This window comes from Chamaea fasciata, unplaced genomic scaffold (assembly GCF_029207755.1).
Source record: "Chamaea fasciata isolate MVZ Bird 193981 ecotype frontalis unplaced genomic scaffold, bChaFas1.0.hap1 SCAF_5, whole genome shotgun sequence".
NCBI lineage: Eukaryota > Metazoa > Chordata > Aves > Passeriformes > Sylviidae > Chamaea > Chamaea fasciata.
In genome coordinates, this window is record NW_027094090.1 from 52,403,551 (window position 1) to 52,475,639 (window position 72,089).

Genomic DNA, 72,089 nt, shown 5'->3' on the forward strand with positions numbered 1-72,089 from the left:
GCGCCCGCACCGCCGCGGGCTGGGTGGAAAAGGGATGGTGCCTCCACCCTCGCTGCCTCTGCCGCGACCGCGTCCGGAGAAGAGTGAGGAGGAGAGTGGGGAGGGCACTCTCCATCCATCCATCCATCCATCCATCCATCCATCCATCCATCCATCCATCCATCCCTCCCTGTATCCCTCCCCCCGCTGCCGGCCCCGCAATGACATCACCGTGCGCGGAGCCCCCGCCCGCCGTGCGCGGGGCTGTGCCGGGGGCCGGGGCTGCCGCGCCCGCCGCTCGCCCGCCCCTTCCCTCCCCTCCCCTTCCCTTCCTCCCTCCCCACCTCCATCCCTCCATCCCTCCATCCCTCCCTCCCTCCCTGCCGCCGGAGCGCCCGCGGCCCGCGCACCTCGGCCTCGCCCGCGGCCCGCAGGGAAGAGGATGGCGGAGAGCGAGGCCGAGACCCCCAGCACGCCGTGCGAGTTCGAGAGCAAGTACTTCGAGTACAATGGGGTGCGGCTGCCGCCCTTCTGCCGCGGGAAGATGGAGGAGATCGCCAATTTCCCGGTGAGGGACAGCGACGTCTGGATTGTCACCTATCCCAAATCAGGTAGGCGGGGGGGCGGGCCGGGGCTGCCGCGGCTGGTGCGGGGGCGGCTCCTCGTCCTCCTCCTCTTCCTCTTCTCCCCGCTCGCAGGGCAGCCGGGGCCGGGAGCGGGGGCTGCAGGTGCCCCGGCGGCCCCCGCGGGATGTGGGGGCGAGGCCTGAGCCCGTTCTCCAGCGCGGGTGTGCCCGGGGATGGTGCCCTGGATCCAAGAATGGTACCCTGTATCCGGGGATGGAGCCCTGGGGCCGGGGATGGTGTCCTGGATCCAGAGGTTGTGTCCTGTATCCGGGGGTGGAGCCCCGGAGTCGGGGCTGGTGCAGTGCACTGTGTCCAAAGATGGTACCGTGTAGCCGGGGATGGAGCCCTGGGCCGGGGTTGGTGCAGTGCCCTGTGTCCAAGGATGGCACCCTGTATCCCGGGATGGAGCCCTGGGGCCGGGGCTGTGTCCTGGATCCAGAGGCTGTGTCCTGTATGCGGGGATGCTGCCCGGTGTGCGGGGATGGAGCTCTGTGGCCAGGTGTGGTGCTCTGCGCCCCGCAGCCCCCGCAGCAGCTCTGCAGAGTTGAGAGCCTGTCCCGGGCACGGAGGGGTTCGGGGGCCCTGTGGGGGACCCACGGAGGGTGGGTACACGCCGGCGCCCAGCGTGGCCCGGGGACCCCGCCTGGGTGCTCCCGAAGCGCTGGGGTAGGACGATGCTGCTCCGGGCAAGGGGAATCTGGCTCAGCAAAGATGTCAAACGGGGAAGGTCTGTGGCATCAGTGCCGGTGGTTGCTGTGGTGCACAGGTTTGGTGTCTGCTTCACAGCCCTCCCTCCGGGCTGTGCTCCCGAGGCTGCCCAGATCGTTCTGGGAAAACATGTGCTCCAAGTACGTTCTTGCTGCACCGTCTGAATCACCAGAAGGGCCTCCTGTTTGCAGTGCAAGTGAATGTTTTGTCCAGTAAAGTCATCCTTTGGCTGTTGCACACCGTTTGGGTGTTTGCTTGTAATGCCATATTTCTTGATTTTTTTTATCCTCTGCATTTCCAAGCAAAAATATTTAAAGACAATTACCATGGATGTAGTGCTGCCTGCAAAGAGACAGACAATATGGGAGCTTTGTAGCCCACCTGATAAAATCAGATAAACTCTTTCGTAAGTGCGTTCTTGAGGGACTTTTTTCCTGACAATGAGATGATCTCTTTCTAGGAAACCCAAAGTTCACTGGAGATAACAGATGTCAGCTCTGCAAATGCCCTTGTAAAATGATGTTTCAGTATTGTAGGTTTCTGACTTACTTCACTGTTTGTTGTGTGAATGGCTAATGCTTTTCAATTTCCTGGTGTGCTGCTTCAAGCACACACATTTCTATGATGTAGCATCTGTTATGTTTCTATCATTTCTCAAGCAGTGTCAAGCACTTTATCTTTACATTTTCTGATATTTTGTTACTAACTATGCTTTTGAAGATTGGCAAGAGCTTGATAGGTAATGCAGGATGGCCCTCAAAATACTAGGATTAGGAGTAGACAGCTACATTTAAACTGTTCTTTTACACTGTCTTCTTCAAGATTTGTAGCGTGCAGCAACAACACTATTAAATTCTGTGAGGTTTAAGATTTCAGTTTTCAGAATCTGAGGCCACAGTGTTCCTGTGTTAGAATTGCACCCCAATTTCTTCATGGTGTCTTGTTAAATATCCTCAGCCAATTTCAGCCAGCCACAATATCATTAATAGCTGGCAACAGCTTAATTTTGATGGCTAGACAGTTGGCTGTGGAAAGCCAGCTTGCATAATCATATTTGATTTGTTGTTTTGTGCATATAGCAACAGAATATTAGATCTTTTGGGGCCCCAGTGACAGGGAACTGCCCACTTAGAAAATGGACATGCTACCAGAGGATTTACTGGCAGTCACTGGGAGAAGGAAAAGATGGGTGAGAAATGGGGCACCGAGACTGAAGGTGCAGTATTGTGTGGATGAGCTGGAGGAGCAGCCTTGAGATCAAAATTGGATTTTATTTGCCAGGAATGAGAATGGTGAATAATCTGATGTCCTTGTTGAGGGAACAGGCTCTGGACAATAATAGCATCTTCAAGCTCCACCTCCTTATAGCCCAAAGTCTACCAAGCCCCTTGGAAGCTTCTTTTGTCAGCTGCTCCTCTGTGGCTTGCAGCTTATTTAGGGCTTCAGTGGGGTTGCTGGCTAGGGACAGGCATGGCAGCAGAAACTGGGCTTCCCTAGGATGGTTCCCACTGATTTAGCCAAGGTCATGCAGAAAGTTTACAGCAAAGCCAGGAATTAAATCCAGAAGCCCATTACCCTAACTACTTCATCTTTCTGCCTCTCAATAGTGTTGACAAAGATTTTTCTGTTTATGGGACCTAATCAGAATTTTCATGATGTTGCTGTAATGAAAAAATGTAGGTTCACAAAACAGATTATGTGCACAAAATGTAATTATTTGGGGTGAAATGGTTCAGCTTGTTTTCTAGTCATATTTAGAGACCACTTATTTAGCTTCTGTGAATAAACTGTGTTTGAACAATAATGCAAGAAAGAAAAATGCATCAATGTTGAATAGGTCCAACAGAAAACTTTTTTCTAGTTTCTAAGGAAATCAGCTTTGTTCAGTGTAGCAGCAGCTCTCCATCTGCTCAAACTGTGGAAAATACTCAAACAAGTCTGTATGCTGGATGTGTGAGAGGCCAGAGCCTGTGGCTACAAGCAGAAGGCTGCAGCAGTAGCTGTTGACCATATGGTGGCTTATCTGGCAAAGAAAATCCACAAGTGGCTCATAGGGCCAGGTTGGCTTCAGCTGTCCCAGGGACTGGTGAAGTGGTCTGGAAGCCATTTGGAAGACACTGTACACTGCAGGAATAGACAATGCAGCTCCAAACATGTGAAATGGAGGTGGTGCTTGGAAATACTTACAGTTATTGGTAAATTGGGAGTGACCCAGGAAGAAGCTGTTCCAATAACGGTGGAAAATCAAATGTACCAGTGGCCTTACTGGTAGTAATGTAATAAGGCTAATGGAAAGTGACTCTGCTTTAATGTGATTTCCACTGATGGATGGCTGAATAATGGTATCCCTTATATCTTTAATTATTCTTAACACCTGTGCCCAATCAATGGTAACAGCTTTTGGGAGCTTCTGGACTATGAGAAACTTTATGCCTGAAACCCAGAGACTCAGATATTTGAATGTGTGTCTATGTTTGTACATATGGGAGTACTATAACTATAGAAAACCCTTTTTTGTTATGATGCATAATTTAAAATCAGGTCTGCTACTGAAGAAATTAAGTCAAAAGTTTCATCTTCTACATAACTTTGTAGTGTAGAGTGGGCAGGCTGAGTGGGACACACAGATTTGCAGGAGAAAACGTAAACCAGAATGCAGTTCTCTCTGCAGAGCTCACCCCACAGATAAGATACAGAGGCACTGTTTGTAGGGAGCACTGTGTCTCTGTCACAATTTGCACTGAACCCTGAACCTTCTCATCCTGTGGATTTCCTGTACCTTACTTGAAAATTAAGATTCTCATCTGTGAACTTAAGCTACAGAATCAATGGAGAAGCAAATGTTTTCATGATACTCCCTCAGTCACCCTGCTAAGGGCCAGGTTAGCTGTTTGCTAACATCAGTGATTTCAGTGGAATTAAATCAGTCCCTAAAGTGTAGTGTTTAGTTCAGATTCGCCCAGTGTTTTATTGTGTCTTACAGTGTCACCGTGACTGGACATGATCTGTCCATGTGCTTACTCAGAAGTGGTGCACAGCAGCTCCCTTAATACCATCTTGTGTGTGTTTTAAATAAATGTGCACTTTGCATTCTTGGGCCAAAACGCACAAGTTCATGTCTTTTGCAAAACTGATAATTTGAGAAAGCGAGCTGTTTGCATAAATAATGAAGCTCTCTCTCCCATGGTGATTATTTTGCCAAATAATTTTTTGGAGTTCTGTGTGGAAAAACCTCAATTGTTGAGCAAATATCAGCTTCAAGTCCAGCCAGTTCATAAGAACTTGCATTTGGTGCCAGACAATGGGTCAAAAGAGCAAGTGTTGCCTATGGCCTTACCTGTCTGGGGGTGTCTTTTTATAGATTCTCCATTTCACTTGTAGCACTGGATTTTTGTAACTACTCTTTGGCTGTTAGGGAATATGATGGCTCTAGACCTTTGCCTTAATGAAGTGCCAGCAGTGAGTCTGTGGGTCATTCCAAGGACAGCTTTCATGTGTGTGTATTTACTGAGTTCTCCCCTTTGGAATTCTTTTCACTCACCTCTGGTGTTAAGTGAAATGAACCAGGGAAAGTCAGTTTGAGTTGTCCATTTCATTCCTTGTTTGAGAGGTTCTGTGTGTTCAGGTCATGCCTCTGGCAGTGCATTGCGTGCACAGGGGTGGTTCTTTGTTATCCTGTTCTCTGTGCCTCTCCCCCTGTGTGCACACCTCTTTTATCTTCCTATTTCTAACACTCCTGAATCCAACACTTCCTCTTGCTGGGTCACCAGGATGTGCCAGTCCCTTCCCTGGCTGATGGAGGAGCTCTGTCCTTCCTCTCTCTTACAGTCTCTCTGCATTCTCCATGGCCCATTTCCCTCATCCCATAATCCCTGTTATGTTCTTCCCATGCAGGGACTCTGTGTGCCCTGGGGTTTTCTTCTGTTATGGGGAAAGGGTTGTTTGATATATGTTTGATTATAGCTATGACAGAGGCAACTGTTAAACTGTGGGATACAGAGGGTACAATATAAACAGCAGTTTTCCTGTTTGTCTGATTCCTCAGTGAAAGTAATAGACTCCAGCTCATCAACATCTAAAATGTTCTTTGATTAGACTTGGCACTCAAAAGTTGCTATACTTAAGGCAAAGAGATGCTTGGACCATTGGAGATGTAGACATACGTGCCTTTCGTTTGGCTATGAAGTTGGTTTAAGGATTTCTTATCTTTGGCCTCTTGTTTCTTCCCCTTCCAATGAGCCTTAGCTGTCTGTGGTACCATGTTATAAAACAGATTGGCAAAACCTTGAGTAAAGAAATACATTGCAAAGAAAATGTACTAATTAAGTATGCCAAAATCTTGCTTTGTTTATCTTGTCCAATCCTACTCTTCATGTAAAATATTTTGTAAGATTGCCTCCTGGCAATGAGGTTATATTTCCAGGTGAGATTGGTATTACTGTACTTCACAGTAACAGTCTTATTATTCAATATACAGAGTATTATTGCCTGACTAAGTTCACATGGCTGCAGGTACCCAGATGTGCTCAGGTCGAACAGTGCTGACAGTCAATCCTGATTTGCACAGTCATAACTGAGAGGAGGATCAGGCTGAAAGGTTGCCCAAGGATGTTCCTGTGCCGTGGGAGGCTCAGCTGGGAGCTGTCAGAGGGACGTGTGGCAGCTGCGGTGGATTGCAGAGGTTTCCCTCCTAGTGGCAGCTCTCAGTGGCCTTTGCAGCAAAAGGCTCCTCAGGGGACACAAGCATCCATGTGTGTTAAATTAGTTGACTTGCCTTAACTTCCAGTGTTCTCGTAGGGAACTTCTCCCACCAGTTTTGTTGGCATTTTTTTGTAACGACAGGTTTGCAGTTGCCAGAGAGCCAGATTCTGCTGTGCTGGATTTGTAGTGCTATAACCTCTGCAGAATTTTGTTGCCTTGGGCTTAAACCATTTTCATTTAAAGAATTAATGCAAATGTTACTGGCCCAGAGGCATGCCTGGAGAAATCATGAGTCTGGCTGAAAAATCAAATTTTTACACAAAATACATTTGGGATTCTTCTTTCACCTCTGGTTTTTGAAGCAATATTGTGGTCTGTGACATGGAATGATGGGAAATCTCTCGTAGTTTCATTAATCTGGATGAACGAGTTGATATCTTTAAAATCAGAATGGAGCATGCAACTTTTTCTCTCTGACAGTAACATCACAGTTATTTGGTTTCTTTTCTTTAAGCAATGTATAAAGCTCAGATATTGTTCTGTTTTAACGACAGATAAATGTGCATCAATTCCCATACCAGCTGGTCAGAATGAATGGAATTCTTTTTCAAACAGGAAGGGAACAGCAAACTGCATTGTGTGATAGAGATATGCTTTGTGAGCTGTTTCTTTAGGGACTGATGGACAGGGTCTATATTTGAATCTGATTTCATGCTCTTGACAGCAGAAATCATGTTCCTTCCACCACTGAGAAGAGTAAATATTCCACAGCTTAAACTCACTCCATTGAGGACAATTGAGGTGCAGAAAGTGACTCCTGTAGATTAATATTTCTGGGCATTAGAGCCACTGGGTTCCTGTGCTTTGAAAGTCCTTCTGAAATGGGTCTATCTTTTTATTTATATATAGCTCAAAATACCTTCAGGTGTTAACTCACTCTTAAATGCTGCTAGGCAAAGAAATTAGAAATAAAACTATCAAAAAATAAATAATTGAAGACAATATTAAGTTTGCCACTGATGCATTTGGCATGATTTCAATGTGAGTAGAATTGAATAGGTCCTTGTATGCCTCAAACTTGAAATAAAAGCAGAGAAAAAAAGATCTGTGGTTAAGGGAAACTCCTTTTATTATCTAGATAGCAGTGTTTCTCTCATGACCCTTTTATCAAACCAGTGAAGAGATGTTACTAGAGGCAAAACAAGTGGTTGAGAAGACAAAGAATTCTCCAGTTATCTAATAAGTTTTGCTGGGTCTTCTGCAAATGTAGCATAATTGCTTCCCTGCTGTTAAGTAGTGCAAAACTCAACTTGCTTTTTTTTTTGTAAACAGGTGCAGAAAAAAAAAAAGGGGGGGGGGGTTTACCCTGGGTAAAAAGTGTATTCTGTACATGTGAAATCATTATTGACTATATTAAATGATAATGACCTCAAAGACTAAAGAATTAGAAAATTCTGTAGATCAGCCAAACCCAGCAGCCGGTCCTTCTCATTTCATGTTAATGTTCATTTGTCACAGTGAAGATATTAATGAAAGGAAGCAAAATGCATCTTTTTTTATTCTTTTTATGCAGTCCTATTAAATGAAGGCTTTTCTCTTGTTGGGTATATTAGGGACTCATACACCTCATGCTGAGGGGAAGGAACTACCTCCTGTTTTGTCCCAAAAATGCTGCTTTAGAAGCGATGCAAGCTTTGGGACACTGGGCATCTAATGTGACTTTGTGGCTGCAGACTATGTCACCTGGGATAAATCCTGCAATCTTTTTGTCTATTTTCCACTAGATGTGTTTCTTCTCTACCAGAATTTTTCATATATAATGGTAAGCAGTTCTCATGGGCAAACAGATGTCACCTACCATATATATTTTTGTAGAGAAACCGGCAAATTGCAGGTCTGAAACTGAATTAGCATTTCCTCTCATCCTTTTGCTTGAGCCATGGTAGAAGAGCCCAACCCCCCCGGCTGTCCCCTCCTGTCAGGGAGTTGTGCAGAGCCAGAAGGTTCCCCCTGAGCCTCCTTTTCTCCAGGCTGAGCCCCCACAGCTCCCTCAGCCCCTCCTGGTGCTCCAGCCCCTTCCCCAGCTCCATTCCCTTCTCTGGACATGCTCCAGCCCCTCAATGTCTTTCCTGCCCTGAGGTTCCCAGAAGTGCCCCAGGATGTGAGGTGTGGCCCCAGCAGTGCCCAGCACAGGGGACAGTCACTGTCCTGGCCCTGCTGCCACACCATGGCTGGCACAGCCCAGGTGCCATTGGCCTCTTGCCCCTCTGTTGATGCAAGGCAATGAGAAACACAGATTAACTGTGCAGTTAAAAGCCTGTTTACTGCTGGTCAGGGTTGCCAAAGAAGCACAGAACAGCTGTAGGCATTGCCTTAGCTGGATTGCTCTCTACATGCAGAGCTGAAATGTGCATTAGTAATGATGGATGTCAGTGCTTCTATGGCATCACCAGTGCTTTCTGTCAGAAGTGTCTTCTCTTCAACAATTTTGCTGCTACATATGGAAACCTGTTGCCTGATATCAAAGGGAAATACCTTGTAACAGTATTATAATGGTAAGATAGAAAAGCAGGTCTTAATTGGAAGCTTCCAGGTTTCCCCATGGTTATGGGTACACCCAGCATCAGATTTCTACAGTTTTTCTAAGTTTCACCAATGATCATATCTAACAAATATTGTCCAGTTAGAAGAGTAGTTGGTTAGGAAATTTTCCCCCAGCTTCTGCCCTGTTAGAGTTGGCCCAGGGGCTTCTTTGCCCCATTTCTTGTTGTGCCATCTTAGATTCTGGTTGGAAAACAAAATGTCCTTGAAGGTTCTCTTTGTGAAAACCAGTCTTTCAGGAATGTGTTAGAAGATTAGCTTATTACTCTAAAATCTAAGAGAAAGGGTAGGAAACATACCAGGAGTTATATAACCATGTATTATCAGTCCACAAAGCTAAGAATATATGAAAAATGTATGAAAAGCTAAAATCTTTAGGCATCAAACCAATGGTGATATTGGTTGGCTGATCCCCTTTTATTCTCCCAAACAGATCTCCTTCCATTTGTGATTCTGAAGAGCAGCAATGGAAAGGGCTGTAGCTGGCTTAAAACTGCAGTCCAGCTAAATGAGGAGGGACATAGGTACCTTGAGAAGAATGGTTTTGCTTAGTGCAGCTATCATTTGAGTGGGATTCTGTGTGGGACAAAACGCTCTACTCTCTGACCTTAGACTAGCCGTAGCTGACTGGACAGGTTATGGGTTTTTTTAATGTATAAGCTTTACCTGCAGCTGTTCCACATGATATTACTGGTGTGCTGTGCTCTTGAAACTTGATCACCTAATATGTGCAAATGCACATTAATGTGTAGGCAGGTTTTGCCTAGCATTTTTCCTGGAAGGGGGGTTGAAACTGAGGCAGAGAATTGCATTTTGAGTAGTGACAGACATCTTCTGACATTGTTGTATGGGGAGAGGAGTATGTTCACAGCCAAGGGTATGAGATCTATCTCAACACAAGTGCCTAATAGAGGTGTCCTGTTGTTCCCTGATTCCTGATCCTATCTCAGTCAGCAGAGCTCACTGTGTAGCTCTGCATTTACCCACAGACCGTATTGTGATGGTAGAGCAGAACACAGAGTGATAGAATTGTCCTAGAAATCAATGGAGCTAAGGGTAACTATGCAGTTCTTTTCGATGTAGAGAAGTCCTTGAGCATGATTTTAAAACCCAGTGACTTGTCATGACAGTAAAGTTCTTTCCTACATTGTTGTCCTTGGTACAGTGTGTGAAATCAAAGGGAAATTAGGCATAGTGGGAAGACTTTCAGCTGGAGACTGTGAGCTCCTATTGGGATAACGTATTATGCAATTTAGGCACGTTTTTTGATATGGGCTCTAAAAAGATGGGAGAATGGAACTGCCAGAGGATGCAGGAGGACAGGCTACAACTGAGGTAACAACTTAATGTGCTGGATTGGCTTTTGACCTGGTCAGCCTTGAACAGATGTGGGAAGGGTGAAAAGAAATGTCATTCTGTCAGAGCAAGCAGGTTTATCTGTTATTTTTATGTTCCTGCATGTTGTATGTTACATTTTTTTGTTTTAGCCTGATGGATGTTGTGCTCTCTTTTACCATGGGAAAGTGTTTGGTTGGTGAGTAGAAACTGGAAGAAAAATTACCCTGAGGATATGGGCAGATGTCTGCTGTTACAGGTGCCTGTAAAATGCAGGACTGTTAGTGCCTTTAGCCTGATGTTTGTCATTCCTGATTAGAAAAACAACCCACAGAGTATTTTGGGTGGATGCATTCTGGTTTGTCCCACACAAAATTTGCTACATGAGTTGATGCCAAAAGTAGAAACTCCTTCAGCTAATTTGGCCAATCTAATTTCAAGTGGATTGGAGCAGTTTGTGTGAAGTTACTCCATTCGTGATGACACCTGGTGCAAGACAGGATGAGCATCCACAGATATGGACAGCCCAGCTAAATCTTCAAGAGAAGAGTAAAACAATTTCCCCTTTGAATATCTGATACCAAGAGATGTCTGAAACCGACCAGTAGCAGCTGTCTGTGAAGGATCTGTGACAAAATCCAGGACACCTGGATATGATGAAGTCATGGATGTTGGGACAAGCTTGAAGACACCAATCATGATTCTTCAATCAGAAGGCAAACGAAGGCAAACTTGTGGCCTGTTGATGAACAGTAGATCTGTGGAGCTGACTTAGAGTTCTTAGAGCTTTTAGGGTGCTACTTACCCAGCCCTTGCTGCAGAGCATGTGAGGATGTTGTGTATTACTAACAAGGATAGAAAAGAAAGGCTTTTTGCCCCAGCTCTCCTCAGCAAGAGACCTCTGCCAGCAAGCAACAGATGAATCTCTCTTCTTCAGGGAATCAATCTCTGTGTGTGTGGGCTTGGCTGTGCCACACATCTCCCAGAGAACAGGTCCTGGTGTGTTTTATTTACTAGTGTTGCTCCAGTTTTAGGACCCAGCATGCTCCAGAGGAGGTGTTTTTTTCCAAGCTGGTGTTTGGTGTGGGAGACAGTGGCCGCCTGCCTCTCTGCGTGGGAGCGGGGCTGCCCCAGCTGTCAGTGCCAGGCCCCAGACACTCTGTGGTCCATGTGCGCTTCTCATCCTGTCCTCTATTGAGTAGTTAGTGTGCTAATGTAAGGGAGAATCACCACTCAGGCCACTTTTGAAAAAAAGTAGGACTAATGCATTAGCCAAAAATAGCCCTGCTTTGTAACCAGTTCATTAAAGCAGGGCTTTAGGATACTGTATTGGACATAATGGCAATTATTCTGTGGATAATACGTCTGTGTAAACAGCTCAGTGACAGCATTTTTCCCAACAGAAAGTAGGTTTTCCTCCTAAATAGAAGAGGGTTTTCATAGTGTGCTGTTTATAGCCTTTGGCAAAACATACTCAAAACACAACTTAGAATTAATGGACCCATGTCTGCAGAATTTAGCCTGTTGGTTTTGGTTTAAAAGCTGGTAGCTGCAAGCAGAAAAATAAATGGATTAGGACGTCTAAAAATCTAAGACTGTGCTTACCGAATGTTGCTGGAAATGGTGTATTTAACACTTCTTCTAAATCCAGTCTTACTTAAGTTGTCCCCTTTACTTTCAGAAGGTCTGAATTCAGGTTTTTGTGTCCTACAGACTCCCTTGACAGGTCACTATTGACTATGTGGCATTTAGGCCATATAAAAGGAACATTAGTCTTGGAGGACAAGTGTTCAATCCTTTCTGAAAATTGGACCCTCTAATAAGTATTTAATTGGTCAGTCAAAAAAATCAGTGTGGCAATATAACATCACAATTTCAGTCTTTATTCTGAATCCCCAGTCTCCTTTAGAAAAACAGAAGAATTGGAAAATATGGTATCAAGGTGTATACATTATTTTTATTTTTGAAACCCTAATTGTTCATGAAAACCTCTATTTTTAAGCCAGGTGAAGTTTGAATGTGTAGGAGAACTTCAGCATACAGACCTCAAGAGGAGGTACTTTAATGTTTTGGAAATGTTTATTTTCTTCTAATGGAAAAATCCAGTTTTCCCTCCAGAATTGTAGGGTGAGGATGAATCTGTCCTACTGACCTGCAGACTTACAATCAAGTTAGCCAAGGGGGAATGATCTTGCAGGCAGTTAGAACAATGGTGTGAGGCTGCGCTGTACAGCACTTGCAGACCAGTCTGGCAGCTTTAGCAGCCCTCACTTTTAATGAGCACTTGGATCTACCAATGCTGTAAAAAGTTATGAGTCATAATGGATCTGCTGCATTGGATTAGCCAAAATTTGGTCAAGCACTGGCAGATAAAACAAAGTACAGCTAATTGGGATTGCTAAATTACTAGCATTAGTATTTCTTTATTTTAATTTTCCATGTGGTTTCCATACAAGGACCGAATAAAGGGAAAATACCAAAGGCCTTTGCATCCTTGGGCTGCAGGTCTGTCCTGTCTTAGCTGATAAGAGAGGAGAAACTGAATGAAGCTACCTTAAAAACCACATAGAGAAGTGAAATTTCACCGGAAGTCTTATGGTTTGATATCTACGAGTTCACTTTGAACACATCTATGATGTCTGGTGACTTCATAAGAGTGCCAGTGTCCAGAAAGAGTTGTGAGAAGCCAGAGAACGTCTGCACTAGAAAATATTTCTCCTTTCCACAGTGACTGAATTTGACATTGGATGACATCTAACACACAGAAGCCGAAAGGAGTAGCTGTGGTGTTCCCAAGTCGTGTCTGTCTGGCTGTGCTGCCTGGTTGCTGCTGCAGCAGCTCCTGGATGAGCAGAGGCAGACCGGCCCTGGTCTGACTTTGCTCTTGCTGCTGAAGCATTGGCCAAGGAAAGGGCGCAAAGGAAGAGTTCCCAGTCACAGGACTGCTGGGGCGTGGTGGGATTTTTAATGAGTCCGGGTGTCTGTGAGTCATTAGGTGGCACAGGAATGCACAGTGCATCCCCACCAGCTCACTCCCGTTTTGCAGGGTAGAAAATACAGGCTCACAGAAAATTTAAAAAGGTCTCCTAAAGACCTGCAGATTCTGGCAGGCAGTAGCTTCTCCGCAGCTGTTTCCCACCCCCTCTCTTTCCAGATACTGTGTGATAAACTGGAATACTCTGTGTTCTCCTGAGGCATTTTATTGACAGCAGAGGAGCTTGTCAGGAAGAGCATTTCTCAGGTACTTTGCACTGAAGTTCCTCAGATGCTGACTGCCTCGATTTTAGCTGGAATTGGAGAAATGTTCATGAATTCCGTGTCTGTTTTGGCAGTATGACCAGAGAGGTAGCAGGGTGAGCAGTCTTCCTCCTGAATGAAATGCTGCAGATGGAAGAAGAAAGGGTAGAATTGCTGGGAACTTATAAATCTGGCACCAGGAGCCTCATGTCCAAAGACATGTGGTTCCTGGTTTTCAGTGATTATCTTGTTGTGTTTATCCTTCTGTACCATTCCAAGTGAGGTGTGCATGTACATGTACAGGTGTTCAGCTGCACAGGGAGGAAGCAGTGAAGATACTGGAGAGGAAAACATCCATTGCCTCAGCAGGGCCGGAAATCTAGGGAGTACAGAGAAAAGCTCTGCACACTTTCCTTTTTTTTTATTTAGCTTGCCTCCCCTTTTTCTTCTGTCCAACAGGTATCAGAATTTTCCTAAGAAAGTCTTTCTGACAGTTAGGTCTGGCCAGGTTTTGTGATGGCCTGAGGTTGCTGGTGTTATTTACTTAATCTCCTTTGATAATCTCAGTTTCAGGAATTTATCTTCCATCCATAAAATGATGTTTCTTGCAAATCTCCACAGATCACAAAGTCAACTGGGTCAAATGGCAAATTTCTGTGTGTTTTACACACAGATGGGGCTGCAGCAGAAGACTCACATCCCATCATACTATGGCATTTTAATAAATTCTGCTAGCCCAGGTCTAGGCTTGAGCTTTCCATCTTGTGGATAGGTACAGTATCCCACTTCATTTTGTTTTTCGGCCAGCTGGTGTTCCTGGGGCTGGAGACGTTGCCCTAGCAGCCAGGTCTGGAATTTGGGCTGCCTGTTGCTAGGTGAAGTCATCCTTTCTAAACCAAAAGAACATTTAGCTCTGATACGTTTAATTTGAGTTGGTTTTATCCTAGTAGGGATGTGAGGAGGTCATACGTATCTAATTATACATATAAAAGCTTTTAGATTTTTTCTTTTTAAAAAAATAAGCATGTGATGCTTTAATTTGTTCTTTTTAACAGGAAACCAGGTCAATGATAAATCTTTTACCTGGAGCTTTTGGAATGTGTGTATGTGTATGGTAAATAATAATTTATTAAGGGTGACAAGGAAAAAAAAAATCACTATTCCCTCAGAAGTTAATTCCCTAGTTTTCATTTGCATTAAGATCCTGAAATTCCAAAGCACAGTAACTTGATGGCTAACGTGGGAAAAAAATCAGGGTAATACAGAGAGTGGCAAAAGAGAAAACTAGCACAGAGTTCATGGGTGAGGGAAATTGAGATCAGTGATCCTGCTGCTGGTGTAGGGAGGGGAAATTCCAGCCTACGGGATAGTCCCAGCATTTATCTTTCAGCGTGTCATTGGTTTTGGTGGAAACATTTTTAGATGGAGACTTTTGAGCTTCCAAAACCCCCACTTTGGATGGGAAACATGTGATTCCCCACTTCTGCAGTTCTCTGTGTATTTGGGGGGCTGTGCTCCCTGTTCATCCCTTTTAACTTTTCTGGTGGACTTTGTGGAGAGCTGGAAGGGAACATGCTGCTCTCCCTAAGTTTCAGTGTGGCTCTGCTTCAACCCTGTGTCCCTTCTGTATTCAGAGGCACAATAGAGATGGCAGCTTTTTGCCTTGAGAGCAGCTGAGCAAAGAAAAAATAGTTTATTGTGTATCCCCACAGATTTATTTCTTTTCCTTTCATGGAAACAGGGCTGCTGTAAAAGCATTTCTCTTTTCAGGTGGAATTGGAAATACTGAAATAAATTATGGAGAACCAAGGTGTTTCCGGTCAGAATAAATATTTAATGAGAACAAGGGTTGTGCTCATTCAGAGTCACGAGGATTGATGCTGAAGTACTGTATGAATGTTAATTTTAATGCATAAAATATATGCTTGAACTTAAAAATGCAGAGTGAACAGCCTTGGTGGCAAGTGTGTATTAAGTGTGTGACAGCTGTCTCTGTGGGTGATGACAATGTAAAAGTGTCTTATTTTTTTTCTTTTTCCCCTGTCCCAAACCTTTTTAATTTATCCATCAATCAGTAAGGGAACAGTGGAATCTTGAAGTGCTTGCCATCCAAAACAATTCTTGGAGTTGCGTGTTCTTTCACATTGTATCCAGCCTGTGTTCACTCCAACCATCAGCCTCACTTCACTGTTTCTGACTCAAAAACCAATAATGAATAATGATACAGTACCGGGGGTTTTGTGTTGGAACAACATACAGGACTGGTGCAAAGGTGCCTGTTTGCGTGTACTGTCTTGTTAGTTAACATGAGTTAACTAGTGACTGTTACAAGTGACTTGCAACTCACAAATTATTTTCAAGTTCTAATGGTCATGATCTCAGAGTTTACAGCTCATCATTCCAAGGACTGGGATGCAGGAGCAGGCTTGGGCTTTGTAGCCAGTTCTGGAACCATTACTTGTTCCTTTAGGCAACATGAGAGAGTGAATAAATCCTGGTCTCATTTCCCTTACTGCTCACACGTCTTAAATAATGGGTCTGTCTTTTGCAGTTTCCAGGGTGTCCCACACTCTTGGGACTTTTCATCTAAGCTGTGGGGTCTGTCCCCTGGCTTGCTGTGATCTCTCCCCACTCTGTTGCTCCATCTCACCACGAGCCTTTCTCTTCATGACCCACTGTCAAATATCTCTGTTTTGAGGATTCCCTACTTGCCTGAAGGTAAAGTCACTTTGAAATAGTTTCCCTGTCCAATTGAAGTACCTATTAATTTTCCAAAGTGCAGTCCCTGGCCATGATGTCTAATGGGTGCTTTGTAAATGTCCTCAGAGTGGGGAGAGATGCATAATTGAGGCTTCTAAAGCTTGTGACTGACTCACTGTGCATGGATGTGTTTGGGGCTTTATCCACTCCATAACCTGAAGGCATAAATAGATTCTCAAATCATTGCATAACAGGGGCCTCGCATGCAATTTAGAATAAAGGTTTCTCAGCACAGCCACTAATGCATTTTGTGAACTTGGATGACCTCTATTTGCCTCACGTTTTAGTTTCTAAAATGGAAATAGTAGTATTTTGCCAAGGTAGCATTTGCAGAGGTAAAACCTTTTGTTAAATGCTTTGCAATTCACAGGTTAAGTGATTTGCAGACAGAAGTGTATTTAAATGGTTACTGAAGAAAAAAATCTCACGTCTTTTGAATGAAAGACCTACATGTATTTAAAATAAAACTAGGAGAGCTGACATACTACATTAAAACAGTAGTAATAGACTTAGCTCACAGCAGATGTTGAGGACAAGAGTTGCCATTATTTCTCTGTTTAGGTCTCCCTTCATATGGTTGTGTTTAGATAAGAACTGTAATACAATCTGTTCTCTTTCATTGTTTGGTTCATGCAGGCACAGGCTTGCTGCAGGAAGTGGTGTATCTAGTGAGTCAGGGAGCCGATCCAGATGAGATTGGACTAATGAATATAGATGAGCAACTTCCAGTCCTAGAGTACCCTCAGCCCGGTCTGGACATCATCAAGGTACAATTTATTGCAAAGAAAATCTTCCAGCATTTGAGTGTCTTCTTCCTCGGTTCCATGTTTATAATTTCATTTCATCCTGTGCCCTTGTCCTTTTCATCACTGGACTTGTTCAGAATGTTGCAATGATTCAGGGTGTTATTAGTTTATTTTAAATTGCTTTTAATAAGCTTCATCATGTTCTGTTTAATACTTTAAATGTGTCTCCATGTCCTAAATATCTTGGCAGTGGGTTTTCTGAATCAAAGTTTCAAGCCTCTCTTGCTTATGTAAACAGGAGCTGTCCAAATGGGGCAAATTTGCTTTGATTCCTTCCCTGAATTTATGAGAGAGTAACTAAAAATGCAGATATTCATTAATCTGTATTCCCATTGCTCCAAATTTACACATCTCAATCTTTAGATCCACAGATCCTGGCTCTCTACAGACACTGTGGGTATAACTTGAGGGGTCTGGAATATCCTGCATGAAATTCCACACCATTAAGAATCCCTTGAAGTCCAGCTGCATGGCACATACGTGTGATTTTGTCCTTGCTGCAACCACTTCTGACAGAGGCACATCTTGGAATTATTAGGAAAACTGTGCAGGGCCATCCTGTAACAGCTGCAGGGCTGTTTGGACTGAGCAAGCTGAGACTGGCAGGGATAGAATTAAGCTGCTTGTGGTCAATGACAACTGCAGCCTCAGCCTACTTTAGGCTGAGAGTATTTAAAGGTCAGAGATTGCTCTTCTTTTTCATCTGTGATGCCTAATCCAGCGAGACCTCAGTGCTACCCTGCTGCAAAAAAGTGGTGGCAATAGTAAGAGGTTTAGTTTGAGATTACACATTCTTATCTCTGCCATGTGCTAGCAGCTTGATTCAATATGGATTTATCCCATTTTAAATAGCAGAGCATGATTTGTGTCATGAGACAATTTTGTATCAAATTACAGAAGAAATATTGTTTGAAAGATGTTCACACACTCAGATAAACCTTTGGGCCTAGTTTTGAGGATAAAATAAAATGCAAGGGTAAAATTTGGAAGAAGTTAGGGGCTGTGTTTTCAGAGCTTCTAATATTTTTCAAGGATTTTTAGTGGAGGCATCAATGGAAATAAAGTGAGTTTGATATTAAGGATCTTCAACTGTTATATTCTCTTTCTGAGAAGGTCCTGCAAATGGAAGTACTTTGAAAACAAAAGGGATAAAAACTCAAACTGTCAAAATCCCCAACACATTATTCAACCTTTTGATATTTAAAAACCAGATGTGACTCCCTCGCCTGATTTTGAGTCCCAAACTCCTGTTAAATTTAGGAAGTGAATTTGTGAATGGAAGTCACAGTAGTAGAGGGCCTCAAGTGTGACAGTTCAGGACATCTCAGGGTGTCACAGTGCTTCATAGGAAATGATTCTCTCTGCTTTAATTTAGGAACTGACGTCCCCTCGCCTCATCAAAAGCCACCTGCCCTATCGGTTTTTGCCTTCGGACCTCCACAACGGCAACTCAAAGGTGAAAATGAGCTCGTGTTTGTTTTAACCCTGCTGGCAGCACTTGTGTGAGTGCTTTGGGCTGAGGAAAAAGCTTTCAATACCATGATTTTTCCCCCCATCACAGGTAATATACATGGCTCGCAACCCCAAAGACCTGGTGGTGTCTTATTACCAGTTCCACCGCTCCCTAAGGACCATGAGCTACAGAGGAACGTTTCAGGAGTTCTGCAGAAGGTTTATGAATGACAAGTGTAAGGAGCTGTTCTCTCTGCACACATTTATTTTCATCTCTGCATTCCTTCTGCAAGTACAGAAGGGAACTGGATAAAGGTGCATTTGTTTTGCATATACAGCAAGGAGGTTGCTACAAATGGCGCTGCGGGGATTGAGATTTGTCCATGCAAACCATGAGCCGTGTTTTTTGTAAATATTCGCCTTACAGTATTTGACCCCTTCTGGGTTCAGCAGTTTTCCACCTGAACCGGAGTAAAACTCCGGTCTGCTCTTCTAAAATTCAATTTTCAGGCTGCCAGGTACCTCCTATGAAGTGTTAAATACTCCCAGGCATAATTTGATTTCAGTTATTCTTCACTATCAGCTACTTCTCAGGAGTGTTTCTGGTCCACAGGTTTGGGGTTATTTTCCTGGTAGTTCCTTTAATATTTAAATTTCAGCCAAAAGCTCAAGGTTCATACCTTGCAAGTTAACACAAAATTCTCTAGCTTGCATGGGCCTGATCTGGAGTGCACCAGTGAGCTCAAGTGAGACCCCATGAGAAGGCAGCTGCAGGCTGCTGCCTGAAAAATTCAGCTCTGTGAGGAGAATGCAATTGCCACACTCTCTAGCTAAGGAAGAGAAAAAATTCCTGCTGCCTTTTATTTCTCTGCAATTTCTCCTCTGATACCTTAATGTGGCACTAAGAATTCACCAGGTACCTTGAGCTATGAGAGCAGGACCTCCTCTAGAAGCAGAGCAGCAAACCTGGAATTTAGGGGAGCTGATGCTGAAGGAGCTGCGTAATACCAAAGGGAAGAACAAAGTAAAGCCTACCAATTGAGATTATTTAACGAGCCTTAAAAAGCCTTTGCTGCTCCTTATCCTGCAAACTTGAGCAAGATTAATGCTCTCCTCCCATTCCAGCCCAGCTTCAGTTTTCCATTTGCATTCCCTGAGAATGGAATGTTTGCCTGTAGCCCCTGATCAGGAACTTCTAGACCAGAGACATTAGAAAGACACATAAGAAGGTCTTCTAAGGTAGAAAGGTTGGGCTCCCTTTTGCATGTAAGTATCCCAAATGTTATTTGTCTCTTTATCTTGTAGCAGCCACCTGACTTTGTCACAACCTCCAGGGCCAATAAGACATCTCAGCATGTTCTGTGGCCATAATTGTACACATGGGATGTTTGTAATGCACAGTCAATTTAGCATTCAGCTGAATGTCTACAGCTCAGCAGAATCCTGGTAACTCTAAGGTGTCCAATGGACGAAGAGATCAGTTTCAAAGGAAAACAATTTTATACAACTGACCAATTTTCAATTTTTATAAAGGTACTAAGATTCCATTTTTGTTATTCCCATTCCATAAGAAATGGATGCGTGAAGGTAATACGTCAATGTTCCAGTTACCAAAATGAATTCTTTTTCAAAGAGAAAAGGTGGCTTCAAAATACAAACCTAACAAGTTGGCTTTTTAATTTTTCTGTAGTTGCTTTGCTAAAAAGATAAAATTGACCAAAAAATATTGGGAAATAATTGAAAAACTCCTTATTTGTTTAACTCCTACCTTGATTATGTGAAGTACTTTGTGGGAATGAGTCACTGGTAACAGAGAAAAATGCCGAATGCATTTCTCATGGGGTTGTCTTCTAATATTGGTGACGAAAGGGATTATAAATACCAGGTACCAGTGGCTGAACCTCTGGCAGAGACACAAAAATTGACTGAAATCAGTGCTAATGTGGACTTAATCAGTGAACTGGAAAACATATGAGTAAAGTTTTGGGGGGAGGGTTAGGCCTCCCATTACATGGGTCAAAATGAGACACTGCTCTCCTGAGGCTATGAACCTCCAGTTATTTCATTTTTCTTTTCTTTTCTTTTTTTTTTTTTTTTCCTTTTTGAAAATGGCTTAATAACCGAAGTGTTTGTTTTCCTTATGCCAATTATAATGTTTTTGTAGTAGGATATGGTTCGTGGTTTGAACATGTGCAAGAGTTTTGGGAACATCACATGGATGCCAATGTACTTTTTCTCAAGTATGAAGATATGCATAAGGTAGGTTAGATGTAGCAAAATGGTGTTTTAATCACATTTAGCATCCTAGTTTTTAAAACACATAAAGCACAAAATTACATTCTTATATCCATATTTGGGCCCCCTAATGCCTGATACCATTTTTAAAGCATTGGCTTTAAAAATTCAGTAGCTTCTATGGGCTTTAGGCATTTTCATATCCATATTAATTTCCTGAGGAGTCTGCCTGTATCTACAGGCACTGAACTACTTGCAGAGAAGGCAGTGATGTGAAACTGTTCAGTACTTGCTGCACTCAGCCCTGGGCATTCATTTAAAGGAAATGTCTTTCTGTATGTGCTGTATCAGTGAGGGAAAAAGTATATAATCACTATTCTTCCTATGTGTTTGGCATTTTTTGTGATTATTTGATTGCTTTCTGTGAAACAAATCTGAAAACAATGAGGGTATGAGCATAAGGTGGATATAATTATTGAGCCCTTACAGTATGCTGGCTAATAAATCCACTTAAATCAGAAATCTAGTGGAAATACTACATATTTCTTGTTTCAGTAATATCTTTTTGAGAGCTAATGAAAATACTTCAGGATGTTTATTTGGCTGGAAAACTAATGCAAACATAGGAAAAACCCAGCTCCTGTTTCTAAACCTGTAAAAAGCAAAAGTCAGGACAAGACAATAAAGCTGGGTAAGTTATAATTCCAGTTTTACTGAACCTTCTGATGGAGTGGGATTCTAAAAGAAGGTGTAATACAGGCAAAGTAACTAAAGTTTAGTCAAAGTTATTTCAATCCCACCGTTTTGAATAATTAATGTGTTCCTAGCTGTGCTCACCAGCTGGTGGCATCACATCATCCTTCTGCTTCCTGATAAATATCACTATTTTGTCCCTGCAAGTCATACTGAGGAACCCCGGAATTCTGGACGTGTCAATTCATGGTTATGCTCAGAGGCTGCCTCCCCTGATCCTTCCAATCTACATGAACCCAGTCCCAGAAGCTGACAAAGGAAGAAGGGCTCTCTGAACATTTTTAGTCATGTATTTGACTGAGGTCAAAATCAAAGTAACTTTTAAATCCTCTGAAATGAACCGGTATTCCAAAGGGATCTGTTAAGGATGGGGTGTTCTCTGAAGTGGGAAGCATCACAGTTACTTTTCAGTTTTTCCCTGTTCCAACATCTGAAGGTTACATGGCCATGCTCTCTGCCAACCTGTCTCACTCTAATTACTCTCAATGTGTTTCTTTTCAGCCAATTGGAAGGTGGCAAAACTTCAAGGCAGTGGTGTTTCTACAACTTCTGCACTTGTATTTTTCACACTCACTGGAATTTAATGTACTTTGAAATATCTAAACTCATTAAAAATGTCGTTTTAAATATTGTGAAATAATCCAGGTTTTAAATGCTCTTTTACAGGACCTAGCAACAATGGTTGAGCAGCTGGTGAGGTTCTTAGGAGTCTCTTATGACAAAGCACAGTTGGAATCCATGGTGGAGCACTGCCATCAACTCATTGATCAATGCTGTAATGCAGAGGCTCTTCCAGTTGGCAGGGGTATGTTTAAAACCCACAGCAAAACTCTTCTTGGAGAAGTTGCAAGAAGCATCTTAGTAACCCCCAGGGTGTGTGAGATGTTGGCAAAATATTGCCATGTAAAGGATGGGAGGGAGCTGACTGTTGGTGCAGTTTGGGGCCTGGCTTGTTTTGAAAATCAGGTCAGGTAGAAGTGACTGAAAAGGATGGAAGAATCCAAGATTAACAGTGGAATTTCAAACCACTCCATCAGAGGGTCTTTGTCTTGCTTCGATGGATTCAGCTCTTCATGCTGAGGACTCTGCACTGCTCCTTCTGACCTTTGGCATGCCAAAGCCCACACCATCTCATACAGTTCATCCTGGCCTGAGCCCTGGGGTTTTAGTAGATCAGGTTTTCTAGAATAGCAGATATTTGTCATTTGAATGGCATAAAATTACAAGGAACCACAACTTCCTGTATATGCTTTTTATTTTCATTTCCTACCTCAGCTGTTTAAAATGCGTTTATCTTCCAGATGTTTATTCTGGTGAGATTCTTTCTCAAGGAACCTGAAGGTTCTGCGTGATCTGTTGATACATCTGTCCTTTGATAAGAAATCAAGTCCTGTCGGTTGACTTTGAGAAGCATAAGAGTGAACTTAGGCTCCCTCAAATTATTTTCTGTGAGCTGCTCTACATCACTTTTAAAAATGAGGGAACCAGCTAAGATGGTCAGTTCCTGTGTTATCCCTACATATGCCTTACCCAAACATAAAATCACTTCATACGCTAATTTAATCCAGTTCTATTTGGAACTTTTCCTTGTTTTCCACCCATAGCAGTGGCAGCACTTTATGCTACAGCATCATACATGAAGCACATGTTTATCATGACCACAAAGTTTCACAGAGGAATGGATTTGCAGGTTATTGTCCCTTACTCAGGGATTATGACAGGGATACTTTGGTCTTAGATTTCTGTGTGTAGGAGCCCTTTCCATACTACCACTTTCAACCAGCCTTCATGTGACCTGCAAATTACACTAGCTGCAATTTTTATATTTTCAAATCTCTGATGAAAATGCCAAGTATTACCAGTCCCTCTTGACTTCTTATTCCGTGTTAGCTGGTTAATTTTTCAATTATCATACATTTTTTTGGGGACATCCTGAGGTCCTTGGATGAAGTGTTTGTGTGGGTGCAAACCTTTACAAACAGCAGGGTTGTGTTCTCCTTGTTGGCCCACACGTAGCCTCTTATTTCTGCTGTCTACAGCTGTTTCAGAAAGAAGCCTTCATGTTGTAATAGAGAAGGAAGGGAGCTACAGCACTTAGTGTGATACTTTGTCATTTGTTCACTGTGTGCTTTTTAGTATAAATATCCTTATTTTGAATTTCTTTTCTTTGCTGTCTTTGGCTTTTACAATATTTTGTTACGCCAGAATGTAGCTTCATTAGCAGTGCTTTGTTCCTTCTCTGTTCGTTTCTGTGACAAAGAATGGTGGCAATGACATGACAGCTGATTGTAATTTGTTTCAAATATTTTAATTTGTCATTAGTTACATTTACTTTATTATTTTGCTTTATTTTAGTTCTTCATTTTTTTTTCTTTTAGCACATTGATCTTTACTCTGAAGATAACCCTGAACTGCTGTGAAAGCAGAACAATGATTAGATATGTTACTTGTATTTGACTCTTATCACATCATAATATACGCAGTTGCATGATTCAAATCATAAACCAGGTGGGTGACTTTTTGACAAGTTATCAATTCATACGGTAAAAAAGAAAAAATTGTTACAAATAATCCACTGTGTATGTATGTCATTTGTAAAACTTGTCATTTGTCCATACTTGTTTCTAGGGAGACTCAGAAATAAAAGGATTTTCTTTACCAAGCAGAGGAAGAAAATATTTTATTAGCAAATGGAAATACAGGATTTTGTGTTTCATGCTGTAGTTTTTGCAGTTATAGTTGCCAGAGCAAAATTTAAGTTAGCATCGGATGTTTGTGATTGTAAGCATTTCCTTAATTTTTTTTTTTCTTTTAAGTACATAAGAAATTTGGTAAAAAAACAATAAATGGCATTTTCAGTGTCAAGTTATTCTGGTCTTTGGATCCTGAAAAGAAACCAGGACACTTTCATGCCTTCAGGAGTTATAGAAAAGACATGATTTCATAAAATGGCCTTTGCCACACATGCTATACCATCATGTTAATAAGTAATATGTAGATGTTTCAGACAGTTCTGTCTTTGGTCTCAACTATAAAGTTGCTGCATAAAAGCAATGGTAATTGAATTAAATGGGTATTCTTCTTATGCTTCAAATGCATAATTAAGCTCCCTGCATGTAGCTTTGTTCTTGCTTATGATTAAACTCTGGTAGCTCAGTCCCAATTCTCCTTTCATTTATTCCAGTTGAACAAGTCTGGATTTTGTCTTTATCTCCAGCATAAATGAGAAGTGAATTTGTCCTCTCAATCTGGTTATTCTTTTGGGCTTATTCAACCACAAGTAACCCTGGGTGACTTTGAGTTAAATATATTTTGGGCTGCATTGAAACAGTTGTTAAGGGGGCTGCTGCCTTTGGCTGGCAGGTTCAGCAGGGTCACCAGGTTATGTTACTGGTTGGGTTCCATAGATTAATTCATATGAGGAAGATGTTCAGTGTCCATATTGTATCCCCCAAAAGCTTCCTATTCCTCGTGTTCAAAATTAAAATGTCAGTGGCACAACTGGAGTGCATGGCACTTGTTCTCTTTCATAGATAGAAACTCGTATTTAACAAACAAATCTCTCCATGTTGGGAAATGGAAATTCATCTGTTGGACTTATCACTAGACACAAAATAATAGAAATTAGCAATGAAAATATTACACTCCAATAGTCAGTTTTATACTCCACATTCCCTGTACCTTTCAGATAGTTCTCTGAGCATTAGGTGCCGGAGGCAGGGTGATTTTGGAATGTGTTGTTAGCTGTTGGAATTATTAAACAGCCATATCTTGCACTGAAAGCAGAAATCCACATTGAAGTGAACACCCAACCCAAAATCTGTGTTCATTTCTGAGTAAGGCCAGAGTAAAGTCTCAGACAAATCTGAATTCTTCCTGTGTAACACTGGGCTGGTGCAGCTGGAAATGTGTATGGTTTTATTTGAAGGCCTTGCAAGGGCAGTGCCAGAGTAATTGGGTGAGACAATGAACAGCCTTAGGGCTCATTAAGCTTTCAGAGGAAGCCCAGACTGATCAGAATCTCGCAGCTGATACTTGGTGCCCTGCACAATTAGACTGTGTGGGTATTTGGTGTCTTGTTAACATCTACTCTCTGACTTGTGTTCTTTCTCTGTGTTTCAGGACGAGTTGGGCTATGGAAAGACATCTTCACTGTTTCAATGAATGAGAAATTTGATTTAGTTTATAAACAGAAGATGGGAAAATGTGACCTCACATTTGATTTTTATTTATAAAAAAATGCATGCATATGATATCCAGATTAGCTAGAAGTGCTTTATGCATTCATTTATTACCTGCTGGACAAACTACTGTAGCTATTATGTGTAACAAGGTTTAAAGAAAGAAAAACAATCTAAGTAAACCATATCAGATGCAATTATCTTTGATCCTGAACAGCTGTTTATCTTCTAGTATTTAAGTCCTTTGTCCATGTGCAAGAACTTCCCAGACAATACTAGAACATTCAGCTGTTACGGAATGTATTATATACGTATAAGGTATGTATCATATATGCAACTAGAATGTACACCTTTTCAGCCCCACATTGATTATTTAATGTGTTTTATAAAAGCTTGTCACTAGAACCTAAATAAACATCCGAAAACCAAATAAAAATTTATTTCTGAGGGAAACAAGTAACAGGCCAAAACAGTATGCTAGAATGATCTCAGGGGTTAATCGTCACATTTATTTTTATAGCAGGTATAACCAAGGAGAAATAAATCCCATTCCAAAATAGGAACTGATCCAAGTGGGGTTCACATTAGGTCCTGCACACCCTTATCTGTGTGATTTGAGTAGGTTCTGTGCACTGCCACACTCTGTGAGACAGGGCTTGTTCTGATTTACAGCTGTGATTGCCTGATCCCAAATCCCACCCATGCCTTTATGGAGACAGCTCAGCGCTGGCTTCCTGGTGGAGGCAGTTCAGCTCCATGCCCAGGGACAGCAGATAGAAGATTCTTAAGCCCTCAGCTCTAGGTCACTCCCTCAAAACGGGGCTTAAAAGCCGGGAATCTGGTGCAGGGACTTTTCTCAAGATTCAGTCTCCAACCCATGTCACTTTGCTGTGTGAATTTCTCCCTTTAGGGGCAGCCCCAGAAGTTAAGGTGCTGGATAAGCTCCAGTTCCACTAAAAGGTGAGGGCACTTAGCACTGTTCATGGGTTGTTCTCCTGGACTCCACCAGACCTAAGGGGAGGAGTGTTTAGCAGTGTGAAGCAGGCAAAGGGAGCTGCAGCATCTGAGGAAGAGAGTTGATGGATATGCCAGCAGGTGGGAGTATTGCACAAAAATCCATGCACAATAAGTTCCAGGAATTGTTAGCCATGACTGATGTGGATTATAATCAGGATTCAAGTTTATTTCTCTTATCTTTTTTTAGTCTCTACACAAACAGCCTGAAGCAGGCTACTATCAATACAGAACTCTCCCAAATTATTTTATGGTTCCATTATGTAATGACATCTATGCTTTTTTGGTTCTCAGCTGCAGGAGGCCCATTTTTGCTAGTCAAATGTTCAGGCTCACCAAAAACTGTGAGGAAGGACTAGTTTTTAGTGTTTCAGTTCTGTTGGGAAACTGTCAGTTCAGCACTGGCAAGTGGTGTAGCATGATGTGGCTTGACAGCACTTTTCCTTGTATATTTGTGAGTGAAAATGCTTTCAGTGAAATTTTATTTCTATTTTTATATTTTTAGTACTGTATGAATATTAAGCACTACACATTATACTTCTGTGCTTGCTTGCTTACTGAATAAAAGATGTGTTCTGTGCATTGTGGCTGCTCATTTTCCAGACCTCCCACTCAAGCCAGGTGGTCTTTGCAGACAAACTACAACAAACTGCAGGAACATGGGAGAAGGAGAATTCCCTCTTGCTACAAAGGAAGAAAAAAGCCTCCCACAGTTCCTGCAGATTAGAGTCAGAAGAAAATTTCATTAGCACAAAAAAAAAATCTACTTAAATCGCTTAATCCCGAGGATGTATGATCAATACAACCTAACATTTCTGAAGGCACCAGGGAATCTAGCTCTGGTTCCCAGAGCCCCTTTCCTTTCTGCAGCCAATGCCCAAAAGCCAGGAGTGTCCCACAACCACATTTCTGACAGCCAGGTCCATCCATATGCCATTGCCTGTGCAGAGAGCCACCGGCTGCCAGGCCACATTAGCTATGCTGAAATTCTGCCTTTGGATCTCTGGTACTTGAAAGCATTTGAGTTTTCTATAAAAATCCAGAGGTAGTTAAGCTCCTTGCTCTTTTCAACAACTTGAACTTTCAGGACTCAGCCCAGTATTTCCAAGACTCTGTACAAACACAGACACCCCTTGGCCCAAATTGTCTGTGGAGAGAAGTGCATTGGCACCAAAGCACTGCAAATGAAGAACAAAAATACCAGAAAACTAAGAGAGTTTCTTTTTTTCTCAATCTTCCAGTTTGCTGAGCTGCTTCTGCTGAGGGAAAATGTTTACCAGCAAAGGTTTAAAGTGAGAATTGAGGAACCAGGTTTGTTGCTTCAGTTAAAAAATAGAAAAGAAAACAAAACCAAGATTCAACTGAATCAAATAATACAAAAAACTCCCAAACCCAGTGAGCACACCTGTGGGAAGGGCACAGTAGAAAAATGATGATGTTTAACCTCACTACCTAATCCATTTGATTTCTTTACTGCAGGACCTGCAGACTGGTGTCCTCTAGTGTTTGAATCATAAAACATGTGCAGATGAGTATTTTCTGCTACCTGTCACAGTGTGTGTCACACAGAACAGAAATGCACCCAATAATCAGCTTCATTCTGGCAATGGAGAGAGAATCAGCAAAAATGAGCGTTTTTTAAAAATAGAACATTTTCAGATTTCAGCTTAGTGAGGTTTAGACCTCGAGTGCCAAGTCATACTCCAGTACAAACTGCTGGTTTAGCTTCAGAGAGTGGCAAGGAAATCAAGAAACCTGATGCCACTGTGCTCTGGTCTATCAGCTTAAAAATCAACCCTCTTAAAGATGGGAGAGTGATGGCAAATTCTACACGCAGACTAGAACAGCTCCTCCTTACAGCTCTCAGGCTTCAATCGCACTTGGATGCATGTAACATCCAATGTCCTTCTGACAGCACCTGAGCTGTGTGGTCTTTAAAAATGAATGTGAGAAAAATTTACAAAAATGCAGGGCAAGTCTTTGTGCTTTGGAAACCTGACCTGTCAGAATAACTATTACCAGCTCAGGACTCCTTACCATAAGTTTTAAAAAGGGGGAAGAGCTGATGCAGGAACATTAGGTTCTTTTGGTGAGCTGTACTATGCCAGCATAATTTTTCTGGGTTTTGCCACTTCGTCCATGGGCCAAAAATTTTAAAGCCACACAGCAACTTTTGCTGGAGTTCTCTCCCTGCACAGATGATCAGCCCTGGCAGTGCAAGCTAGAGTGGTTTGAGAAACTGCCACCTCCAACTGTCCAGGCTGCCTCTCTGCCAGGAATAGCCACCATGGAGGAGAGACAGTAGAAGCGAATGTGTGCTGGTTCCTCAGCTGTTGTAATTTACAGGCTGACATCAACTTGAACCGACGTGGATGGTGGTGTCAGATAACAGGCCAAGAGCCAAAGCACGTCCTTAGGTGCTGCCCCGGGTTGGAGGTGTCCTGCCAGGTCCTTGTCTGAGCTCCTCTGCACCAGCCCTGCCCTTGGCCAGAGGTCTCTGCTTGGGGGCAGTCTGCTTCACACACAGGCTGAGTTTCCCTGTGAAATATTGTCTGTGAAGGTAGAACCGTGTCCTTGAGCAAGAAGGAGGGACAGATCCATGCTGCCACATGGCGTGTGTGAGCTAAAACCTGCTCTGGGGAGGAATGCTGTGCTGTAGGAGGGAGTGCTGCAATGTGTGACAGCACACAAGATGAGGAAAGAAAGGCAACGTAATGACTGCTCAGACTGATCCCAGTCACAGGCACTAATGTGCCGACTGGCTTGATGTGTGCGGTACGAGTGATATTCAAAGTAACTGCCACCCAGACATTAAATCCACTGTCACCATCTCTGTCACATACTCAGCTTTTGCCAGCACTGAACATAAGACGACAATTTAATCCTTGCAGCTGGTGTTACAGTGTGTTAAGACTGCAGCACTTGCAGGCCTTACATCTGCTTCCTTTTGGCTTTGGAGGAGAATCACCCAAAAAATATGGGAGAGCTCTAAGGACTCAGAAAAAGTGAACCAATTGGAACAAAACAAGAACTAAGGAAAATGTTTAGATTTCAAGCTCCACTGGGAAGACTGCTCTTTTGTTTCAAAAGAAAAAAACCCGTAATTTTCCCCAGGTAACGCTCTTGTTTTCCTCTGCACCTTATTCTGCGCCCCCTCTCCCCCCAAAGGCAGTTTTAACCCTACAGAAACAGATAATCCCGCAAATGCTGCAGGAGACTTTCAGTAGCTGGGATTGCTACCATTCCATAGCTGGTAGGATTTAAACTCACAAAGAAAGACCCACAGTGGGTCTCCAGTTTCAGTTTTTTAACCACCCTGCTCCAGCCACACATGCTGAGGGGTTGGTCTCAGCTGCCAGACCCTTTCAGACACATTCTTTGTTCCCTCCTCAGTAAATACCAGTGAGATTAGAGGCTAAAATAGTTCTGATTTGTTTTTAGTATTAAAGATCTGTATAAGCCTGTGTACTCTAAACAGGATAAGAAAAGAATATAAACAAAAATATGGCATGGGTCAATTCAAGTTGTAAACATTTAGGTTTTACCCATACAAGTGTGGATCATTTGGTCATTCTTTTACTGAGTAATCTGCAGCAATTTACATGAAGCCTTTGAAATAAAGAAGTCATTTGAAAACTATTTTTTCTAGCAATAACTATGTTGCTATGTGAAGCCATCACATTTCTGTGATCCTATACACTTCTGCTCAAGTTGTCTCTAAATGAGAACCATCACTGAATTCAAAGGGACTACATTGAAGGTAGGCTACATACACTAATATTTGTGGGGAAAAAAGTTTTAATGTGCCTGTAGGGCATTAGTCTGTATCAAGAGCTACTGAAATACTGAATTTGTTCATGAATGTTTGAAAACACTATTATCATTTGGTTACTGATGCATGGCCAGGGTGTCTGGATCCTGCAAGACAATGCATTTTTTTTCCAGAAAGTGGCTACAGTATAGTTTTCAAGTACTCTCCCTCAATCTATTTAAAAATACACCAAAGCTTAGGGACAGGCATAAAATAAGGCCCTTTTCCCCTTTTTTTCATGTTGGACTGCAGTGATTTATGTAGTCTTTTAGAATGACCAGGAGATCATCCCTAACTACCCCCAAAAAAAGAGAATCTGGTTAATGCATGGTTTAATCCACAGTTCTGCTTGACAGGACTTCTTTCACCTTTCCACTGAAGTACCTGAAACAGAGATGTTTTATAGCACAGGACCTTTATAGGCCAGTAGTCTGTCCCTGCAGCCCAGCTTAGAGCATGTCCTGATTATCAGAATGACCTGCTGCACACCAAGGAAGAAGTGCCAGAGGCAGCAGGGCAGACCAGGAGGTAGCCTGAGTGCTACTGAACCTCCTTATGTGATGTGTTGTAGGTCGGCTTTCACTTTGTAGGTATTTCTGTCTTTGGGACACAAAATTACTTAGTCCCTATACACTAAATTCTCTTTTTCCCTAAAATAAAATGCACCTCCTGTAGGTCATTTCAGTCTGCTGCATTACTGGGCAGGTCTCTTGGAGGTGGTTTGTCCAAATGAATGACATGTGCTGGAATCCAGAAAACTGTCACACAGGGGCTGATGACATGTGACAGAGGATACGGTATCTGTAGGATGCTTTCTAGAGAGTGCTGTCATGTTTATTTGCTCCCATTCTGTGTGTTCCATAAAGCAAGTGCTACTGTTTTTTTCCCTGCATTGTATGAAGTGAGGAGGAGACTTTTTTGGTCATCCTCTGAGTACAGCAAAGGCTGGCTGTAATTGATATTTGTAGAATGAGCCTTTTCCCCTCAAGCTGTGGAAACAGGGTAAAGTAGCGTGAGAACACATGGATTAAGGATTTTGTAATTGGAATTAGTGAGGTGTGAAAAGGAAGGCAGCAAGGAGACACCATCTATACTGTGAATAGTCTGATTTACATGTCAAAATTTTTCCTCTGGCCGGTGAACACTGGCAAAGATGCTGCCTGCTTCCAATACACAGCTCCAGGAAGAGCTGGGAGGTGGGAATCATTTTGCAGGAAACTCCTGCTTCACCCAGTATTTGGATTTCAGGGTGACTTGCCCTGTGTGTCTGTGGTATGTGTAGGTGTGTGCAGCTGTGCTGAGAGGGAGAAAGGAGTGAGGGGAAAGAAAGCAGTTTGAGAAACCAGCCTGCAGATCTCAAAGGAGAGGAGGAGGAGGAGGAGGTGGTGGTGCCTTAGGGGTTGATGCATCGATTCCCCTGCAGACCCGTGGGGAAGCAGGGATTTCACTGCAGCCATGGAGAGGACTGTGCTGGGGCAGACACCACTCTGCACCCACATTTTGCTGACCTCCAGGCAGCCATGGCCAGAAGGAAGCTGCAGCCTGTGCAGAGGCCTGAAGGAAGCCGCTCTGTGCTGGAGAAGATTCCTGGCAGGAGCTGTGGCCCTTGGAAAGGACCCTGTACAGGAGCTCTCTGTGGAGACTCTAGCCAGTGGGAAGGACACACACTGGAGCAGGGGAAAAGCGTGAGGGGGAAGGAGTGGCAGAGAGGCCTTCTACATTTCTCTCTAAGCTGACCAGAAATACAACATTTGCAAGATTCATCCATCTTGTAGCTACAGTGAAACGTGGCTTGGCTGCAGGAGCTACGCAAACAGACACTTGGGAAACTCTTATCAATCGAGTTATTGAAATGAGAACCAAATCTCTTCGTGGCTATAAATGCTGTAATTCTTCTTAAGATAGGAAAGCTAGCAGAGCTGTTCTGATTTATGATAACTGAGGATCTTTCTCTCACACGAGTAGGAATGTACTTAAAAATATAAGCAGTTGATCTAATTTATGACTTTTTATGCACTGCTGTGAATTCCAAGTAACACATAAATCAGGAGCTATTCAGTATAGGTAAGTTACTCTTGATTCATGCACTCATATTTTGCAGGTATGAAGGCAAGGTAAGTGATAAGAGAATCAGGCTCAGTATTCAAGGAAACTTGAAATCTGTTTGCTCTGTATCAGCTACTTCAACTTAGACCACGGACCACGTGCTGTTTTTGAAGGGTCTGTGAGAAAGACAAACTTAGACCTGATGCACATATACTTCAACCAGAAAATGCTTTAGAGTCCAGAAAAATGCCAATTGACTTTACAGGAGTGTTTTAGAGCTCCATCCTGATTTTCTGGAGTCAAAGGAAGCTTTGCTAATGACTTCAGCAGCATCAGGATGTGCCATACTCCTGTTGTAGTCTAGTTACTGAACCACAGAGCTGCCGCTGCATCTACTTTTTGGGCAGTCCTTTTGCCAACAAATTGATTAAAATATATCTGTTGATGCTGTAAAAAAGAGCTGAGTAGTATTGAAAGGTCTGTGAATTTCCCTCTGCCTGGTCTCTGAATTTCCCTGAGCTGGTACAAATATCTGAGGAGGCAACAGCAGAATCATCATGTGTGTGTTTGTCTGAAGCATGGTTATTGTCTGAAACACGGGTTATTGCCCATATTTATGATGGGGTGGGTCTTGCAGGCAGAGCCGGCTTATTTGAATTCTTGGGCTCTAAGAAATGGACCCTCCCTGTTCATGGTTTCTAAGGAGCCAAACCTCCACGGGTGCCAATGCCAGTGTATCAGCCACTGTGGTGGGTTCATTTATTGATTCATTTGGGTGAATTCTTTAAGAGTGAGAGGCAGAAGGGCTTTTCTACCTATGCAAAATGCTACACAGTGCTGCATTTTCACTGGGTGATTAATAAGTCTTGCTCTTGTCCTGCTGTTTCTCACTTGGCTGTGCAACGTCTGGTTTTTTTCCTATCTCCCTTTACCAAGTTGAAATTGACTGAGTGGTGAGTTGACCTTGTCTAGATGACACCAATCCTTTCTATTGCCCCCCCTTCTCAGCTGAACACGGGAGACAAAGGATGGAAAACAACTCAAAGGCTGCAGAGCTCACAGAATTGCCTGTGCTAACATTTGCTTTCTGTACTGTGATGACTGAATGGCAGGAGCAGGGTGCAGTTGATTGGCACATATCAGAGAGTGGAGGAAATATGTTTTACTCTCTGACTGTCGCTCAGCTTGGAGAGAAACCAAATTTCTGATTTTGAATTACATTTGTAATAGAGAAAACAAGGTCTTGAAATATTTCCTTTGAAGTCTGATTGGGTTAACCTTGTAAGTATCACTAGAAATACTCTGTGATCCAATGTCAATATTCAGAAGTGTTTTTGTGACTAATGACTTTAAAACAGTGTGGAAAAGATTGGATGATAGCACCATCGCCTGGGTCATCCTTCTTTTGTCAGCACTTAAAACCCTTTACACAGGGGAAGAAACAAGTGCTTTATCGTACCTGAATAAGCTTTGGAGCAGCCTGCTGCCTAAAATCAGAGGAAGAATTTTAGGCATCAGGCCTCTGCGAAGGTTTTGGTCCCTAAATTGCCCTGGGCTGTCAGATTTCTCCCTGGAACTGAGAGCATTATTTGCAGGAGCAGTTGGAGCTGGGTGGTTGCACAGAGCAGATGCAGATCCTTCAGCTTTGCCCAGCAGGCCCTTGTGGAGCCACCCTGGCACCACTCTGGAAATGCCATGTCTGATTGCTGTTTCCCCACTTAACTCCTCTGTCTGTACTTGCAGTGCAGTTTGCTGCAGATTTCCTGGAAAATTAATACTATCTCTTCCTGAAAAAGAGTAATTACTGTAATGAGGTTGTGTCTGGTATATGTATTTTTCTTCCCCAAAACCTTGGAACTCAACATCAACATTTAAAGCAGCTGTGCTGCTTAACAAAATAGCAGGCTTTCTCGACTAAAAGGTGGTGGGTTTAAATATTTTTAGAGCACTTTAATGTGCACAGACTTCAAGACAGTGGCAGAAAACATTTCCAGGTATAATTCTGTGGTAAAGGAGTTAATCTGCCTCTCCAGCCTCCTACTCTAAACTTCATATCTGAAAGTGCTGACACAGGAGATAGTATCCAGCACAACCACAGAAGTTGTGACCTCCTCTCATTTGGACACTGCTGTCAGCTAGAGGTATCTCAGTCTATCCTTTTATTAGCAAATTAGATCTCATGTCAAGAAATCAGTTTTGTCTCTCTTGTTGCTGTGCCGGTTTCTTTTGGTGTCCTATACTCTGCTATATTTTCATAATCCAGGGGAGACCAAGGCCAGGGTGCAGATTGCAGAACTCAGAGCCCTGCAGGCCCCTGCCAAGACATCCCATTCCCTACAGGACCTATTTTACACACCACACAAACTAGTTGTGTGGCAGCAGGAGGCATTCAATGAAATCAACTGCAGGTTGTGTCCACAGTCTTGGAACGTTAGGTCAAAATTCCTGTTTAGGGTTTGGGACATGTTTTCTTCACTGCTTGGGGAGAAGTCGTCTGTCAGGCACACTGTGTTTGCTGGATCCTGTGGAATGAACTAAACCAATCTAGTTCTGCAGATGGCAAGAGGGTGGAAGAGGGACCCATGCCCCTGCTCACACAGCTCTTGTTCCTCCTGCTTCTGTGTGAGGAAACAGGGTCTTTATTTCCTTCCCTGCTCTGGCGTCCACTGCAACTTGAGAGAGATACCTCCTTTGGACTCAATTCTGTTCTGAAGTCACTACAAGACCACGGGTTCCAATTATAATGGATGTGGAACACATCTTATCCTTGGACAACTTCTTTGGAATGATAATACACTTACGAAAGAAAGCTCATCTTCTGGGCAAGTAAGATTTATGGTTTGTTCCAATCAAGTCTGAATTTGCTGGTAATCCCAACCTGGACATTCCTCTTGCAAGTAATTTTTAATTTTTCTCATGTGAGGCTCCCTCCATGGCAGTTTGTGTCACTTTTCCTCCTCTCCTCGCCGTGCAGTTTTAGTTTTAGGGTCAGATTCATTATAGGAGTAAGCTGTGACAGCTCTATTGATTTCACTGGAGCTGTATCCAGCTGTGAATTTGAATGCTTTCTTTTGTCAGAATGGCTTGAAGTTGAAATGAAATGTGCAAGGCGTTCTTGATTGTGTACCTTCATTGTAAGGAAAAGACGAGCATAAGAAAAAAAATGCTCATAAAACTGCAGCAAAGCTGTAAATAACAAAAAGTTGCACTTTGCCATCTTGCTTTTTGTAATCAAAGCTTCTTCTGAAGGCAGTTATGTTTTGTTTAAGAGCAGATCCTAAGCTTAGAAAAAACATAAATACCTATGAACTAGGCCTAGAGTTCCAGTTTGTGTTCAAAAGCTCCTTTAGTTCAAGTAGAAGATAAACAAATGCTAATAGCTATGGCTGAATTTGGCTCATCATGAATCCAAAATAAACATCAGGCCAAATCCATGAGGGCTAGAGGTGTCTTAAGTAAAAGAAATCGTTCCTGTACACTCTATTGCACTGCCAGGTACATCACTCCACTGCTGGTGGTGCTTTTAGTGGGAAAGGCACTGGCATTTGCTGAAAGACGTACAAGACACAGACCCCTCATGCAGACAATGAATTTTGACCCCACTGCTACATGGCATCCCTACCCAAAGCTCAATAACTGAATAAAGCCTCTAAATTGTACAGGGCAATGATCTTCGCTCTGTTGATTGAAGTGTGAGTGCTGCTGTCTTGGAACACATTCTGGCACTCAAAAATTTTTAACTTTTAAAACTTGTGTGCATTCCAAATTACTGTTTGGTCTGTATTGTCAGAAAGTGAAACCCTGGAATCTTTAATTACTTACAGTTGTGTTTGGCTATTTATTGCTTTCAAAGCTGTGGATCTATCAAGATCTGATTTATGTATACATTTTTCAGAAATTACATTATGAATGAATACTTTTATAGAAATTTAACTGATTTGTATTGAGTTCTCAAGGAAAAAAAAAAGAAAAAAAGAAACAAGAAAAAAAAAAAAGGTGATTTTGCCAAACTTAGGAGTATCTGGATGACTGGATGACTGCCTAATACATTTTACAGCTACATCTCTGAGCTCTGTCCCAGATCCCAAATTTTTCTCCTGGGACATTGGACAGATCTTACTTCAAAATATAGTTGACAAAGAAGATGAACTGGTAAAAGAAAGCATTTCAGATGCTTGATGTTAGTCAGACTTTGCCAGTCTCAAAGGGTTAGTTCAGGAGGTGTTGAAACCTTTCTCTTCTGTGTAGCAGAAGTGAAATGTGACTCAGTGCTGGCAGGGCCACACTGTGTCATTGCTGTTGATAATTGTTTAGAGGCAGTCCCTGTTTATGTAAAGAGCAAAATTTCAACTGGGAGCAGGTTCCCAGACCAGTAACATCAAAAAGGTGCAAGACATGGTCAAAACCTATTCAAGTGAAAGTTTTGGAAAACTTGCAAAAGTAATGTGACCTAAATTTGACAACTGGAATGCTTGCATGAGATTTTGTCTGTATAATGTGTCTCTCCATGTGAAAGAGTTACGGTTTGCCAGCAGATTTTTTTTTTTTTTTTTTTTTAAGAGAAGATCTCACAGCTTAAATTTATATACATGCGGTGTTATGAATATGCATAGATTAGGTTGTGAACTCTGAGTCAGAGACCAGCTGGTTTTTGTCTGCACGGAGAGCTCCTCTTCTCACTTTCAGAATTTGTCACCTTATAAACCACCATCAAATTGGACTTGAAAGAGCACTGGGTGTTTACATGATATCATAACTGAGGCCTATCAAAAGCAGAGGAGGATTCTCTGATGCACAGTCTACACCAGCATTATTGCACACTTCAATTTCTGTCCTGAATGTGGAGGTGAAAAAGTTTTATATTTTTTTTTCCTGAAGTACTTGACTCTCTTTTGTTTGGTTGTTTAATTCAGGTGAACTGATCTGTTACATTTGCATTTTAAACTAATCAGTCTGTAATGGGTTAAGCCCATTTCAGCTGAGGTTGGTGATGATTTCTTTGCTAATACTAAGTTATCCTTAGGGGGACACCTATCCTCCTGAAACACTCCAAGAGTGTTTTGGTAGAAGAGAGGGATGTGTCAGTGAGATTGATGAGAATGAACATGCTTTCATATAAACTTATGAAAGTTCATAAAGCTAAAGCTTTGAAAAAAATTATCTTACATGATGGAAAGGCTTGTAGGTTGTAAGTTTTTGAGAGGGATTTACCAATATTAAATTAATTTCTTACCTAATTCTGGCCAAATCATTGAGAAGTAGCAATGAATAATGTGCAAAATAAAACCAAAACTATATGAGAAATTCATTTTTGCTTAGTTTGAGGAACTAGTAGCCCAAATGAAGTATTAAAAAATCTGATATCAATTTAGGCCTTTTCCATGTGTACTCAGTTACAGACCCCAAATGTTTTCAAAGTTACTGTGCCATATATTGATTTCCTGTCAAACTTCCCTAAAATGGCCAGGAGTGCCAGCATGTTCAAAAGGTAGGCAAGAGTTCTGTAGTTTGCAGTCAGATTTCTCCTAAACTTTAGCTGTGAATCACTTGTGGGTTGTGGAGCTCTCAGTCCATAATGTAGCTGCTAATGTGAGCTTCTAGTGATACAGAGATATGCTGCACTTTTTCCTAAAATTGCTTTTTCTGTACGTGCAAGCAGTGTAGTTGCCATAGGAATGTTACCAGGTTGATGAAGGGAATGGTCTGCTAAACCACTGATCTGCTCCTGGAAAAATATGAGCCTTTGAGACTAGTCAGTCTGCTCTCCAAAGCAACAATGGAAGGTTGTTGTGTATGGAAGGAATTGTAACTGATTGTTTTTAATTGTGATTTGAAAACATACCACTCAGCTTGGGATGTCTTTAAGTGAAACATGGAAGTGAAGCCAAGGGACCCACTGAAGGAAAAGTTATAACATGTCAGGATTCAATACTTTTGTAATAAATAACTCACATTCATCTTCATTTCGTGTAAAGTAATTTTTTATTAATAAAGTTGTGAAGACACCAGCTGTGTGTGAACTGGGATTAAATTTGGATTTCTCCTTCAATGAAGAAAATGGAAAGTAAAGTTGTACTGTGCACAAAAATAAAAACCCCGAGCAAATCTGTGCTGTCACAGTAGCTTTCTTAATGGAGCACTAAATATTTTTCACTCCTCCAGTGAAATATAAAAGGTGAAATTCTGCAAGAGAAACTGCAGGGAAATTCCTTTTCCTTAATTTTGTCCTCTGGGTTTATATGGTCTGGCTTTCAATAAGGGGTCACCTCAAAAAATATTCTGTAAATTCTGGTCCAACTTTGTTCCCAGCAAGTGCAAAGCTAAGAAAGCTCTCAGACAAAAGGAGAATGAGGGAGTGTTATACTGAGGATACAGAAATGGGATTAGGATTTTGAAAGAAAGCAGGAGGAAGAAGAGGAGCAGCAAAAGAAAAGAAGAAAAAGGGAGGCACCTAAGCCACTTTCTCCCAGAGAGACAGGGGAGCTTAAAAATTCTAATTAATTAGTGAAAACTAATTAAATAACAAATGACAGAACTTTCCTGGCATAAAAGGTTAATCTTTTCTTTATTACATGCAAGATAATAAAATGTAAAGCTTTTTTGTACGCTTGGGGTTGGATTTTCTTCCAGCGTTCAAGGAGAATATATGTTACTCTTGACTTCCTCTTAAACTCATTAAAACGTGGAGAGTAAGGATCACACTTGGACAGCCCTGTCCTTTGGCCCGCTGGTTTGTTAGGGAATATTTGAGGCTGTCTGCTCTGCACAGAAGCTGAAATACCGGCCCGGGGCTTTGCTGGAGCTGCCAGGCACAGATTGGTGAGATTTCCACGGGAGGGCAGTGCAGGTGCTGTTTTCCAGGAGTGGGAACGGGAGGAATTTTCAGAGATGTTCTCTGTTTAAAGCTCAAGCAACCCCGCTGAATTCAGAGGCTGGATCGACAGCAGTGCTTGGCTTCTAGGACTTCACCCCAAAAAAAGAGATCCAACTAAAGTTGCACAAGGCTTTTCAGAAGCTGTTAGTTAAGGCTGAGAGCAAAGGAGGATGTGCAGAGGATGCAATTTGGTACCTGTAGCACCTATTTGCAAAAATAAACTTGGCTGGTAGTTGACTCTGAAAATGACCTGCGACAGTCCTTGAAGCAAATAAATGGGGTGAGGAAGCAAAAAGGAAAAGCAAAAGCAAGGTGATGCATTTTCATCTCTTAAAAGATTTTAAAACTTACTGGTGACAAATGAACTGGAGGTGTGTGCTGGGGAGAAGAGGAGGAGAAAACATGATAGTTCTCTGAAGAACACTTGAGCAGAGCAGAGCGGGGAACTTGTACTATAATTTCTTGACCTTGAGACTCACAAGTCTGATGCCATTCCAAAGGTCAAATCAAGCTGCAGATCATCCTTTGTGTTCCCTATGGCAGCCCCCAAAAAAATCCGTCAAGAGAAGTTATTTTACAGTAACAGTCATCACACCTGTGGTCGAGGAGCAATGGCCACATTTCTCAGGGATTCAGATTTGTGGTGATTTTCTCCAAGGGCAGAGCACAGCTGTGAAAAACAGCCACAAAAAAAAAAAAAAAAAAAAGGCAGGATCAAGCCACTTTCTTCCATTTGTAGTCGTTCACATGCTAAAACAAAAGTCTCCCACTGATGTTCTTACAGTGGTCAATGGTACTGTGCAGCACTTGTGTTTTATGTCTGTCAATGACTTGTGGTTTATGTTCACCTAGTCCTTTTTATTGTATTTATTTTCAGGTTGAGCAGCCACAGCTGCCAAACAGTGACATTAAGTCAGCTGGAATCACTGCTCAAGGAGAAAGTATGTTGACCAGGGTAATAACAGAAACCACATGCAGGGGTAGTAATTCATTTCAGATAAGTAGATGGTGTTCTTGACATACTGTGGTAACAAGTTTTAAAGGATGTTTCTCTGTTGTTGTGTCATGAAGATCTATTCATACTTGTATGGTTAGGGGTTTGTTGTTGTTTGGGCATTTTTTATTCAGCTCAAGGAATATTTTGAAAGCCTCTTTAATCCCCACTGTGAATCCCTTTTTAGCATCAAAACCCTCAGAACTCTCCTCTTTCAAGCAGTCTTGCTACAAATCTCTGGTGTAGGAGTGACATAGCCCCACTGTGATTTTATTTCATTATATGCTTTTGTCTTGAGCAAAGACATTTGACTTTTTTAAGAGACTAGATTCTACATGGCAGCACAACTTCTGTAATTGCCCAGCCCTTTGCAAGGCTTGTGTAAAACATCACAAGAATAGTATTTTAGGTATTTAGTTCTCTTCTTACACAGAAGTATCCAGATACTTAAATCTCAACACAGATTTGAACAGCACAAACCCTCCCTTATAAACCAAGGAGAAAGTGCTGGTGTGACTGCGGGAAATCTCTATTTTTATTATTTTATCTTGCACAAACTGAGCCATGAAAAATTGTTTATAAACATCATGGTATTTTAGTATGTTTGGGCATTTGCAAGTTTACCTAATGTCACATATCGCAATCATTAGCAACTAAATAATAGTTATTATTTACCAGGACATGGAAGAGTATTCCATGCCTTTCACAGCACTGTGTGACAGTCTGTTGGCTCTACCCTAAAACTGCTCATAGAAGAAGAAATACATTAAACATAACCTGATGTAAATTCCTAGGAAAATCCAACCTCCTGCTGTGTTTGGCATGGACTTGGCCTGTAATCTGGGAGAAGGAAATAAAATCTTTCTGATTTCACAGCTGTTATTGCACCTCAGGGCTGCAGTTGTATTTGCAACCCATTTGCTTCTCTTCCACCGCATAGGACATCTGAATATATCCTCACTCTAGCCTGAATAAAATATTAACATATCGCAAGGCTGTTAGGACAGATTGTATCCAAGACAATCTTTTCTCGCTCTAGAAAAGCCTATCAATCATAACTTGGTATAGTTGTTATTAATGCCATAGCTTTTATTCATTTGGCTATACGCACCTAACTGAAGAGCAACATTTACATTTTCATGTTAAGCGTTTCCTATCATAAAAGAAACTGCTGAAATGCTTTTTTTGTTACAGAATTTATGAACTGAAAATATCCTCCAGTTCTAATTAGAGCTGTATTTATTTTACAAGGTCCTGTGGTATTTTTTTAACAGCATTGTGAAATAGAGCTGTTAATGTATTTTAGTACATTAACAGGAAGAATTATTAACTTAAGGCAAGGTTACTGCTACCTATGTGTCCCAAGAACAATTCAGTTAAAGAAGCAAATATTAATGCAAGATGTATGGATGCATGATATACACAGAAAAATTCACATTCAAATACAATACAAAGAGTTAATTTACTCTTAAATATTTCTTTGTGACCTATCACAGTGGTTAGTCTCAAGCCAAATCTTGTTCTGCTTCTGTTTGGATGCACGTAATCCATCAAGGACACATTTATATTTGTAACTCTGAGTTTTTAATTTGCACATGTGCGATAAACAAACAAACAAACAAACAAAAAAGCCCCCCAATACACTGCCAGGTAACCTGCCCCAGCCTGGGCTTCTCACAGGGTTGCAGCATCCTTTGGACATTCCCCTGCTTCCTTGTTGGAACTTGCTCAGAGCAGGGAAACAGAGCTGGCGAGGGCTCTGGAGCATGAGGAGTTCTAAGAGGAGCAGCTGAGGGAGCTGGAGTTGTTCAGCCTGGAGCAAAAAAGACTCAGGGGTCACCTCCTCACTTTCCACAACTCCCTGACACGAGGGTGCGGCCAGGTGGGGATCAGTCTTTTCTCCCAGACAAGCAGTGACAGGACAAGGGAGAATGGCCTCAAGCAGCACCAGAAGGCTCAGGTTGGATATCAGGAACAATTTCTCCCCTGAAGATGTGGTTAAGCATCAGAACAGGTTGCCTGGGGCAATAGTGGAGTCACCATCCCTGCGAGGGTTCAAAAAACGAGTGGACGTGGTGCTTTGCAGTATGGTTTGTGCTCAGTTGAAGGCTGGAGTTGAGGATTTTGGAAGTCTTTTTCGACATTAATGTTTCTATGATTCACCGACCTGGCTGTCAAGGCTCCAAAAGTAGGGACAGGATTTGTTTCCCACTTGCAAAAGGACGTGGTGGCATAGAAAGGAGCCTCTCTTTTCATGACATGATGTTCCTGAATATTAAAAAACTGCCAATTTTGTTCAAAAAGAGCTCGCATTTGCAACTGCGTTTATTTTTAATGGCAGCAGTAAGAATCTCCTGAAGTGACTCAGTCCCTACAAATTATAGCCTCCTTAAGAAAATAATCCAACCACTGTGAAAGTTTGTCAGAGTGCAAAGATGGCTCTGTACTGCCTGTGCACATCCCTTTTCTGTGGAAGTCCTTCACTCAGAGATGTGTGGTGGGACTGAGAATATTATATTAGGCAGATTCAGACCCCAACTGTTTCTATTTAAAGATTACTGAAGTACTGCAATTGATTCACATTTACAATCAGGCTGTTCAAGTAAAAAAGAAAGTAAAGAGGAGTGAAAATTGATTTATTTTGCGTGCTCATTGCACAAATTTCATGGTCTCTAAAAATTGTTAATGGATTGTAGAGAACTATCAATATGAAACAAGCATCAGACCCATATATTCCACTCCCTCCATCTACGTTTTTCTCCCCTCCCCCATTAATTTTTGATTTTATGTTTATGAGGATCTGAAAATAGTCTAATTCTTTTCTATCTGGTTTGGGCCTATCTTTACCAGCTGGTAAATAGGAAATGTTCACTGTAGGAAGCCAATACTCTGCAGAGTGTAAACAGATGGAATCAATATAAAGTGACAAGTTAGACTGTGCTACTGAGAATACAGAGCCAAAACTAAGAGCATAACAGTCACGATACTTATTTTGTTCCAATTCATTTGGTACTGAATAGCACTTCATATATGCACAGCTGTGTCCTTCCATTTTTTACTTTCTTTCTTTTGGTTTGATGATGACAATTTCAAAGAAAAACTTTAATTAAAGATTTTACACAGAATGGCCCAAAGTAGAATATAGAGAAAATGAGCACTGATGTGTTTATAGCACAGAGAAGAATATTTTTCATGCATTTATTTCCTTTCTTTCTTTTTAACAAAACAAACAAAATCCGATGGATGTATCTCCCTGCATGTAATATGCTGGACTGATAGATCTTTGCAGATTGAAATCTCCAATTTGGTGATATGGACCTCTGAAACCTTCCCCATCATCCCTTTTCTTCCTGCAGTACCTGGTGCAGCAGCACGAGGGGCAGGAAATCTGAGTGTTCATCCCTACATGGATGTGCTAGCTGAAGAGAAGGGGACAGTCAGACACGGAGGCTACTGAAAAATGCCCCAGACTGTCCTGGAAGCAGAGTGACTGAGTGTCGCCGGTAGGGACACAAAAGAACTACACTCACGCAGGTTCAGAGGTGAGCAGAGAAAGAGAAAATTTATTATTATTTGTGATTTAAATAGGATTTGGAGTTTGGTCAAGGATTGGTAGATGAGAGGAACACCTTTCTGACCCTAGTGGTCAGTTCACCAGTCCATCACAGACTGGAATGAAAACAATCTACTTGTTTATGTTACATTCATGAAAGACTCCACTAAAAGTATGTAAACAGTCATCAGAAGGCTAAAAAATCAAAGCAACAACTGAGGGTCTTCCTTCTCCTGCCCTCAGGTGCTTCTCCTACACTCTTGAGAAAGGTGTTTTGGAGACCCCTCAGGGACAGCTTGTGGGCCAGGGAGCTTCCAGGCTTTGCTGTGTCACAGGGTTTGCCTTGAAAGCACATCTGAGCTCCAGTGCTTTTGCTAGAGAGAGTACCAGGTGTTACAGTACGGGTTTGTCTCTACTCATTTATGCATTTTTGACACATTCTCAGAAAAGTGGAAGAATACAGCATGTTTTACCACTCTATCCTCAACTTATTCTTTGCAGCATATTTCTTGATGCTGCCATTAAATTTTTTGCTATTTTCACTTTCTTGGCAGAGAAGAACCCCAGATTTCCCAAATGTTGTTTATTAGGGTGGCTGTATGGTTCTAATGAGGGGCAGCAGCCACAAGTTTGGACACAGATTTTGCTTCTGATCCTCGTGTCAAGGGCGAGCAGCTTTTTTTCCTTCAGAAGAACCACTGGGTCTGTCCCAGCCTCCTCTGTGCACCTTACAAGGCTAGATCCACAGGGCAGATTCAGTTGCTGAGGGAAATGCCAGGAGATACAGAGGTTGGCAGTACTTGTGTAGGTGACAAAATGAATTCCAGTGATTTGTGGCAGGAAATCTCTCACAATCAGCCACAGTGTGCAAAACAGAGTGCCTGAAAGTTCCCCCCTTGCGATGCCTGCAGGGGATCTGTTTTCACTGGATATCCTACGTGCTCCTGAAGAATAAGAAAATATTAAATTATTAATTGTCTTTCCTCTTCCCAAGGGAAGCCTGAGTGTTTTACATGCATAAATGCTGCTGAAATACAGTCACTGCTGGGGTGGGGAGCAGCAGCCAGCTGGCACGTGTCGGTGACAACAGAGCATGTTATGCCAAAGACACTGTGGCAAAGGCTTGTGGTTGCTGAGAGTGTGTGATATCAGCAACACTCCAGAGAACAAACAGGAGCAATGCTTCCAGTGGCTCTGCTGAAATATTCTTATAGCATTAACCGGTGGCTTCATGGCCTTTCTAACCTGTAAGGACAAATGGTCACATCAAGCTGGCAGAAAAACATGTCACTCACCATAGCATCGAAACCTGTGCTTCCCTCATTAAAGAATACATTTTGGTTAAATCTGATTGCAGGGAGAAAAGAGTCGAGATTTATGTGTTGCTTTCCCCATGAAAAGCTTGGATTTGTGGTGGAAACATTTTGCCAGTCACGGCAAGGAAGAGAAATCCCTACTCTGGTGAAGTCTAATCCTATCTTTGAATTCCAATTTTCTTTGTCGTTTTATATCTACAGGAACTATAGATATAAAATATCTATAGAATTATAAGAAAATACTTTCTTAATGAATAAAATCTGGTTTTCTGTCTTAATGCCTTCAGCCAGATAAGATTTGTCTTCTTCCACTCCGCCAAGGAGTAGTAAAATTTGCCTGACTCACAACTTCTTACTTTGGGCAACTTTTGCTCATCTCAGGGCCTGGTTATAGCCACAACGAGGGTTATTCCCTCTGCAGAAATGTTCTGCAGTGGGAGGACTGGACTTGAAATGTTGACTGGACTCAGACTGTTGACTCTTTTGGTAAAAAAAAACCCAACAAAATATAGAATCTTGGCTCCACTGAAGTCACTTCTCTGTGATCAGGATTCCCTACAAGGACTCTCCTCCTCCTTACTCCTAAAAGTAGCTCTGCAGAGCAGATACCGAACTGAGCTGACTTTAATTGTCTCAGGCAGCCACACTGGAATGAGTGAGTAAGGAGCAGTGGCAGGGTCTTTATTATTGCTGCTGTTATGTGAGCCAGAGAGAGCACAGCCTGACTCAATTCCCCAGTTGCTTCTGCAGAAAAAAGTGGTTAGAAAGAGTGATACTTTTAAACAAGACTTTGTTCTTGCAAGCTAAACAATTCAACACAGAACAGAGTAAGTGTGGAAGATTTCCAATACTACTTTTATTGTCTGTTCTCAGTTTTTAAGTTTACTCTAAGGTCCAGGCTGCTGAGATATTTAACAGACCTGGAGAAGGCAGTTACAGTTGCTAGAATGTTAGCATATTTGCTCTTTTGTCCCACGTATCCATTTTCTTTCAACTTCTTCTTGATTCGGGGAATTTTTGCAGAAGTGGAAATAATAAAGTTTTGGTGTATGTAGAAAAAATAATTCACTGACATTCTTGAGTTAATTGATACTTTGGGAATGTACGTGCCTTGATCTTTTGTTTCCAGCAAACCTCCAGGTTTTAGTATTGAAGGAAAAACATCCTCTTCCTACCATTTAAAATATATGAATCCAAAATTCATTTCTTTGCCTAAAATAGTCTTGAAGTTTACTAGTGCCATTTGAAGAGAATTTTGCTTTAGAACACCGAGTAAATGAAAAATACTCATTTCTCACGTGGTGTTATTGCAACATTTCCTACTGTGCCAGGGAAGGTTGTGCTGTATTCCTGTTCATTGGAATCACATGTAATTTGTAGATTGCAGAGAATGTGGAAAACATTATCAGGTGCTGCAGACCTTTTGGCTGCAGCCAGGCAGGATGGATAGAGAGGAACATACTTTGAGATAACTTGGTTTAGGATGAAGGGCTTGGAATTTGAAAGTAAGTAAAGAAACAGCCGTGACTTTTCTCAGAGAGTAAAAATAACAATAAATGATGAGGCCTTTGTGATCTTCTGAGTGACAGTGGCTGGGGGCTGCAGCAGCAGGGTAATTTGACAGTTTATCTTCTGTATGCAAGTTGCAGCCTTCAGCCTTTCTCTGACTAATGGATGCAATAGTATGCAAGGATTAATGCGTTGGTAATTCATTCCAAAGGCATGAGTCCCTGCATCTGAATTCATCCCAATCACCTTGAATTTCAGGATGGAGGTTAAGATACTGGAGAGATGATGTGTGACTGCCTTTGCCTGCAGTCCCACGGAGTGGCTTTGGGGGGTGGATGTTCCTGGCCTCAAATCCAGGACGAGGTTGGGGAGTCTGCATGGCAATGTTTGTGCCTGCTCCACTCTGAAAGCTGCACAGAAGAGATAGTGAGAACCCCAGAGGCTCTTCCAGAGAAAGAAGTAGTGAAAAGAAGAAAGAATTTTCCTCACTCTGCCTAAAAGATGTGTTAGGACAGCCTTTCACTTCTCCCCTTCAGTTTCTTGGTCTGACACAGGATACATTAATTTATTTTTAAAAAAATTTTATTCGGCAGAATCAATATATCAGGAGGACAGAGTGTGTGTGCAGGACATACCTACAGGAGCCAAGATACCATCCCTTTTGCAGCTGATTTGGAGTTGTTGGTTTCTGAATGAGAAATTGGCTCCCCCTCCTGCTGATATCAGTGAATGGAGAGAGCCAAGAGCTACTGCCCCTCACTGAGAAAAAGATCCTGATAACCAGATGACAAGTGAAACCCTGCCTTTGGAAAAGGAAACATTGCTTATCAGCTGTGTTTCATGCCTTTGCTGAATTCCTGCAAGAGGCTTGAATATGACTGGTTTTTTTCCCCGGGGGTGGAGGAATACTGTTATTTAAACACTGTGGTACCATTGCACATCTTCACATCCTGTGGAGCTGGAGGCAGTGAACGGGGAAGTGTCATATCACGGATACTGGGATGTTCTCCCTCTCACTTTAGCACAGTTCTCGTGTGAAGCAATCTGGTGAAATGAAAACTCATAGAGCTGTGAATCAATGAATCTCATGAGGTTTAACACGACCAGGTGCGGGTGCTGCACCTGAGTCAGGGCAATCCTTGGATGGATCCAGGTGGGGATGAGCAGAGGGAGCAGCCCTGGCAGAAGGACTTGGGGGGGCTGTGGGTGAGAGCTGGCCCTGCCCAGCCGTGTGTGCTGGGATCCAGAGCCCCAGGGCAGCAGGGGAGGGGGGATTCTGCCCCTCTGCCCCGCTCTGCTGAGACCCCCCTGCAGGGCTGCACCCAGCCCTGGGCCCAGCACAGCAAGGACAGGGAGCTGCTGGAGCCAGGCCAGAGCAGGGACACCAAGGGCATCAGAGGGATGGAGCAGCTCTGCTGGGAGGAAAGGCTGAGGGAATTGGGATTGTTCAGCCTGGAGAGGAGAAGGCTTTGGGGGGACCTCATTGTGGCCTTGCAGTGCCTGAAGGGAGCCCACAGGAAAGATGGAGAGAGACTCTTGACAAGGGCCTGGGGTGGCAGGACACAGAGGAATGGCTTCAGACTGACAGAGAGGAGGTTTAGATTGGATATGAGGAAGAAATTGTTCCCTGTGAGGGTGGTGAGGCCCTGACACAGGTTTCCCAGAGGAGCTGTGGCTGTCCCATCCCTGGAAGTGTTCCAGGCCAGGTTGGATGGGGCTCTGAGCAACCTGGGCTAGTGGAAGATATCCCTGCCTGTGGCAGGGGGTGTGGAACAGGATGGGCTTCAAGGTCCCTTTCCAACCCAAATCATTCCATGATTCTTTGATCTCTTGGAGTGTGTCCAGAGGAGGCACCAAGTGGAGCTGGGGCACTTTTGCCATGGGGACAGGCTGGGAGAACTGGAGTTGGTCAGCCTGGAGAAGAGAAGGTTCTAGGGAAGTTCTTACTGTAGTGTTTCAGAACTTAAAGGGGCCTACAAGAAAGATGGGAACAGACTTTTCAGCAGGATCAATTGCAATAGGGAATGGTTTTAAACTAAAAGAGAGGAGAATCAGCCTTGATTTAAGGAAGAAATTTTTCATAATGAGGTGGTGAAACACTGGAACAGTTGCCCAGAGCTGTGGCGGATGCCCATCCTTGGAAACATTCAGTGTTAGGTTGGATGGGGCTCTGGGCAACTTGCTTTAGCCAAAAATCTCCCTGTTCATTACAGGGGCATTGGACTGGATGAGCTTTAAAAGTCCTGTCCAACTCAAACTCTTCTATGACTCCATGATCCTACATGCTCTGTTTCCAAAGAATATTTAGTGTCTTATGCTTTCAAATGACTTTCCGTGAGTTCTGGAGTCTATGATATCCATGAGGAAATACCACCTGAGATAGTCTTTGGTGCATAGGGACCTGAAAGAAAAGGAAGCAAATTAGGATAGCATTTTATTGTTTGAGGGTTTGTTCAGGATTTTTTTATTTGTATATTAATTTCATTGTGAGAGACTTCAAAGTATTTTTTCCCATTTCATATTGCCTCACTACACTTATTCACTCTGTGTATTTTTTTGTGGTTGGGATGCTTTCCATAATTAGTTATCAACAAAACCAGTTAAATAATTTGGTAGAGGCAATTATGGAGCAGAAGCGATACTCTTCTGAAGCAGGCAATCAAAAACCAAAAATGATGCTTTGTTTGACAATAAACCTTATGTTTGGCATTGCAATCTGAAAGGTAATAAACTTATAAATATGTTGCCACATCCCATAAGAGCTGAATGATAAAAGAGAACACAAATTTTAATTTTGGGGATTTAAAGCTCTAAAGTGAAGCTTTATCAGAAAAACTTCTGAAGCTTAACAGATGAAAATAATGGTCCTGAGTCACTTTTGTATGAAACTGCAGGATACCAGACAATACAGAGATAAAATGTAACCTTTACTTATTTTCTTACTGATGGAAAATCACACAAGCAACTTCAGAAGAAGCCTATTAAATTTGAGGGTGTTTAAACACACCCAAATTATATCTGAATTTCTTCTTATGGATGAACCATAAAGCAAATGAAAGTGTATTTTCCTCTCAAAGTACAAATTGTGAGACAGTTAATAGTATGTTTAAAGGAGGATATTACTGCCCAAATCAAAGGAATAAAGTGTTTTGGTTTTCTTCAAAGTGTCATTAAAATCGTGGATCAAATTCACTTCTGTGCTGAAAATTTTGCTTGGGTCCAGTTAAATCTCAAGGACAAGATAAAGCAGACGAGTGTGCTCTGCTCCTCTGTCTGCACATTTGTTAATGCAAAAAGTATTATGCCCAAAAAGAACTCTGTTGCCTTATTTTGTCTGTATCATAGCTGAGGAGATGTGGGCAAGTCAAGAACTTTGAATCTAAATAGCCTCTGCTATTACAAATACATTAATTCATGTATGCCCCTGAATTCCTGTGATTTCAAGTATATCCATGGCTCCCCCTGAATTCCTGTTATACTGGGCAAGGAAAATACTTTTTTGCTTTTTAGGGAACTTTATTGGGTCTCTCGACTGCTCCAAAAATCTATACTGCTGACAGTAGCAATAATGGCTTCAAAACTGAGGAAATCCAATGTGAACAGCAAAAAATCTGGATGTTCCCATGGAATTTCTGGGCTCTCCAAATTTTCATCTCTGGAATTCCTTGACAAAAATCAGTTGCCCTTAGGCTTCTAAAGGAGTTAGTTTAGCACATCCAGAACAGATAAGCAGGGTGGCCAAGGAAATGCTCCCAGTCTTTCCTTCCCACTCAGCTCCCATCCTCAAGCAAAAGGCTGGAGTGCCCAAAGCCAGCAGGGCAAAACTCTTGGTTTCTTCTACTTTTGAAGCTGCTGTTGAGGTTTCTGGGAATGAAAAGAGCCTCTTACATTCCTGGAAACAATGCTGTTTCCTGGAAACAATGCTGTGTTTCCAGAGACATTCCTGGATATTGCATGCTCAGCTGGCTGCCAGGCTGTGTTTGATATGATTTTCTGTCATATTCCTCAGGACAGTGCACCTCTCACAGCATGAACCTGTGGCTGTGACCTTTAGAGAAAATGCATCTTATTTGGTAGGGCCTGTGCTCCTGCTGATCTTCTGGTTTCTAGTTTTGAGTTATAGTATTACATAAACCATTTAAAATTCTTGCTGCATTGATCTGTTAAAAAAAAAAAAAAGAAAAAGAAAAAAAAAACAAACAAAAAAAAAACAAAACAAAAAAAACAAAAAAAAAAAAAAAAAACAAAAAAAAAAAACAAACAAAAAAAAAAAACAACAAAAAAAAAAAAAACCAAAAACCAGTCTCATTCTTTGGGCCAAGTGCTGCCAGATTTCTTCCTGCTGTCCCTTCACAGAGAGGTCTTCTGCACTAATTTCTGCTTTTTGGACTCTGCAGCTGTTTCTGATTCAAGCCAGAGCCTGCCAATATATTTGCATCTATTAACAAGTGTTCTTTTCCATAATCCTGTTATGGTTGCTCTGGACTATAGTGTCAAGCCTCTCAATTAATTTTAATGGACTTTGAACCAGTCCTGTAATTATTAAGAGGGTTTTTCTGTCAAGATGCTGACCTGAGGCATGGCTCATACATATCTTTTGGGCTGAGAAAATATACTATGTAATATATGGGAAATATTCATTTTTAGAGATGTGTTTTGGATCCACAAACTCAACCAGAGAGCCCCGTTTGTACTCATAGCATTTGTTTCAGATGAGTCAGACCAATGCCAGAGAGATGGAGCAATTGTTTTACCTTACCAAAAGGTTTTTAAAAAATTTCTGGAAAAACCCCTGAAGTCTGACAGTTCTGAAACCCAAATTTGTCTAGGAAGCAGTAAACCCTTTTTGAATGCACCTCCTATCTAAAGATTTACTTGATTATGTGGAAAATATAATTCCCCCTAAGACCAAATACACTTTTAGGGTTTCAGAGTTGGTCTTGGTCAATTAGTCTTAATGGTCAGCAAAGTTATTCAGGTTTCACATCAGGGCCTTGCCTCATTCTCCAGTTTTTTGGGGAAAAGCCACCATGCAATATCCATATCTATATATATGCACACTTACCTATTTCTTCAATATTCCATTGGTAGCCTGAATTTACGGCAACTAGGCAACACAAACCTTCATTATTAGATAGATGGCCCTAACCATAGAAACAAAAAACACCCAAATTCTTCCTATTTGTAATAACTGGGTTTAATTTAAAGATCAGAGGAAGAAAAGGGATACTGCAGCAATTTTTAAATATTGAACTTAAAAGCTTTTTCTTAAAAAGTCACATGCCCAAGATGAAGCTGTCCCTAGGCACCTCTAATGTTCTCATGTGGCAGTTATGCAGCAAATAACTCAAGGTTATTTTCTTTGGCAGCAATTTCAGAGCAAATCTTTGTGTAAAGAATGATTTCTTTTCCTTGAACAATGGGCTGGATTCATAAAAAGTATAATGAGTACATTTGTTTGTTTTTCAATTTTAACAATTAGGAGTATCCATAAGGGTGTAAAAATAGGAAGTAGGAAAATAATGAATAGTAGTACTCATAATTAGCATATTTTGATACTTAGAAAACCAGAAGCCATTTCTATGCTTATTAAATGTGCATTGTCAGCTTCAATGGTTTTGAAAATTACTACCTAAAAAATAATTTCACATAAAGTGTTGCTTAAGTAATATACATTGAAGTTAAAAATAAACCCAGACTTTAAAATGTGTAGAACAATACTTGTGTAAGTCTTATCTGCACTGAGGTAGCTTTTAGGGAAACCTGTGCAAAGATGTGGAAACAGAGTCCAAATTCAAGCAGGTATAGAACATAAACAGGTACTGGAATGGGTTTTTTTCAGATTATAACTTGTGAAATGGTTTAGGTTTTATAAGTAGAGAAGTCGTAGAAATAAACAGGGAAAATAGTTAATGACAGGAAGGGCAAGGCCATCCAGAAGATAATTTGAAGTACCCAGGGCTTGTTGCCCTTCCTAGTAAGTGAAAAGATAATAGTATATTCAGAGAGAAAGCAGATGTGAACAATAATTTAAGTTTCTTGGTTTTCCTCCTTCTCATTGTGGAGAAGGATGGAAGAGATTACTGTGTCCAAAGCCAGTCTTTGGGAATACTTTTCTTGGTCAATAAATCGGTGAAGGCAAACCAATCGTTGTCATGATTAGAAGCAAGAATTTGGGGGTTTAATTATGTTCTCTGCATACTCCCAGGTGAAGGCAATAAAAATCCTATTGATTTTTATCATGCAAAGAGGCTCTGGCCCAGTTTTAATGGCTGCTGGCAAAAGCAGCTTAATTTTCATTCATTACAAGTCCAAATTGTGCCATGCCCTTCTGCAGGGATTTGGTTCATGGTGTATGTAGCATGGTGCTGACTCTGGCATAGCCATGGGATCCTGTGTAAGAAACAGGGGCATAAAGAACAGAGGGATTGTCTTTCCAGCCAGGATATTTATGGGTGCATAATAAGCCATTTGGTTCAAAGCAGCAGGAATGGAAGGAATGAACCAGTGGAAAGTTCTTGGGGGAAGGAATGGTAATGTTTTCATGGGGTAATCCCCATGGGAAGGGTCACAAATGAAGGATCTTGACAGAAGAACATTCCTATTTTGTAGTAAGGCCATGACACTTTGTGAATGTATCTCTTTATGTTGTAGCTTGAGGTTATTTCAGTAGATCAAAAAGTAAACTGTGATCAGGAGAGTTCAAGATACTCCAAAAATATGCCAGAGTATCATTCTTGATGCTGAGATTTATTATTTACCTGATCTTTCTCATGGCATTTTCATGGAAAAATCGAAGTGTACATCCCCAAATATTCCACTCACAAATGTTTTTGAAGTATGCCTTTAACTTTGTTAAGTTTGTTCAAAGTGGAACTGAATCTCTCCATTTTATTTAATATGTTTCCATCACATTTCACATATGTCAGAGTACTGCCTGTATGTTCGTTCTGTATTTCCATGTATACAACTCCCAGCTAACACAATCTTAATCCCTTTAAAATTTCCTTGAAAATTAATTCTCAGATAGTTCTCACCCTCTAGCAAGACACAAAGAGAAGTCTTGAGGAGAAATAGGATGTGGGGGGAATTTCAGGGGAAACACAGTAAAGTTCTCTATGAATTACGCAAAGACCCACATTTTACCTGTAGCAGAAACAGGTGTGTGGTTTACAGTCAAAAACAGAAGAGCCTTGTGGGTTAGCCAGGATTATATTTTTATTAAATTAATTTATTACAATTAATTGCTATGAATTTTAATTGCTTACAGTTGTTAGAAATGGGCAACTGAGGCAAGAGGCAAGTGAATAACTTCCCAAGTTTATTAAGTAACTTTAATATTGTGATGGTGAATTCCTGTCTTTCAGTATCCCACAAAAGCAATGGAATTATGATGATCTTAGCAGCTAAATATACCTTTGTGCTTTGCCAAACAACCAAAAGAATAGAGAGGAAAACAGGGTATGTCAGTGCAGCTCTCTTTTCCTGTCCCAAATGGAATTTGACAATTTGTTAACCAGATTCTCTTCTCATTATCACTTAAAAAGTCCCAAAGACTGCAAGTAGAATTCCCTTGCCTCTTCCTATCCCCTATGTTGATGCAATTAGAGGGTTATATGTGGGTGGTTTTGTTGTTTTTTGTTTTTTTTCCCCAAAATCTTGGCCTCTGCTCTGAGGAACTTCTAAAGGCTTAATGTCCCAAAGATATCCAGAAAAAGTCTGAAAGAAATAGAACTTTTGTTTTCATCTATTGTTGAAAGCCAAAACCAAAACACAACTTTAACATCAGCTACTCTCATTCCCAGGATGTTGGAAAACTGCAAAAAAACACCCCAAAGTACCATAATTGTGATTCAAGTGGTGGTGTGAATCTTTTAGAGCTTAATGTTAGCAGACAATCTGTTTAACCTTTGAGAAGGGAGTTTAAGAGGTGTCTGCATCATATGGCGTAGCATCTTCAGTAGATAAATCCAAATTAGAAAGTAAGGCAATCACTTCTTCTGAGAACAAATTCATCAGGACTAACTAGACACATTTTTGTAAGACATGATTAATCAAACGTAAGATTTATTGTATTTAGAGACTAATTATGAGGCTAAATGCATAAAAAAGAAACAAATCAAGAGAAAGTTAGTTGCCTGTGATACACAGGATGTGGTAATGGTGCCATTTTAGCTGTAGACTTTATGGATCCTCTTTATGTGATAGAATTCTAATTTTCATTTTAAAAACTACGTCTTTCTAGGTTCCTTGCTTAGTAACATAAATAATGAGCTTGAGTCACAGCAGTGTTTTCTGAACAACCTTCTGCTCTAAAAGGTGTATGCAGTAACTGCCAATCAAGGGAAATATCTAAAAAGTAAATGCTGCAATCAAGCTGTAAAAGTTAGCATCATGTGCAAAAGAGTTCTAACTGCAAAGTGAGATTTCCACTCAATCCAGATGAAGCTGCTGCAAATTTTCCAGCCTGATACAAGATCCAGACAACTTGCAACAGAGCGTAGGTACTAATTACCATAAATTACATTGGAATTTGTCTAATATCATAACATTCTAATATTATTGGAAGAGAAATGTGCAGATATATTAAAATTCATGTTCATGTAGATGGCCAAGAAAGTGGTACCTTAGGTAGGATTTGAATGTTCTCAGGATCCCATTGTCCTCCTTGCCCTCAGGACACACAGATGACTTGGGGACAGCTTGTTTTCCACCAGGACCCCTGGGACTGTCCTTCTCCAGGTGCAGGACCCAGCATTTTTCTTTTCTGGATTTCAGAGAGCTCCTCTGCCCATCTCTTGACCCTGCTGAGGTCCTTGGGAAGGGCTGTGCAGCCCCCAGGGGGATTGGCTGCTCTTCCCAGCTCTGTGTCACCACCGACCCCTTCACCCAAGGCACTGATGAATATTAAACAATTAATACTGGGGGACACCACTGGTAACAGGCCCCCAACCAGACCCTGTACCAGTGTTTATGATCCTCTGGGATTTAATGTTCAGCCAATTCTCAGTCCACCTCACTGTCCACTCATTCAGTCCATACTTCCTGAGTTTTCCTAGGAGGATATTGTGAGAGACAGTGTCAAAAGCCCTGCTGAAGTCAAGGCACACACCATCCACTGTTCCTCCCCTCATCAAGCCAGGCAGTTTCATCATAGAAGGCAATCAGGTTGGTGAAACATGACTTCTCTTCAGTGAATCCTTGCTGACTCTTCCTGACCACCTTCTTGACCTACATGTGCACAGAGATGGCCTCTAGAATAAGGCACTCCCTCCCTTTGCAGGGATTTGAGGGAGTCTGACTTGCCAATAGTTCCCTGTGTCCTTCTTCTTGCCTTTTTTAAGACTGGGATGACATTTGCTCTCTTCCAGACACCTCTCCTGATTGCCAGGATTATGAGAAGCCTTGCTGTGATGTCCAGCATTTGTGGATGGATCCCATCAAGGCCCATGGACTTGAAGCTGTCAAATTTGCCTGGATGTTCCCTAAACCAACCCTCCTTGACCAAGAGAAAGTCAACATGCACGTTTATAATCAAAGGCCATTCAGGATACTCTTTTCCATTTTCTGAGAATATACTTTTAGTGATGGATCATTCTGGGAACATACAGACAAGGAGAGGGAGTTATTTTCTAGTGGTACCTTCTGATACTAAATCTAATAAAGTTGCCCATTAAGACCATAAGCTTACTGTAAAAAGTTTTTAAATTAAAAAAATGCAGAGGTAAATTAGCATAATTTTGAACTACTGATCGAGTTTGAAATACAAGAAAGTCGTGTTTCAGGTTTGGTTTAGCCTGTTAGTACACAAAGATACATCCAGTTAACAAAAGCGGTCTTGAAGAGTTTTAGATGGCTTTATTTCTTTGAAGCTGACAAAGCTCTGGAATTTGCTAAGACAGTTTCTTAACAGCACTAATCTGCCAGAAAATAAAAGGGAAGGAGCAGAAGCAGAAAACGTTTCTTCTGCAGTCTTCACCAGCAAAACCTTTCCTTCAGTCCCCACCTGCTGAGTGTTGCATGCCAGAGTGCAGTCTGGTTACACTGAGAGGGCACCCACAGAAAGGGTAAGGGAATGCCATTAATACTTTGCAATATTTTGACAGACAGCAAAGCTGACCCATGCATCACAGGAAAAGAGATGGCCAAGCTTTGAGGCCAGGTAATTATGCCCACTTCTTTTATGAACCAATTCCATGCATAGGGTTCCTTGTTTGAGTTTACAGCGGGTTAGAGAAAGCAGCAGTTCTGTTTTATTTTGTGTGTTTCAGTCTTGCTTCGACTCACAGCATTGAAACATAAGTATTGGAACTCCAGATTCCTTTGGCTAACATAAAATGAGAGTGCATCAAAACTGTGTCTCAAGGTGTGAAGTGCTAGATCCCTCTGTCAGATTACGTTCCGTAATTATTTTGAGTAACAACTAGTGTCAGTCTGACAATTATATTCTGAAATAAATTATTAGCAGATAGGTGCTATTGCAGAAGCACATTTTTAAAATGTGGTGACAAGCTTAGAATAGAGAGTGGAGCTGGAATAGATATGGCAAATGACCTCTCCACATGCTCTTTGATGTGAATTTAACAGAAGGTGGTTGTGAAGTGTGATGGTGGAACATAATTCTGTCCTACCTGCTTCATGGGAAGTTGAAAAGAAACAAAGCTTTCCAGTTTTCAATACTTTGCCTTTATGTCTTGAAAATCCTGACTCTCTAAGAGAAGAGAAGTTGAATCAGGAATATTCTGCTACAGGCTCAGTTATACAACACTGTAAATGGGTTTTCTCAGCCTTGAAAATCCAGGAGAGAAGGGGAAAACAAGGCTACAGGGAGTTTCTACATCTCGACCCTCTTTCTTCTCTTGGTTGGAGCAGGGTGTTAATGATACCAAACTAGAGGGTTTGATCCCTGTATGGGGCTGTGTTCATGTAAGAGTTGGACTCAATGATCATTGTGGGGCCCTTCCAGCTCAGAATATCCTGTGAGATCTTTGATAGGAAGGGCAAGGCCTGGACTGGAAGCACAGTGCACGTCACCTTACAAGCCCTCCGAATGCTGGATGTTTATTTTGGGCTTTCTCAGGTCTCCCTATCCTGTATCTTCACCCTGCAATTTCAGCAGTCTTGAATGAACAATAATCAGCTTAGAAGCAGGGAGGGTACCTGTCAAAAAATGGTAGGGGGAGAAAAACCTCAGGGATGCTCTCAGTATTCAACATCCCAATGTGAGCTTACATTTCAGAAAAATAGACCAGTCTTCCTATTGTTTCATGAACCTTTTTAAAATCTGCAGTAAGTCAACTTTCAGGCATTTTACAAGTCCCATAAGCAAAAACCCCATAGCCACAAAACTCCTTTTCAACAACCCATGAATTAAAATAAAAAAACAACCAAAAAATGCGTGATATGTTTGAACAACATCCCTTTAAACTATTCCACATCTTCTAACATTGTCCAGTATTAATTGTGCTAACAAACCATTTTAAATAATGAGAATTTTGATACTAGGTTATGCCATGGATGGCTCTAAAGTTGCATTGAGAGAGGTGTTACAAAGCAGGCTGATCCACAAAGTATTTTTAGCTCTGAATTTTGAAGCAGAATTATTCTTTGAGAAACTTGTCTGACTTATTATTTGAGAGCATGTGATTGGGAATACTGTTGTGTAGTGAGCTTATTAATTAAACATCTGACCAACAGAGCATGCCAGGATAACCTATTTGATCAGTTCACAGTGAAGAACATTTGAAAAGGTCTTGTAAAAAATGCACCACTGTTTTAAAAGCTTCATGAACTTGGTTTTTCTAAGCAAAACACTATAAATTGTATTCATTACAGTTGTGTTGAGCCTATCAGGACACAGAAAAAGCCTTCAGAGAAATTGATGTCAGTCAGAGTGGATTTGTGTCTTTGGATTACTTGAAGTCAGTCATAAATGGCTTTATATTTCCTTTGCCAAATGAAATTTTTCAAGAGCTAATGAATAGGTAAGAATCGTATTATTTTCTTAGGGGACATTTTTTAGCACTGCTGTCTTATAACTTTATTATTGCTTCCTGTGACTACCATCATTAATTCATCTTACTTGTGACTGTGTTGCAGTATATATGGCACGGTACACAAAAGCTGATATAGCAGGGTAAAAAACCCCATTTTTTTTTCCCTTGCAGTGAGATACATAGGTTTGACGGAGTAAAAGCTTTAAGTTACTGCTTTCTAATTCCATTTGCTCACTAATTTGTATTTAATTTCCTAAAGGAAGTGTTACTTTCTTGCATTCAAATAACTGGTGGTGTGGGATGGTGTAAATTTACTGGAATAGCAGCTTCAGGACTGTTTGCACCATATTTGCATGGTGACAGTGCAGCTCTACAAGCCTCTCCATTTTAAATATGAGGGTGTGGCAAGGAAAAGAAAGAAAAAAGTTAATAAATGAATTTATGGTGAAAGTTTTCATTCTGCACTGCTCACTGTCAGTCACTGGAAAAGACACCTGAGGGGGCACTTTTGTGCTGCGTAACAAAGCAACTTCAGACCTGGGAATTTAAATTTAAGCCAAAAAAAGAGGAAAAAAAATCTTTTGAACTGAAGTTCTGAAATTGTAAATATTTTTATTGAGGTTTCTTTGAAGACTGATAACTTATGCCAACTACTGAATTCAAGTCAATGTAGTATTTTACTTTAGCCAGCCATCTTTGCAGCACGATGACCAAAACCCAAATCACCTTATGGGCAGAGCAGTGTACAGAATATAAATGGATAGAAAACACTTTACAGCCCAGCTTCAGGGATCTCAGCAGACATTTTTAAGGCCACTGGACATTTTCCAAAATGTGATTTCCTGAATAGGATCACTGTGATACTCTGACTATCTTCCTAAATTCATGTTTTCCATGTTAAAGCCAAAATATGATAGGAATGATTTTTTTTTTTTTTAAGGTTTGGTTAAATCTAGTCCAGTATCTCTCATGATTAATCTCCTGTAGTCAGAAACCAAAAGCTGTGAGAAGAAAACTGACAGAATAGACTTTATGCTTGTTGGCAACAGTGCCGAGGGCATATGGCCAGTCAAGGAGAAAGGGAGAACAACTTAACTCTTACACAGCATTTTTACTCCAAAATACTGCTTTAAGCTTACCCAGGCACCCAAATCAAACAGTATGAGGAGGTCAGTAACCGGATCAGGAATTATTGCCTAATGATTCCATAACTCACAGTTCATCTACTTAACCTGTTGAAAGAATGGAATTGCCCATGTACATAACAAGTTGGGAATTTTTTTTTCTGTCTATGCACTAGTTATCTGCACAGAGCTCAGTGCAGATATACATTCTGCAGCAGCAGGTGCTGTATGAGAGTGTCATCTGCAGTAACCATATTGCTTTGTGCATTCAGCAGATAATTCTGATTTGCTTCTAATCATTCACAGTGGGATATAACAATGATCGACTATTACTTTGTCAAAAAATTGCTGTTATGGAGGATTTTTTTTCCAATTAATGTCACTTGTTAGTTTAAATTTTCAAGTAAATTTTACTATTAAGGGCAGTTGCATAATGGAAAGATTTCTGCATGTATTCTTCCACTGGAGCTTTATTCTAGCACTGAAAAATATAGTGACATTTTAATGGTGCTGTAAACAGAAATGTTCAAGCCTATGCATGCTGTATCTCTTAGGTGATATTTCTCTGATAATACAATTCAAAAGCTCACCAGGTGAATGGAACAACAGTAAAAACTCTTCCTCATCATCCAATTTTAATAATGAAGTAACTTAATAGTAGTTGATAATAAATGTAAAAGCAATTAATGGGTTAGGAACATGATTTCAAGGTTTTTAAGATTTTATTTATATCATATGACATTTGTTGTGCCAAGGACTTGTTTGTAAGAAATAATACATGACAGCATTTGATAGTTTTTTGAGGTATTTGCATCTCATGGGCTCCTGATATAAAATTCAGGGCCCATTGAAATGGATTCAATTTTGCCTGAAGACTTCAGCTACAATTTTATCCTTGCCTGGTTTAGGACCAAATCACCCACACATTTTTCTCTGTGTGTGTCCCCTCTGCAGCATAATCAAGCACATCCAAGGCACCATTGAGGTGTTCTTCACTCAAAGAACATCATTCCTCTGAGTCCTGAATTTCCTGAATTCCATCACTTCTACTGTTAGATTTTTTTTCATTTAGACACAAAATATCATCCCTTGAGGCTGTGTAAAGGGCTGCATAAACTGAAGGAATTGATTTCACAAAATCTTTCAGCATTCCCATGTGGGAAACATTGAGGTTGTGTCTTTGAGCTTTGCTGTGGGTTTTGCCCCTCCATGGGTGAGGGGTGTGAGTGAAGGGTGTTCTTGACGGTGGCTGGGAGGAAATCATACATGACCAGTGTAAAGGGTTTGACAGTAGAGGACCCCAGTTCTAAGAGTCTTTTCTTGTGGCTGCCAGGATTTTTAATTGGTGACTTTGATTTGTGGTGTGAGGTAAATCATTATTCTCAGTTGGTCAGGACATTGATGAACATGATATCAGTTAAAAACAAGACAGTTTTCAGCAGCAGAAGTAGTTTTTTGTGTTACCCTCATGCTTCATTTCTTTGATTTATGATTTGTGTAAAAGTATCAGATGCTAAGGCACTGATGATTAAAAATGTCTAAATTCCTAGTATTTTGTAGAGGACCAGTATGGGATGATATATCACATGGTTCTGCCAGCTATCCATGCAGTTATGGCTCTAATCAGTCAATTCTCTTGGAAATATATTCTTCTGAACTTGGACGTATCCACAAGCATACTTCCAAAAAGCCATACCATGCAGAATTATTTTTATTACTTTCATAATTTAGCTGGCCTCCTACAGTAAATAAAATGCTGGATTATCCCTCAAAAAAGATGCACATTTTCATCTGGCCCTACAGTGGAACATTATTTCTATTCTTCAGTGTTTCTATCTATGGCATCTAAATACTGTACTTACTGCCTTTCTAGCACAGCCTGAAATCTGGAGGCCAGTTTTATAACCATAAAAAGGAAATGTTTTGAAATTAAAAAGGAAAAAATGCTCTAAAGTCCCTTCTCAGTTTTTATTCCAACTGATTCAGCTTCATCTACAACCAAACCTCAACGCTGGTGCATTCCTCCCTGAGCTCTCCAACCCAGCTCCTGGAAGGACCAAATACATCCCTTTCTGTGATAAAATCTGCAAGAGAAATGTGCTGTGTTGGCCAGAGACAGGCAGCACTGAAAGAGCTCCACAATCCACTCTTCAATCTGCAATATGTAGCAAAACCTCTGCACCTTGTGGAGTGATCAACAGCACCACAAGACGGAGTGAGAAACGCCAGACCTCCACACATCCACACTGGTGTTTCTTCTTGAGCTCCCTCCAGCTCTCCCAGGATTTTGGCAGCTGTCACTGATGAATCTGAGAAGCAGCTGTAGGATTACTGAGCAAGGAGGTGGAAGTGGAGAGGTCTGCTGCTCTGATTGACACAGCTTTGGCTGGTTGCTTGTTTTCAGTGCAGAATTGCTCTCTACAGTGCGATTCGATGGATTTAGCAGCCCATAGACTTTTGAGTGTGAAGAGATCTCAGCTGGGGGCTCAAAATAACTGTTGTTATCTTGGCCTTAATTTTAAAAATAATCTGTTATTTCATACTGTTTGTTTCATATTCATTTATCCAAGACAATAATCAGACGTGAAATATCTATCCTTCCCACAGCTTTTTTTTAATAACCCAGTCCTCAACAGTATTGCTGGAAAAGCCCTTCCCTGCAGGGAATGAAATTACTCTCCTGGTGAAATTTGAATGCTATCACTGCCTCTGTCTTCATTTATTTTGAGTCTTTGGTGCTTGGCCCTTCCTAGCCCCTGTTTTGGGCTCTGGGCAGTGCAAGATGCTCAGCCCCTGAGCCGTGGGGTGTCTGCTGCTCACAGGCAGCACCAGCGGGAAACGTCAGGTTCCCTCCACACCACGTGGTGTCAGGTCGCACTTGACCAAAGCCTGAATGCTCTGATCTTTCAAACTTGGGTTGCAATGCTTTGTTGCCTGATAGGCCGAATTTAGCAAACTCCTGGGCAGCACAAAAACAGGAGGTTTTTGGTAAAAGATCCTGGAAGCTTTGCATACCTCTGGTAGATTTTAGTTTTGTCCTTTGCATTCTGGACTAGCAAATGCTCTCAACACTATCTGCCACCATTTTAAGGAGCATTAGAAGTTTTAAATGCTTTTCTGAGGTGACTCTAGCAGAAAGTCAGCGCCTTTCTGATACCTGAGGGATGTAGCTGCCTACAAAGAACTATCAGAAGCAGGAGTGCATTTAGCCATTGGATCTTCCTGCAGTGCCATTGAAACTGAATAGAAGATATGCCAATAGTATGGGGAGTTGTGGGGACGGGTCCATATTGATTTTAAAGTAATTATCTATGAAAAATGATACTAGTTAAGTTCCCAGAATTTTTAACGTAGTTTAACATTTCCAGTACTTTTGATGTTTTCAAATTTGGGTACAATGTACACCATAACAGTTAAAACAGCACAATATCCTATTCCCCCTAGTTAGTTTCTCTACTGTTATGTGTAAATAATGAGAAGAGATGCATTAAATACTATCTCATTGTAGACATCTGTAATGTGAATGTCTGTGCCTGAAATGCCCCTCCTGGACTCCGTTTTATAGTCACTGGAGAGGAACAATGGGCAGGATTCATCTAATCAGTTAGAGATGTCTGCTTTCGGATGAGATGAATCCTGTCCAGAAAGGGCCTGTTCCTCCCCAATGACTATAAAGGGAACTGAGAGTGGCTCGCTCAGGTGCAGGCATGTACATTTGGTTAGATGAATTCCACAGTCAGGCACTTGGAATGGAGGAAATAAGTTGGCTCAGTTTACATATTTAGCAACAAAGAAAAGCTCTGCTAGCTTACTCTAATGATGAGAGTTGCACACATTGGCATCATAGTGATGATGTGATGTTCTAGTTCAAAATTTTTATTGCAACGTAGGGTACTTTTATAAGAAAGTCTCTAAAAAGCACTTTTCTTATTTTAAAAATCAGATTTAGACTGAAAGCCACAGGTAAAATGCATGGCAAGAATTTTGAGAAAAACTCCAGGATCCTGGCAGAACCTTTGAAAACAAGCAGACAATTCCTTTAAGAAAAAGCAAACTTTATAAGTTGTAAGTACCTATTTGTTGTGTGAGTCACCTGTGTCTATGTATTTATTGAAAAAGAGACATGTATCCACACAGAGATCACCCTTGATTAAATTCAGTTAAAAAATATCTTGCCAATGCTTCTTCCAAGTGCATTATTATTTTGAATCCTATCAAACCTAAAGTCTTAATGAGGTGATTTATTTTGCCTGCTCTGTGAAGAATGCAGTGAGAGAAAGAGGGTGAGACATGAAAGCATTGCAATCTCTTTTTTCCTCTATAAGAATAGATCCAGTTATAGGAGATGGACATTTCTCTAGCGACACTGTTCTTCAGAAGCTGTGCAGATACATCTAAGATGTTTATTTCTCTTTAAAGCAGGCTTCCTTTATGCTTGATGAGGTTGGAGCAATTATTTTTAGGTGCTGCCGCCATTAATTACTATTATAGTTAAGCACTTGTCTCATATCTTCTTCAAAGCTATCTGGTGGTTGCCAGTTTTTGTTTCCTGTTAGAACAACACAGATTCTGTTTTTCAAGTTTCTTTAACATTGATATATGTAGCTGGGGACTAAATAATCTCTAACAACTTCTCCGATGACCAAAAATGTTTGACTTCCTACAGTTTCGCTTCAAGTCATGTTGGCCAGTAGTTTAATCTTCCCTGTGGCTGCCTTTGAACTCCTGCTAGTTTTTCTGTACATTTCACGAAATGTTACAGCAGAAATGAGAGTTGGTGCTTTCACAGAAGTTGCATCGGTATGAGAAAAATAAATAAATAATATAACTTCTCAGGTACTGAGTGTTCTCCTGTTTCTACAGCCAAGGACTGCCTGAGTCCCTTGAGCCTAGCATCATACTGGCAATTCATTTATGCTTTGATTATATGTTATGAGCTGCAAATCTCCTAATAAAGCTTGTAATTAAGCTTCCCTTTCTATTCTGGCATATTTTCTCTGTTTCTCATTGTAGGACTTCATTAGAAAACTTGTTCTTTCCTTATTCTTCCCACTCATGCTGTGTTAGTGGAATGTTCTATTGTTTAACCATCCCACTTATTTTTCAGTTAACTATGGTCACCCAATCTTCCAAAGTTTTGAGGGTTTTTTTCAGGTTATTTGTACATGTGTGTATGTATGTATGTATGTATAGATAGATAGATAGATAGATAGATGGATAGATAGACACATATACATGGATGTGTGTGCATAAAATGATAGAACAGGGCTAAAAAATCAGCCCCTGCACCCCTGAAAGACCTCATTAAAAACAGACCTAGCTGAGAAAAGGATATTGTCCACAAATCTATTTGGAGGTTTCTCTTATCTGGTTCTGTTGCTCACCACCCTTTGGTGTCTGCTATGCCAATAGCGGGATCCAGATGTGTAAATTTGCAGCTGTTGATGCCCCTTTGTTGACTCTACCATTATTATCTGTGTTCTACCATGAAGTGTGGTAGCTCCCAGAAAAGCTGACCCCCTTATTGGTGAAAGGAAATGTAATACCTACTGGCTTTGGCAATAAATGGAGAAGGAGTGCTATGAAAAATGTTCAGACCCACATGATCAACACAAGAAAAGTCCTCTTGGACAACCTATTTTCGATTCACACTAAGATCTGCACAGTAACATTTAACAAATACTGTTCTCCTGCTCAGCTGCTGTATTATTCTTAAATATTTATGTTAATGTGAGTAGGCTTTCAGCTATTGTGAAAAACCCATATAAACCAAATAAAGATATTTCTTCCTGTCTAGAGACAACAAAAGGAAGCTCCTTGCTCTTTTTTTTTCCTTCTTTTTCTTTTTCTTTTCTTCTTTTTTTTTTTTTTTTTCAGGAGATAGAAGTAGATTTGAACTCGAATGTCTTCTGTTCCAGGACTAGCATCCATTGATGTTCTTATCTAAAAGATTTGAAAAGGTTCACGCAGCAACCTTCTGCTTTTTGTCACATCACTGCCCCACCCACAAGTAATGGTCTGCTCCCTGTTTTTACCAGCTGATGTTCTTTCCAAAGTGTTCTCAGACTATTGGAGTCTAAAATGCCACTGGTCCCTACCATTTTACTCCATATGCTGAAAGCAAAACCCCAGCCTAGTATTGTGGCTTTCTAACGTGCAAGCTAGAAATATAATATTCTCTCTAGCTTCACTACAAATTTGACTTTAAAATGTTGAATGAGATTGACGTTTAATAAAAGGATGAGTAAAGCACCCTTTGATATTCTATTGTGAGTCTTGTAATATTTTGTGATTTACCTAAAATCTTAGATCATAGAAAAAAATTGCGATGCAAGTGTTTCAACACCAAATAAGCAGCAATAAACAACTTCTCTAGCCTCCTATAATCTTTTCAGAGATTTTCTCCGTGTATATGGAGACACAGAAACCAAAAGGTATGAAAATAATTTGAGTAGGCAATATTTGGTATAAATTAGTTGTGCTTTTTAAACTAAAAAATTCTTGCTGTATCCATTATTTTTATGCATTGCATTATATGAAGTAAATTATTTTGTAGTTTTTGTATTGATAATATGTGGTATCTCTGACACCTAAAACATTGGCACTTGTGTCATTTGCAGGTGAGGCATAATTTTTAAAATTACTTTCAGAGTCATATTGTTGCATCTCCTGAAAATTTGGAGTTGCAGCATCAGGTTGTAACCTTTCCCCTGCACTATTATTATTATTATTATTATTATTATTATTATTATTATTATTATTAATAATATTTTTTTTCTCTCAATCTCTTCTAAGAGGAGATTGTTCACCTCAGGGCAAGGAATTCAGGTGCTGTTGGAAAGTCTCCTTACTCTAGCTTTTAAATGCATCAGGTTCACTAGAGAAACAAATCTGGTTGGTCTCCAGTTCTGAAACATGGCATGAGGTAAACTTTAGTGTTCAGAGAGTTCTAAAATGTTTCATGGAACACAGTGGGTTTAATATTATATCTTAAAACTACAGAGAATGAACACCTGTTAAACGTCACATGCTGAAGGAGTCCAATGGGTTGTGACTGACATTTCATTTAAAAGCAGCATTGAAATGTGCAGGATAAAGCTACACCTTTATTTTTCTTTTTTTACGTAGCATATTTTACAAAATGGTGAGATACAGCATTTTGGAGAAGCAGGGCAGGTGCCATGGGTGGGGACATCCAGGTTATGGCACTTAGCAATGGATGTGCACCCCCTTGGTCCCTGAGCACATGGGAAGAAACACAGACAGGAGAATCTCTTTAGATGAAGACATAAAATCAGTGTGACGGAGAAGGTTAATGAGAGTCAGAACCATGTAGCAATTATTGTAAGAAAATATTATGGAATATAAACAGAGTGCTCTCATGTTTGTAAAAGGTTTGTGTTTGCAGTTCCTCATCTGACCGCTAGACTGTAACACTGTATGTGACCCTGGCAGTGCCAAACCTGCTGTCCCACAGCTCACTCCATTTTCAGCTGTACCTACATCTGGCATTTCCTGGGCTCTGGAATACTTTCTGTGTTTAGTTCTGGAAGATGAGCTCTGAAAAGAACTGCCTGTCCTTGCTGGTTCCACAGCCCTCACACTGCACAGAGCTGTGCTGGGATGGCGTTCTGTCCGTGTTGATGGAGTGCCATGATATGTGTGTCCCACACTGGCTTGTGTGATCATCCCTTTGGTGGACAAGCTGTATTTTTTTATTACTTTGATTTGCTACATATTGCACTCCTTAACTTGTGGGCTCTGTATTTCTAAATTGAGTGAGCAAATAATAGTCTGAAAAAATTAAAGCCCTCAGTCTGGTTGACACAAGCAAAGGAAGCACTGGGCATATCTTCAGAAGCACTCTTGGCATTTTTTATTAGATGGTTTTATATAGATGATATATCACAATTTCTTTCTAATATAATTACATAAAAACTGTTCTTTTTAGCTCTGCAGTATTTCATCCATATACATATACATGTATGACTTCAGAGGGAAAAAAATCATGTAGCAATTTATAAGGAAAGAAAATTAGTTTCATACATTGCAGTGGATAATAATAATAATGCTTACAACATTCAGGCAATGATTCAGTAAAGCACTTTACTACTATGATTTTTATTCATTTACTGAACAGGAGTGTTACTGAATGCAGTTGTTAACAAAGGCAGAGGTATTGGAGATGATAGAAAGACGGGCAGAAGAAAGAACTATTTAATCCCCAGCATCTGGAGGCTCCCACTCTGAAAGAAATACATGTAAAAATAGTTTATATTTATACATAACATTATGATATTTTTGTTGTTGTTGGAAGAGAACAGTACATCCCCAGTCACATCACTGATGCTGGACTGACTTAGATAATGATCTGGGCAACAGAATTAAATCCTTTTGACTAAATAAAGTTGAGCTTGCAAGGTGGCCAAATAAGCAAATGTTTAAAAAATCCTGAAGTAGTAAGTCTTAACATTTCCATATTATCTAAGTTTCAAACAAAATGCAATTTCTTTTTATCATAACAGATATTTCACTTTCATGGGTAAGATCTAGTCAGTCTGTACAACTGTTTCTTGTGCAGTACAAGCTGTCTTTGTAGCTTCAGTACCAGATTCCCTAAGTTATTTACTGCGGGAGGTAGGTACATGATCAGGTTTTGCTTCCATATGATTTAATGTAGTGACAAGAGTCTCTAAAGAAAATTCAAATACCAGATAGTAGTTTCACAAGACCATTATCTTTTGATTGCCAAACTTTAAAGTATTTCCCAGACCAACTGATGAAGTAAATAATTGCTTATCCTCTATATTATTACTGCCACCCTGGATCTCTGTGGAGGACTAAAGGGAAACAGAATTTTCTTAGGGTGAATTTTATGAACAGAAAGATATTTGTCTAGTGCTTAGCCAAGAAAACTGAATCACTGAAGGATTTACTCCTAATTTTTCTGTTATTGTTCCAAAGCCTTTATTCCGCTTTTTCTTCTTTCTGCCCATTATGTCTCCTCAGGTTTCTTTAGAGAAAATAAAGAAACAATAAAAAAATATGCAGGCTACTGAAATATGTGCATCCTCTCAGTTATTGTAGGTCAGGATGATCTGGCAGTGTAGAGCGACATGTTGGAATCAGCATTGCTTTGGAAGTGTTTGCTCTTTTTCATGCTTGTGGGGGAAAGACCATAAGATCCCTTTTACAGAATCTGGTGTTTCAAATGAAAAATAGAGCCTTTCAGGAGTTAATTAATTGATCCGAAGTGGACTGGATAGCTTGACTATCACAAATTTAAAGACTTGGTTGAAGAAAAAAAACCAGTAGTAACTGTTTATTTTTAATTCTGCTATTGTAGCCTCTTTTATAGTGGCTGTGGCAAAATGCTGGACTGTGTTTTTGTAAAATTTTATGCTCTGTGTACAGTTTTTAGCTAAGTTAGTAGGTTCACATTCATTCTAGCAATCAAATAATCCTAATCATTGCTTCCAGACTCTATTTCTGAAGCATCAGTTGCAAAGCAATCTCATGGTTACTAGAAGTTTTTGAAAACTCCAGCAGAATCTCTAGCTCACCCATATGAATGCAGCAGAGGAACAGCAGTAGTATTTCTTAGCTTTCTTATTACATCTATTATTCTTTATAATGTGCATCAATTCAAATGGATCCAAGGGAACATCATGGAGCTGGTCAGGGTGGATATCAGGTGAAAGTTCTTTCCCCAGAGGGTGTTGGACACTGAATAGGCTCCCCAGGGAATGGTCACAGCCCCAAGGCTGTCACAGCTCCAGGAGTGTTTGGACAGTGCTCTCAGGGATGCACAGGGTGGGATTGTTGGAATGCTTGGGCAGTGCCAGGGGTCAATGGTCCTTGTGGGTCCCTTCCAGCTCAGGATATTCTGTGATTCCATGAGAATATATTCTATGTAATACACAGACATTGCATATTTCCCTGGGCACAGCTTTGACATTTCTGAATTTGCAGCTGCCTTACAATGTTTTCCTTTGGAGCCATTCACCCAAGGTACAGAGAGGTTATTTGCTGAACCCCACAGGCAACACTTAGCCTGTTTTCCCTGACAGAAGTAAATACTTTCTTGCTCACTGAATTATTCCAAAAAATAACCTAAGCTGCAGTTTGCAGATCTACTACCTAGTGCAAAGAAGCTGTTCATAATTTTCAATATCAACTCTCTTTTAGGTTTGCATTAGTGTGCAAACAGACTCCATATTTACCTTTGTCTTAGGTACTCTGGAGTGTGTTTTTGAGAGATACCAAAGTGTCAAGAGAGATAACAGAGATACCAAAGGAGTACACGAGTGTCAAGAGATACACTAACTGCACGAAAAGGAGGTTTCATTGAACGGCCCTGAATGGTGTGCATTGCCTTGAAATATTTGGATAGTAGGAGCTGAAACAGACTAATTTTCTACTCTGATGGCTCCAACAACAGCAACATTGGATGCAGCTGCTCAAGTCCATTCCAGATGGTTTTTGGTAAAACCAGAACTTGAAACCAATCTAGGTCCCCAGCCAGCTAAGACAACCCAAGGGGTTTCTTGACCTTCTTCAAGATCCCCTGAAATTTTGCATAATACAATGTTTGGTCAGATCAGCAAATATGCTGAGACTTACTTTGTCAAAACAGGATCCTGGTTTTGTTTCTTTTCGGAACCCTCTGTTTTTAATACACCCAATTTACCCATGAAAAATACTTCTTATCTAAGTGCTATTACTACAGACAGATCCTAAAACAGGTTCAGTAGGCCAGATTTCATCATTATTTTCCCTTGAGCAAAACCATTGTCTTCAAATTATGCCGAATGACTTGAGTGCCACTTGCAATTCATTCAGCCCTAGTGGATTTTGTTTTTCAGGACTGAGAGGATGAGCAGACAGGAAAAGCTCAGCATCCTCAGCAATCACAGAAATGCCTCTTCAGTCACTCACAGAAGCACATCCATGAAGGGAGATGAGGAGATGATTTCCTGCAGCCTTTCCAGTCTGTTTTCAGAACAAGTATTTTCATGGTGAGTTTTGGTGTTGCACAATGTTTTGAAATCAGTACACTATTTTTTTTTTTAGTGAATATAATTTTATCTTAACATCGATGGTTTACAAATATCTTAATGGAACATATGAACTAAAGAAACCTGCCTTTCTTGTTCCAGCTTGTAATCCTGTAAGCCATAACTCAGGTCATTCTAAGTGTAAAATTTGTCATTTTAGTTCATTTTTCCATGTGGTAATGCTATCAAAACTACAGGAACACGTTTGTTTTGGGGTTTTTTTTTCTTACCATCATTACAAACTCATTCATCTTTTAGGTGGAGGAGATCCTTTCAGATAAATTCATGGAAAATTGGAAAGATTTTCAGAAGGTTTTGCTGTTCTGTGATCCTGAGTGTACAGGCACAATGAATAGAAGTCCTACAGCTGTGTTGTCCCTCTTTGCCAGATAAACAATTTGGGAGGCTAACTGATGATGTGTGAGTTGTAACAGATTTAAGGTAAGTTCTTTTCTTACCTTAAATTTCTTCCTGTCTTTTACTATGGCAGCTATAGCTGGAGATATTGAGTCTTTTGATTTGCCTTAAGCATATCAGGGAGAGAAGATTACTAGAAAAGATTCCCCCATTCCTCATATGATCAGCTTGTGACTTATTTAATCTCTGAATGTTGGAAAGTCTTGTGAGTTTGACATTATTTCAGCATTTCAGAAGTGAGACAACCCTTTCCTCAACAAAGGAAAACTGTGCTACAGATCCATGACATTAACAAATTTTATTTAGCATCAACAAACACAAAGAAATCAGAATTAATTAATGTTGTCCTTCAGGAGACTGTTGTTGTAAAGAACAAGGAATTGAAATTTAATATTCTCAACACAAAAAGTAATTTTCAATATAAACACAGCCCCCAAAGTGAGGAGTCCAAAGAGCTACAAGCAAGAGTAGCAGGGGGTCAAAATATCCACACCCCATAGACAGAGAATTATATTCAGCATTTTATTGCAATAACATTTCAGTTACATAATCAGATCAGTTTATAATCAAGTCTAATCTACTCTCTCAGGAGCTCCGGTTTTCTCTGCTTACAGCCAGTGACTTTCAGAAAGATGTAGAGCTCTCTCTTACCTTTGAAAACATAATTGAAAAAAATCAAAGAAATCATTTCCAGTCTGGCCCTCACAACCTGGTGTCCTGCTGATCATTCTGTGTGAGCAGCAAACACAACAGCATCAATAGGAAAAGGTTTTGGGAAAGCAATCTTTTCTCCTGAAATGTGAATGAGCCTGAGCGTGATCAGTGCAACTAATTCTACAACACACATTTTCCCTTCTATAAATATCTGAAGAGAAAACTTTGGGTGTAATGCACTGGGTTCATGAAAGTCATGTTCCCAGCACAGTGTGCTCTAACGATGTGCTTTCACCATTTGTCAGTTTTATAGCTCTGTGTTGTGTAGTATATAATTAGTCATTGATCAT

At 41.0% G+C, this 72,089-nt stretch overlaps 1 protein-coding gene across 1 annotated transcript; it reads left to right on the top strand.

Annotated features, from left to right (window-relative positions):
- The first annotated feature begins 356 nt into the window (after positions 1 to 356).
- SULT4A1 (sulfotransferase family 4A member 1) lies at positions 357 to 26,968 on the top strand. The gene is made up of 7 exons (XM_066183676.1): positions 357 to 590; positions 16,584 to 16,714; positions 18,129 to 18,209; positions 18,315 to 18,441; positions 20,370 to 20,464; positions 21,860 to 21,998; positions 25,316 to 26,968. The coding sequence occupies exons 1-7, from the start codon at positions 422 to 424 to the stop codon at positions 25,426 to 25,428; spliced, it is 855 nt and encodes a 284-aa protein (XP_066039773.1). The 5' UTR covers positions 357 to 421; the 3' UTR covers positions 25,429 to 26,968.
- The last annotated feature ends 45,121 nt before the right edge of the window (positions 26,969 to 72,089 follow it).

Coding starts and splice junctions, on each gene's coding strand:
- SULT4A1 (XM_066183676.1), top strand. CDS start 422: ATGGCGGAGAGCGAGGCCGAGACCCCCAGCACGCCGTGCGAGTTCGAG. Junction 591..16,583: donor TGTCACCTATCCCAAATCAG/GTAGGCGGGGGG, acceptor TGGTTCATGCAG/GCACAGGCTTGCTGCAGGAA. Junction 18,210..18,314: donor TCCACAACGGCAACTCAAAG/GTGAAAATGAGC, acceptor CCCCCATCACAG/GTAATATACATGGCTCGCAA.